We start from the raw sequence: 72,089 nt of genomic DNA, 5'->3' as shown, positions 1-72,089 counted from the left end.
ATAATATCCTAACAGGATCTCCACTGTGATCCAGTTTCTTTAAAATCCAGTAAGTTTTATGCTACTTTTAGACAATCTTTTATTTTTAGCTCATTTCATGCTGTTTGAAGGGAACAGGGGTAAGGCATTTCTCAACATTTCCATTGATTTCACCATTGACCTCAGCTTCTTTACTTTTGAAGAATGTGTAATGGGTTTCTACTAATCAAATGCACCTTTTTTGTATGTTTTGATTATGATTCCTTTATTTCACAAGTGTTCATCTGTCTTATGCATAAAACTTGAGGCATAGGTGACTCCCGATAAAATATCTGCCCTTAAGAGATCCAAATATATGGATTTTAGAATGTAGAATTTAGATGGGGACACAGATAAAGAATATGGTTAATTTCAAGGAGCATTAAGTGATTTTTCTTTTTTACATTTTGGCCCAAAGTTTCATAGAGATTTTTTCTTTCACTTTGGAGCTTTCTTTTTCTCAGAGAGTTCTCAAATTAGTTGACAAAGAACAGGGTAAGGGCCTGGGCTGGATGTTTTTATTGAAAATCTGTATACATTATTTTCACTCCCTTGTTTGTAAGCCTGTCTGAACGTCACTGGGGCTAGAAGACAAAAAAGCTATCTTTTCTGGATTTACTTGCCTTTAGTGTTCTGGACTCAATTTACCTTCTGCCAATGCCTTGCACTAACAGAAGATTTGGAACACAAAAATAAATCAGAGGTCATTCTTTCTCTAGCAACAGCAGTGGATAATGCTATTGCAGGCTTTAGCTGACAAAAGTTTTTGTAATGGCTAACCAGACTCTAAGTTTGATTTTTAGTCACTAACTGCAAAACTGATGATCAGCTATGACTCTGACAGCAGATTCTTGAACATCCCTGAATTCTGGATGACAGAAACACGTTCTTGACCATTCAAGCAAAATTTTCTGTGACACCACCTCTATTTTCACACTCCCAGCTTTTCTAACAAAATTATAAATGCCTGATTTTCTCTAGTAAATATTTTCATGCCTGAAATAGCAAAAATTGTTCTTATTTTCTTAAAATGAACACTGCCAGAGAGAAGTCCTGTGTAGCATAAATCCTTTTTGCATACTATGTAGCAGACATTTTTATTCATGCTTTAAATATATTAACATATTCTTTCCTAGCAACAAGTCAACAAAGTAGTCAATTATATCACTCCCATTTAACAGGCAAGGAAACTGAGGCACAGAAATGCTTAGTGATTTTTTTCCTGATACACACAGCAGTTAAGTGGTGGAACCTGGATTCAAACCAGGCAGTCTGGTTAAAGGGATTGCCTGAATTACCCTGTTTCTCAGTCTAAGAGAACTAATATTTATCTATCGCATTTACCTAAGGGAAATGTCAAGAGTCATATATATATACATGTTTTTTTTTTTCTTGAGATGGAGTCTTGCTCTGTTGCCCAGGCTGGAGTGCAGTGGCGTGATCTCAGCTCACTGCAAGCCTCACCTCCCAGGTTCATGCCATTCTCCTGCCTCAGCCTCCCAAGTAGCTGGGACTACAGGAGCCCACCACCACACCTGGCTAAGTTTTTGTATTTTTAGTAGAGACAGGGTTTCACCATGTTAGCCAAAATGGTCTTATCTCCTGACCTCATGATCTGCCTGCCTCAGCCTCCCAAAGTGCTGGGATTACAGGCGTGAGCCACCACGCTCAGCCACATGTATATTTTTTAATGTCTTAATGTTTGAGTAAATTCCCATTTAATCTCAAATTGTTCAGCAAAAGTCCATTGTGCCAGCTGCTTCTAAAACAGGATGCTCACTCCATTTTCAGTTGACGTACTGTTTTCCTTTGCTAGCAATTCTATCAAGACTTACACTAAGTTTACCTTACTCTAAGCTATTGTGTGAAGTGGCTTTCCCCTGGACAAATGAGAAGTAATAATATTTCTCATGTATTGTCAGGTAGTTGAAAATATTGTGATAAAATCTATATAAAAATTAAACTTAATGATTTTGTTAACTAAATACATATTTTACTTGCAATGGATTTCAATGAGAAAAATGTCACTTTAAAAGTATTTTAAAGATACACTAATAATATTGCAAATAATATTCATAAGATATTTATTAATAAATAATTACTAACAAATTACTAATAGCAAACTTATATGCTTTTAATATTTTTGAAGCCAAAAAAAAGTTATCTTTCAACTTGACTTGAAGGTATTGCCTAATAAAAATGGCAGAATTTGTTCTCATTAGCCTCCCTCAGATTCATTTTATTATGCTTTATTACTCTAATGATACTATTTAATAAAGTTATATTTAATTTATTTGAAAGTACTGATTACAAATTATTTCTTTTTAGCATCTCACATTTCGAGATTTCTATAGTCTGTGAGAAACAATACAACTTTAAAAAATTATAGTCGTACATAATTTGTATTGTCAGAGGCACTCCCTTTCCACCCCAAAGTTTGCCTTTTTGGGCTTCCAAAGCAAGAGATTTTATTTGGACTTCAGGTAAAGGTCCACGCTGAGACTGGAACTCTGGTTGCTGGATTCAGAGTCCAGGGTGCTTACCATTACACCATGGAACCACCGGAGAGGTGGCTGCTCTGACTCACTGGAGGTGTGCAAGTCCTTCCTCAGACTTTTAATTAGAGTTGCATCCATTGTCATATCTATTTTATGTCTTCTAGAATTCTCTTATCCCTTTACTAAAGTCATTAGAATATAGTCATTTGCATATTTTGACCCTTTGGGTTTTTTTAAGCTTCTATCCACTTAAATTTTCTTTTGAGTACATCTTTCTCACATCACCCAAATCTGTTTCCAAAATGCAGTTGAGCAAGCCTAAAGGCAAACTTGCCTTATTCCACTGATCGCGTTTGGTTTCAAGTTAAAGCCAGTTACTGTGGACAATGCTTTGCAACTCCTTAAATTGGAAATTAAATGGTCCATAGATTATTTTACAGAGCTAACCTGAGACTTCAAAATCCCTTATTAGACACTAAGGATTTCTTCAACATGTTCCAGTTTTGTTCTATCTCCAAGTAAATGAACCAGAACTAGACTATGTTATTCATAGATGGGTATTTACTATTTTACTTTGTCATTTACCCTGATAAAGGCACAGGAAAGAGGCCTGTAAATACAGAAGCATTCAATTGGTTACTGTATCTTTCTCATGTCTATAGTGTACACAAAATACACGTGATGTAATATACTGGAAAGACCCTGAATATGAAGAATGAGCAGTATTTTGGTGATGTGGGAGTTAGCAGATGTTACATATAGAGAACATTTTGGAGTCCTTGACTTCTGCGTCATGTGGTATGCTTTAGAAGTCAGATTCAACTTGGGAGTTGCCAATAAAGCCAGAAGTTCCCATAACCCTTCATAGTGTCACAGAAAGAGAAGTGGGGGTGGGGGTGTGGGGGGGAGCAAAAAAGGAAGTAAGCGTACAGTATGCAGTGAATTAAAAGAAAATAACCTATTTTATATTGGTTGTATAAAGACAGAGAAAGTGAAACTTACAACAGTAATGTAGACTGACACTAAGTTCTAAACATTGACCTATTACAGACAGAATCAGAAAATACATTGCAATTTGTAATAAATTCTTGCAGAAGAAAACCAAGACATAAATTGGAGAAAAAGACATAAATGGAACAGTGCTAGGGACCTTTTCCTCAGTCACATCTGATTATTTCCTCAGTTGCCCAATGTGAAAGTTTGGAAGTTAATGTAAGAAGCACATTGGAGATTATTTGTAGTGTTTCATATGTTATTATGCAGTTAACTCTTTTTCAAATTATGCTTTTATTCTATGAAACAGTTCAATAATTTTCAATTATTTTTTTCACTATAAAGCACCTAGCTGAGGAAAATCTTTGTGCGATTTTTGATGGGCATCTGAATGTGATAGTCATGAATCAATAATTGATTTTTAGAACCTTGTTTCTGATGTGGATGGACAGCTAAGTGACACTTTACATGCACTGCTAAAGGTACCAGGCAAATTCTCATTGGCTAGGTCTCTTGTTGCCCATGTGTACATTATGGCATGGTTATATAATTTGTAATTTATCTAAAATCTTCAGAAACAGTAATTATATAAAGAAGTCCACAGCGTCACAGCATATACATTTATACTCTAATGGATTCTTATATTGGTTAAGTGAGAATAAAAGTCTTATTATCACTGAGATACATTAAAGACAGAGAGGCTTCTAGATATGCCAACAGTTTTCATCCCTATTTTCCATTTTAAAGACAGAACTATTACTATACATAATCCATTCGTAACTGCTGGAAGATGCTTGTTCTTGTAAAGAATAGTGCACTCTAAAGATAAGTGGCATTAATGCTGCTCAGAAAACCTGAAACTTCAATATGCTCTTGGGTGCAATTAGGATTCTGTCACATAAGTGCTAGACTGTATCTATTTAAACTGGTTTTCTATATCGTGGAAGGTAAAAAGGTAATTATCGAAATGGAGGTAAATGAAACATGCATTTTAGAAATAGTTGAACCAATTACTCTCAAAGGATAGATAAGGGCAAAAAAATCTTTCATCCAATTTACTCATCCACTCAAACTTTATTTCCAAAAGTAAGCAGAGATCATCCCATAAATATTTATTTATTAGATTTATAAGTTGTGGCCAGCTTAAGCTGCAGAATAATTTTTGAGACAGAAATTATTTAACAACCAATGGCAAACTATTCTTAAGTAAGAAATATTTCTTCTGCAGAAGTAGACTGAAAAAAAAATCTCTAGTACTATCTTATTACATATCATTATAATAGCAGAGAGAAATTTTTCAGACAGAGTATATTAACTCTTGTTAGTGACCCTTGTCACAGTGAAGGACTGGGAACAATAAACAGAATCACCAGAAAAGGCAACAATATGCAAATTCTTATTTTTATTAAAATCAGTAAATCACAACATTAATTATTAGGGGGCACAGGGACATAATTATTTTTCATTTGACATTTGGATTCCTCATTTACAGCCTCTATTTATGCCTTATTAAAAAATACACTTTGATTCTTGTAAAAGTAATGGAAAACAAAGAAAGGTATTGTCTTTTCCTTCCCTCTGCCTTCTCTTTTTCCCCCCTTTTATAACTCCATTATCCTAACCATCGTCATCATTATCATTATAAGCTGAACTATCAATTGTGAATGGATAATTGATCATTAAAATGATGATAAAAGGAAAATCAAACAGGATAGTGATGCTACTGTGCTTTATGTTGCTATATATTTGAATCATTTATGTAGGGGTTATTAAATCCATTTCCATTTATATAACAGTCTTATGAAGTAAGCATACTGAAATTTAAGAGACACTATGTAACTAGTTCACACTTAGAGATCTATGTAGCATTATTAAACACATGTAAGGGCTTTGATATCTGAGAGACATGGATTCATATCCCAGCTCTGCTAATTTCTTGCTTGGTGATAGCTGGTGGGTTGTTTAAATTGTATGCTGTCATGAGTTTTCTATACCAGCTCAAGTGATTTAAAGTAAAACTCTAAAATTTCCCCTGACCCTGAGTTTTTCCTCAATTAAATAATATATATTTAAAGTTCTTAAAAAGGAAGAAAGGCCTTTGTGTGCATGTATGTGTGAGGGAAGAGAGTATTGCTAAAAAATATTGTGTCAGCAATAACTATGTCCTTTTGTAGGTGACTCAGGTTAAAACATTTTTACAGTTCTGAACAGCCTTTTCCAAGGGGCGGATGTTTAATATGACAGGTGCAGTATCAATGGCTCCTCTTATGGCATGATTGAGCTGTGCTGGCTGATATAGCATGGTGATTAAGAGCATAGGCTCTAAATTCACACTGCCTGGACTTAGAGCTTGGGTGTGCCAATTACTAGCTACGTGACATTGTTGAGTAAACTACTTAACCAGTCTGCGTCTTGGTGCCTTTATTTGTAAAATAACTCTAAACATTGTACCTACATTCCAGGGTTGGTATGAGTATTAAATTAATAGGTACACAAAAAAATTTGGTGGGGGATTTAGGTGATCCTAGTTACCCAGCTTTCCCAGAGGTTTCTTTTCCCTTTTGGTCTGATTCACATCAAAATGAGTGATATGATTTGGCTGTGTCTCCCATAATTCCCACGTGTCATGAGAGGGACCTGGTGGGAGGTAACTGAATCATGAGGGCGGGCTTTTCCTGTTCTGTTTTTGTGATAGTGAATAAGTCTCATGAGATCTGATGGTTTTATAGAGTGGACTTCCCCTGCACACACTCTCTTGCCTGATGCCATGTAAGACATGACTTTGCTTCTCACCCTCCACCATGATCGTGAGGCCTCCCCAGCCATGTGGAACTGTGAGTCCACTAAACCTCTTTTTCTTTATAAATTACCCAGTCCTGGGTATGTTTTACTCAAGCAGTTTATTTTGGCAGCACTCTTGCAAGACAGAAAGTGGGAGCAAGCCAGTGGCATGGGCCAGATACAGTTAGGGGTCAGATGACTGCCAGATAGAGAGGGTCCCCTTCTGGAGACCATTGTTAGAGTTTGAGGGATTCTTCCCCATTTCTTATACCTGTGTTTACTCCAGGTCAGTTATTAAGTGTTTCCTTCTTAAAGGAAATTTAAGGCACTCTTCTAAGAGTAAGTTCTGTTGAGGTTTATGAGAGTTACATCTGTGCTGAGATAGTCTTGTCTCCTGGAAATCCGGCCAGGGTTAGAGATCCCCAGGCCAGGTTGCAACATACTGCTAAGTGACACATAGTGTTGGCCCTGCGAGCTGCTTGAGTGGGTCTTATACATATTGTTAATCTTTAGCCATGATATATTTCTTATGGTATACTACAAAAGTATTCAAAATTGTTTGGTATATAGTAAGTAATATATACATGCTAATTATTTTCCTTATTGCCAAATCTCTCCCCAGAGGATGATGGAGAAGTGACGCTGCCCTGAGAACATCATCCAATTGTTAACATGTTTCCCTCAAACAAAGCTACCATAAAACATGGCCAGATTCGACACTCTTATCAGTCATTCTTCCCAACCCCATTAGCTATAGTTCATCACAGCAGGCTGATTAATGATGTTAACTCAGAGTCATTTGACATTTTGAAAATAGAGAGTGAGGGTTGGTATTAGTGTCATAAAAACCAGGCCAAATAGCGAGAATTTTGTTTCAAGTAGTTCAACTAATCAGTCTTTCTTGCTTTCTGGTATGAAATTATGTTCCAAGCTCACGTTGTACATTTCTTTTTCAAGAAATATTTCCAAGAACTTTATTAGTTTGGTGGGAAAAATAGTATTTATACTAGGTACTCACTACTATGGAGGTTCTTGTTTTTTTGCCTATACAGTTTATAATAAGAGATACAAATATATAATAAGTTTTGTACTACTAATTCCTGATAGTTCCAATTCAAATTTAGTCCTATGGGATATTTACTTAACCTCATTAATCTTACATCTCTCTGTACCTTTGAACTTCTACACAGAAATTCCCATTTCTCAACATAATTAGTCATTTGCATTATTTTACTTTACACACAATACTCTCAAACTGGCATTAACAACCATATCACTAACAAGATTACCATGAGCAGACAAAGTGAGTTTTTTATTTTCAGTTATTTCTGTCCTTAGAATATATCCCACCACTGATACATAGAAAATTACTTTGTTCCAAATATCCCTTTTCATAGTTAAATCTAAAACCAAGTATATTCAGGGTAGTATGGTAGCTATGCTCATTCTTCTTCCACTTTTCTTCTTTTTTCACCTATAAGCACTTACTTTGCTTTTATCTTATTGTATATTTTGGAAAATAATAGCATAGTATATTACACAAGCTTTTCTTCCCTTCCCTCTTTCACTTAGCAGTATATTTTGAGAATCGCTCCATAACAGTATGTAGACATATGTGTCATTCCTTTTTCAGCTCAGTTGTAAGAATATTTGGAAATAACGTAATGTAAATAATGCTGATAACAGTAGACTTGTAAATTGTAAATACATATTTCTGGAGTTTCTTTGTTGTTGTTTTGTGTGATTTTTTGATTGGTGATGGTGCTTTTGCCAATGTGCCTTCAGGATATATTCCTAGAAGTGAGATTGCTAGATGAAAGTGCAAATGTCCATGTAATTTTGCTATATATTATCAAATTTCCCTCCAAATTCTACACTCCTGCTAGTGCTTATGTTTCCACTGGTATATCAAAAAAATACGTTTTCCAAATTTTTAAATATTCGCCAAGGTAATGGGTGAGAAATGGTATCTCAGTATAGTTTTGATTAACATTTGTTTTATTATGAATGAGAGTAGACTGAGTAGCTTACCTAGGGTTAAGAACCATTCATATTTCTTTTTTGGTAAAATATACGTTCATATGTCTAGCCCACTCAGTGAAGTGAAACACTCAGCACATTGCTAATGCCTGATACATTTTAGGATGAAAGGTTTATTTTATGCTATAGATGTATTTATCTGTGTAGCTCCAATAGTGCGCTGTATAACCTATGATAGCTCTCCACTTCTCACACATTTTTCCCAAGGGCTTGGTTCATGACTTAACCTGACTGGTGAATTTAGAAGGGGAAATTGGTCCTGCTTACCTTTCTTCTCCTTTATCCTCTTCCTCTGAAGCTGCCTGCAAGCACATGTGCTCTTGAGGGACACTTATTTTGGTGCAGAAGTAGCATTCAAGACCTTCTTCTATAACCTGTCATTAGGTATGTACATTTGTCCAATTCTGTTGTTTAGCATGTAGGAGCTCAGTTGTTGACTACAAATATAAGGATAATATCCTTACTCATGGGAGACAGACACATGCTAAAGTATTTAGGAATGAAGCATCATGAAATACTATATTTGTACTAGAAAGTTTAACAAATATGAATGACAATCATACATTTCTTTTTCTGTAATTAATAAATCCAGAATTTTTAATTCTGATTAAAAATTTAGAGCAAATAGTCAGCAAAGTGTCTATTTCTTTAAATCCCTTTTACTTTCTACTGAAGATAATATTGATGTTTCTCAATTCTCAATCTGTGAGATTTGTTTTATTTTGTTTCAGATGTTCACAATGTCAGGCAAAGAAGACGAATACTTTTATTTCATGATCAAGTTCTGTTGATATAATCTTATCCCTACTGTCAAAGAGATGAGTAATTTGACCTCATCATTTATAACCTAAATGACTGTAATATGATGATATTTAAATGTAATTTTATTTTTTTGGACACTGACATGTGGGCTCTCTCAATTATTTAATGAAAGTATTAGAAAGTAGCAAGTGTGCACCATTTGTCTCCTTCTTTTATTGTACCTGGCATAAATTATCTTTGAGGATGCTGTGCAAAAGGCCATGTGGTATCAAGCCCTAGGAACATGTTGCAGGTTTTCAAAAACTAAATTGTCACAATAAAAGAAATGATTGTGTAACAAATGTCCATAAATCTTGGCCTGTAAATAGGATATCTTAAGGGTTTATTTTCTTCTATTTAGTAATATTTCATCAAGGAACATTTTCTCATTTTTCTCATTCTTCCATTTATAAATGAATCTGGAATTATTAAAATTAAAGTAGACTGTGCAACATTTAATTCCATAGCAGGTCAAAAAGTTTAAGACTCATTCTAGCTCTAGAAATATAGGTTACTATGGTTTTAGCCTTTGTCCCTTCTGGTCAGTCTCTTTGAAATAATCCCTGTTGAGTTAATCTGAGTTTGGCACCCTTCTTCAGACCCTCCTGAGACCTTCCTGGGTCCCCAGGAAATCCTGCATTTTTTTCTTGCTTCAGAGAAAGTACAGCAGCTCCCAATATAAAATTCTTTGATTTGCATTGAGGCCACAGTCCTGGCCTCTGACTCCCACATGTGAGTCCGTTACGCCTTCAGGAGACTCCTGTTGAGGTCTCTGAGTCATTCTTTCTAATCCCCTCTCATTCATTCTGAAGAGTGGAGCACATCTCCCATCATGAGGAAATTACACATAACTCTGGCAGCTCATTCCAGAGGAATCTTCTCTATGGCTAACCCTACCTCCTTTTTAATGGCCTAGTATAGAAGACAAACTTAGGGACAGAAGAACAAGTAGCTCTTAACATGTCTTGCAAGGTGATCCAGCACTTCAGGCCGTGGGTCTAAGGGGCCTCTGCTATACTACTGTTGTCCTGTGCACATACTGCCAAATGTCTGATTGGAGTCCAGTTTATCATCCTGTCACTTTTACTCAAACTAACCAAAGTCAGTTTCTATTATTTATGTTTTTAAAAACTTTAATTAATATGAGCAACTGCAGAGAGTAAAATTGTACTATGCAGCCAAGAGCCATATTTAAGGTGCAGACAGGAGACATTGATCTCTCAGTTACCATGGGATCTGAGGAAGGAATAATCTTTGATCTTTCAGAATGTAAAATATAAGGTAAATAACAAAACTTAAAGACTCCCTAGCACTAAAGCATAAAAAAAAGATATGTTTAAGAACAATCCAGAGAGAAAATTTTCTTTAGTAGGCTAGGCTGTGTTATTTTAGGCAATGAATACACGATTTTAATTTGTGTAATGTCCTTTGTGGTTAGAGGTGAGAAATAGCCAGATTAAAAGTCAGATGCTTTTATCTTCTTAGTAATCAGGTAACCTCACAAAGTCAAGTGCTTCAGTGGTCCAATGAGGAAGTGGAACAACTGGTACCTGCAATCACATGCAATTAAAGCAGGCTAAACATTCTGGTATTTTGCGACTTATTTTAAGATGTGTTCATGGTGTAGTTTCAAGTCTAACTAGGTGTCAGTCTGTGATTTAATTCATTCATTCAACAAATATTTTTGAGCTTTCATTATGTGCCAGACCGTCTTCTTGGCATTTGGGATACATCAGCTAGAAACATCAAATAGACAATCTGGGAATATCCAGTAGACGATAAACATACGTACTATAAAAATAAATTTCTAGAAAGCTAGAATGTAGTAATGGCTGCAGAAGAGAACCTGGAGCATGATGAGGGGGTTGAGGAGTAGAGGTGAGTGGAGAGGTTGTAGTTTAAACAGGATAGTCGGAGTAGCTTCCTTGAGAAAGTGACGTTTGAATAGATCTGAAAGTACCATAATTAACCCCTGAAATGTGGTGCTGAGGCAAATGGCTTTCTAGATTGAAGCCATCATTCAATGTTCAAAGGCCTAAGGCAAGCTACCCTGGTCTGTCTTTAGAGGATGAATGGCCAGTATGCAGGACTGGTGCCTGAGTGAGACAGGGGAGCAGAAATCAGAAACAAAGAGACATAAGGGTGGGAACAGAAACCTTAGAGAGCAGAGTATTGAACTCAAGTGAGATGGAAGGATCTCCAGCCTTGTGGGTTGTAAGAGCAGAAGATACGCAATTCAGAAAAGGTCCAAGAAGCCTTATTTTTGACCCTGTTCAGGGTACATTTCCTTTCCCAAGGAACAAGTACATCTAGAATATAAGATTACATGCAGAGGCCATGTGTCTGATAAATTGTTTCTGTTCTACTCAGTTTGTTACGCAGAAGTTAAAGTATTGGAGAGAGGTGAAAAATAAAATAGTGACAAAAAGAATTAATGCCATTTAAAACAATTCATTTCGCACCAAGAACATTTGGAATATTGGTTGTTTCTCTCTTTTTCTTTGTAGTAATTGTCTCAGTTTTCTTACATAATTTAGACATCTTAAAGATAATTTTTCAAAATTACAATTATTGATCAATGAACAATTATTGATAATCATAAAATTAATTATTTTAATCAGTATCAATGATAATCATTAATACAAAAAGTCCAGGATCGCCAGGATGATCCCTTACCTGCTCATTTATCCAGGTGACAGAAAATACTCAAACCCTATGAGATTACTAGTTCTGATATGCTATTAGGTAACTTTTGAGGGGGTTTCTGAAAATCTCAGATGTGTTTTTCATAAGTCAGGCAGGGGACATTTCAGTTATAAACTGCATTTTGTTCCAAGATAATGGTGCTATCAGGAAACACAATGAGAACATTAGTATTTCTCATTGTTGGGCTTGTAGGAAGTGGGGATGGAGGGGTCGTGTCTTGCCTATTTAGGGAAAGCAAGAACATCAGAAGTAACTTAATATTACCTTCAGTCATTCCAGGAGAATTATTTTTTACTGTTTTTCTTTGAAAAGAGAATGATTATCCTTTGCAGCTGGGTAATAAACATAGAATTCTGTTTAAAAACAATGTTTTATTACACTTGGTAAAAACTAATAATTACAATCTATCAAATAAAGTAATGAATGAAGTTGTTATTTTCAATATACTGGGTTCTCTGTTTTATAGATACAGAAAGTGAAATACAGTAAGATTTAGTCTTTTTTTATTGACTGGTATGAAATGGTACATATCCACATTGGAATACTACTTAGCCTTAAAAAGGAGAGAGAATCCTGCCATTGGTGACAGCACAGGGGAACATGGAGGACATTATGCTAAGTAAAAATGAAATAAGCCAATCACAGAAAGACAAATGTTCCATGATATACGTGGAATCTACAATTGTCAAATGTACAGAAGCAAACAGTAGAATGGTGATTCCCAGGCACTGGTGGGTGAGGCAGAGGAGGATTGGAGTGATGTTGGTCAAAGGATAGTTGTCTTTCTTTTACTGTGTTGAAACTCTAGCCTGTGAGCTTATGTCTTAGGATATAAATTATTCTACCTGGTAAGGGCTGTTGTGCAGGGACCACACACCTGACCCTAGTTGGAATACCTTGTATGTATAAGTACCGGAGAACGGATAAGGCTCGAGGTAGAGAGCTTCAGGTAGTAACAAGAAATTTATCAGGTTAGAAATTATAACTTCGGGCCAGGCGCGGTGGTTCATTCCTGTAATCCCAGCACTTTGGGAGGCCGAGGCTGGCGGATCACTCGAGGTCAGGAATTTCAGACCAGCCTGGCCAACACGGTGAAACCCCGTCTCTACTGAAAATACAAAAATTAGCCGGGAGTGGTGGTGCGTGCCTGTAATCCCAGCTTCTCCGTAGGCTGAGGCAGGAGAGTCACTTGAACCCAGGAGGTGGAGGTTGGAGTGAGCCGAGATCGCGCCACTGCACTCCAGCCTGGGCGACAGAGAGAGACTCCGTCTCAAAAAAAAAAAAAAAGAAAAGAAAAAAAAGAAATTGTATTTTCCTTTAAAAGAGGCAAGACATGGAGAAGGCAATCTCTTTAATATTATAGGTGGTCCTCCAACAGTTTACAGGTTTTGGAGATAATTGTTCAGAGGAATGAATGCCTAACCCTGGCCTCCTATCAGTTTATCACTGCTGGAGGGCTTGAACTTTGCACCAAGCAGCTGCTGCCAGTTCCTAGTCCACGGTGGTGATAGTTGCCCAAAGGCAATGTGGAGCTCAGGCAAGAAAAGAATTTAAAAGCTTTCACCCAACCTATACTCTCTTCACAGAGCCCTGCAACTATACTAAATCTTCACCTAATTTAAGACTTCCACTGCTATTGTCACTCACCATTTGAGATATATATATATATAACGTTATATATATAACTTTATATATATAACGTTATATATATATAACTATATATATATAACTATATATATATATATATAATTTTTTTTTTTTAAACGGAGTCTCACTCTGTCGCCCAGGCTGGAGTGCAGTGGAATGATCTCAGCTCACTGCAAGCTCCGCCTCCCGGGTTCACGCCATTCTCCTGCCTCAGCCTACAGAGTAGGTTGGACTACAGGCGCCCGCCACCACGCCTGGATAATTTTTTGTATTTTTTAATAGAGACAGGATTTCACCGTGGTGTCGATCTCCAGACCTCGTGATCCACCCGCCTCGGCCGCCGAAAGTGATGGGGTTACAGGCGTGAGCCACCACGCCCTTCCACCATTTGATATTTTTTAATCTTCCCAGAGGTTAGCACAGTTTTGATGTTGATTCCTTAGAGCCATGTTTTTTCTCTTTAATAGATTATTTTTTTCCACAAGTAGGCTTGAGGAAGACAGTATCTTTTGGTTATTCACTATATTGTCAAGAATATGAACATTTTTTGTGATTTTTCTTATACTATATGATATATATTTTCTTCTCTTTCCCATTTTCTGTGAGATTCTCAAGAGCAGGTATCGTGTCTTTATATCTATATCCTAAATTCCTCCTTTTTTTTTTTTTTTCCAGATGGAGTCTCGCTCTGTCGCCAGGCTGGAATGCAATGGCTCGATCTCTGCTCACTGCAACCTCCAGCCCCCGGGACCAAGCGATTCTCCTGCCTCAGCCTCTTGAGTAGCTGGTACTACAGGTGTGCGCCACCACGCCCAGCTAATTTTTGTATTTTCAGTAGAGACAGGGTTTCACCATGTTGGCCAGAATGGTCTCGGTCTCTTGACATTGTGATCCGTCTGCCTCGGCCTCCCAAAGTGCTGGGATTACAGGCGTGAGCCACTGTGCCTGGCCTCCATATTTTTTACACTTAGTAGGCTATCAATGAATATAGGTCAAAATAATAAATGCTAAAGTGAAATTGATCAAATACAGTCTGTATCAGTGGTATAGGAGTAAGAACAAACAAGAGTTTATTATTCCTCCACCAGAATATAAGCTTAATTCTTCATACTGTTTTTCCAGTACAGTATCTGGTACATAAGAATAATATAATAAATATTTATTACATAAATTAAGAAATCCTAAAACATATATCAATATTTTTAAATATGATTACTAATTATAAAATGATTGTAAAGAAGCTAGAACTAGGACATAAGCTAGAGAATGGAATGCTAAGAGAGATCATGAGGTACCTTCCACAGAAAAGAAAAATTTAAATAAATAGGACTCTATGACTGATAAAAATGGAATGATGATAGAAGAAATATTGCATCTATGCCAAATAAATATTGCAAAATAATTTCTCCTTACCAGTATGGGTTTTTTCAACCTCCTTTGTTGCTAAAACAAAGATAATCTTTGGTAACACAAGGTAGTTTTCAAAAATCCAGCACATCCTAGAACAAGAATATCCAATGCATTATATTCCTGTTTCTGCTCATGGTGTACTGTCAACAGGTAGAAGAGGCAAGGTATATAAATTTAGGAACACTTAGTTTATTTAATCTGATATATGGGGACAATAATACCTAATTTATAAGATTATTCTTATATAAGGCCATGTGAGGATGGAGCTCATATATTTATAAAATATAAATAAATGTATAAGTAATTCCTCATCACATGGCACATAACACCCATGTATTGTATGAGCACCATTTAAAAAATATTTATTATGATTTTGACTGCATCACAGTTACTCAGTCTCAGTACTGGTGACACTTTTCTTGCTTGCATGGAGCTTAAATCCTAACAGTGGAGACAGATAATATATCTAAAGATCACATAACATAGCTCAAAGAGCTATGCAATGAATTGATGCTGTGGAGCTTTTTTGGTGGATACTTAACATTGAACAGCTTAAAAGCCTTCCTTATTGTAATTACATTTAAGCTGAAACCTGAATGATAGGAAGGAGGCAACAATGGTAATACATGTATTTCTGCCAAAAAGAATAGCAAGTATAAAGACCTCAAGATAGAAGTGGGTGGAGGTGGGGTGAGTGAAGCTAATACTGGTTAAACTGAAGAAAAGGAAGAAGGTTTGAAACAGATTAAGCAAAGTTATTAAGCACAAACCTTTCTCAAACTCCTCCTTTTTTCCATACCACACACAAAAATGCTAGCTAGATATAATAACATGATGTTGGATCTTAAATCTTAACTGCTTATTTGCATTTGGTTTTATTCATCAGATTAACATTATTGAGTAGAGAAGCCTGGATACCCAAGAATCTGCACAATTTGCCTTTGGTGTATTGTTTCGTTAAACCTTAATTCTTTTCTTATTTCATCTCACTCTTAGAAACGTAAGATTTGTTTTGTTTATTCCAGTGTTTCCTCTGAAGTCGGTGACTTAGCACATTTTTTTAAAAAATTGACCTAACGTGTTGTCAGTGTGGGATGTTTTTCCAGCTTTTAAAATAAGCAAATTAGTCTGCTTATAACTGATATGATCCCATAAGAATAGTGAGCCTTACAGATCCCAGAAGGCCATAAAGTGGAGTAACTCATAAAGTCACCTTAAAATGTTGTGTTACTGCATCAAAAAAGTCCAATAACAGAACTTCCAAGTTCATTATTTTTTAAAATATCATGTTTCCTTGTTTTATCCATACATTTATTAAATATAAGTTTAGCAAGCTACTATGTGCCAGCAAATATTCTAGGTGTTAGGGGTGCAGCAGCAAAAATTACAGACATGCTCCATGCTCAGATGCAGCTTAAATCCTAGCAGAGGTGAGACAAGATGTGACTACCACAATGAGCTTGATAAACACTCTCAAAACAGAAATTGGTGTGAAGAGAAGGAAATCTCAACAAATGTAGTGATGACTATGATGATCAGCCTGCCTAGACCACCTCCCTATAGGATTGAGGCACTTATTCCTCCAGCTTCCTGCAGTTTTGCAGGCTGACTGCTCTCAAATCAGTTTCTCTCTAGGATTGTGTAAAAGCCCAGTGTGATGCTGTACCCAAGATTACATCCTCTCCCCATGCTCAGTTTATATTTTCGATGCATAGTTTATAAAGACAAACCAAATTCCTTGTTTCAATTCTGGACAACTCTGAAAGGTTATCCCAACTCCAGAGCTCTCTTAAGAATATATTGAGATATTTGCTGGAACTGCATGGAGGATTAACTTCTGCCTCTGGCCAGTGCTGTTTCTCTCATTTCTGCCTAGGCACTAAAGCTGAGAGCATTCCCCAATAAACTGCCTTCATGCAGTTTATTATACTCTGACAGTCTCTTGCCCAAAGAACCCAATGTAAGACACCAGTATAATTTGCTAACATTGAATTAATGAGGTTTTGCATTAATCGAAATATTGATGCACTTTGTCTTTTGAACGTGGCCTTTAGAGAAAATTTAGTGTTTCAGACACCAGAAGTTCTGTGAGAAGAGAATATGCAAACCTCATGAAAATCTATAAAAATAATTTCCTAACAAAAATCATATTGTGATGGATGACACAAATGTTACTTAGTTTTGATAAGTTATTCAAAATGGATTTTAGAGGCACATATTACAGGTAAAACCAACTAAACTCAATGATAGCCAGTGTCAGGTTATGAACAATTAGGATATTCTGATTAAAATTTACAAATCAAATTAATCACTTCCTGGGGATTTTTAATCAATAGTAAGTGGGAAGAGTTTTTGTATAATTTCAGTGTAGTCATTCTGCATAAAAATTTTAATGAGTGGAATTTAGATTACTTATTTTTCACCCTGTATAAAACTTGGATTTTATATGGGACTGTTAGCTTGTCACAAGACATTATTTTGGTTCTTTATGGAGAATGCTTCTAAAATGTTTGATATTTCTAGATGAAAGTCAAACAAGGTTTAAAATACAAGATTGAGTTTGGCAAATCTTAATAGTGTCTGATGAAAAAGGATTACACCAATCTGCAGAAAACATGTTCCTCTGCTGCTTCAGTTATAGTTAGAATTTTACTAAGGGAGGTTGTAAATGTCCCTATGGGATAAAACTGTGAGAATAAAAACACCATTATTGTACAAAGGCTGTTTGAATTTTAATCCCTTGAGAACGTTTTGATCGTCTGTGTGTTGCAGAAGCAAGCATATAGAAAAAAGAAAAAAAGTAGCTGTGTTTCAAATAGGGAAGCTAAGATGGTGAAATGCATAGGTGCTACACAGACACACACATACACACACACACACACACTTTCTCCCTTTCTCATCAGGTGTCCTTAATGCTGGGTACTGCCCAGATCCTCAGGGGCTAGGATATAGATAGCCAAAGGTTCATAGCTGAGTCCCTTTATCCCCTCCCTGGGGACAACCCACATACAATGATTGCTCCCTGCTGAGATACAAGGTTCCCAGCCTCTTCCCTCAATTCCTTACGTCTCTATGCAGGATGCTTTCAGCTTCGGCGTGCCCATGGAATTACCTGAGGCTTCTGCTTCAATTGCATCAGTAGTTTAATTTCTCCATTTGCTGGATTCTCCTCTCTCTCTCTCTCTTTTTAACTGGAGGCATTCCGGAGATCACAACCCAATAAGTTCCTGCATTCAGATCTCATCTCATTAAAGTCTGTTTTGGGAGAATCTAACCTACAACACACTGAGTGACAATTTCCCTCTGAATTCATTGTGTTTCTGCCATTGGAAGTCTTGGGGTTTCTTCTGGGGTTATAGCATTTCTAATCCCTTACACCCCTTTGCAGTACTGAAGGTTTATTGAATTTTTAATTTTTAAAAAATATTTTTTAATTTTAAAACTTCTTTTAATGTTTATGGATATGTAATAGTTGTTCATATTTATGGGGTACATATGATATTCTGATACAAGCATACAATGTGTAATGATCAAATTAGAGTAATTAGGTTTATTTAAATTTATCCTGTAGCTAATGAGAATGATCTGTTACAGGGGAAGATTACCCAGATATTCAAAATATGTTTAATAATTATTATTTCCGGATATTTATATTTGCTCCATATTATCACATACACATTTCACATCATAAACCAAACACTTTTTTATGGGGACAGAGACAGTTGACTAATAATTTCAGTGGTCATATGGAAAGTTTCGTCAGTGTTTCATGGTTTTCATTATAGAGATCTTTTACTTCTTTGGTTAATTCCTAGGCATTTAGTTTTATGTGTGGCTATTGTAAATGGGATTACTTTTTAAATTTTTCACATTGTTCACTGGTGGTATGTAGAAACGCTGTTGATTTTTGTATATTGATTTTGTGTCCTACAAGCTTACTAAATTTATCGGTTCTAATAGTTTTCTTGTGAAGTCTAGGTTTTTCCAAATATGAGATTATATCATCTGCAATCAAGGATAATTTGACTTCTTTCTTTTCAATTTGGATGCTTTTGATTTTTTCTCTTGTTTGATTGCTTTAGTCAGGATTTTCAGTACTATGTTGAATAATAGTGGTGAAAGTGGGCATCCTCGTTGTGTTCCAGATCTTAGAGGAAAGGCTTTCAGTTTCTCTCCATTCAGTAAGATACTAGCTGTGGGTCTGTCATATATGGCTTTTATTGTATTAGGGTATATTCTCCCTATGAGCATGAAGTGATGTTGAATTTTGCCAAATGCTTTTCAGCATCAATTGAAATGATCATATGATTTTTGTCCTTCATTCTATTGGTATGATATCTCACTTTGATTGATTTGTGTATTTTGAGCCATCCTTGCATCACAGGGATAAATCCCACATGATCATAATGACCTTTGTAATGTATTATTGAACTTGGCTTGCTAGTATCCTTTTGAGGACTTTTGCATCAATATTCAACATAGATATTGGTCTGTAGTTTTTTTTAATGTGTCTGTCTGGTTTTGGTATCAGGGTAATACTGGCATCTTAGAATGAGTTTGGAAGTATTCCTTCCTCCTCTATTTTACAGGTTAATTTAAGTAGTATTAGTATTGGTTCTTTAAATATTTGGTAGAATTCAACATGAAGCAATTGAGTTCCAGAATTTTCTATACTGGAAGACTTTATTTCAGCTTTGGTCTCACTACTTGTTATTGATTTCTTTAGGTTTTGGATTTCTTCATGGTTTAATCTTGGTAGGTTGTATATGTCTAGGAGTTTGTACATTTCTTCTAGATTTTCCAATTTATTAACATATAGTTGCTCAAAGTAGCCTGTAATAATCCTTTGAATTTTTGTGGTATCAGATGTAATGTCTCCTTTTTTATCTCTGATTTTATTTATTTGGATTATCTCTCTTTTTTTCTTAGTGTGGCTGAAGGTTTGTCAAATTTTTTTAACTTTTCCAGAAACCAACTTTTGGCTTCATTGATCTTTTATATTGTTTTTTTCTTCACTTTAACTTCATTATTTCTGCTTTGATCTTTATTATTTCTTTTTTCTAATAATTTAGGCTTTGATTTGCTATTGCTTTTCTAGTTCATTAAGATGTATTGTTAGATTGCTTATTTGAAGTTTTTCTTTTTTTTTTGACACAGGTACTTATAGCTATAAACTATAGCTATAAGTTTGATTTTGGTGTATCTCATTGGTTTTGGTATGCTGTGTTTCCATTATCATTTGTTTCAGGAAATTTTTCAATTTCCTCATTAATTTCTTCATTGACCTACTGATCATTCAGGAGCATATTGTTTAATTTAATTATTTGTATAGTTTTCAAAAATCCTCTTACTAGCGATTTCTAGACTTATTGCACTGTGGTCAGAGAAGATGCTTGATATTATTTCAATTTTTTGAATGTTTTTAGACTTGTCTTGTCACCTAACATGTGGTGTATCCTTCAGAATGATCAATGACATCTCTGTATTTTGGCTTTGGTTCTTCCTCTCAGAAAAACATGTGTGAATAATTTAAATTGTTTTCTCCTCTGGTTGAGATATTTTTCAGATTTCTACCTGATACTTAGGCCATCTACTTGGATCCTATCAGCTTCTGTGTCCTGTTCTATACTTCTTATCTATTATTGAAGTGCTGTCTAAGTCTGACCTACTCACCTGTATGCTTTTTAATTAATTACATATGTTCATTGGGTCTAACCCCATTTTTAGACTTGATTGCCAAGCTTCAAGTACAGCCGGTTTTATGTCTGCATCTGATTTCTCCCCAATTTTGTCACAGATCTTTTAGCTGTAAGTTCAGATGATGTATTCAGGGTACATTCTTGCTAGTAGTCTTGCCATTAATAAATTTTTACACTCACATATTCTCTTAAAAGTGCTGCTTCGTCTGTTCAATCAATCATCTGTTAATTTGTTCATTCATCTATTTATTTGTATTAGAACAGGTTGTCTAGAAGGAGAATATGACCCAAGGGAATTCTTGTTCAAATGATTTCTTGCAGAAGTGCTCTAAGCATAAGGGATATAAGAAAAAAAGGATAAGGCAGGGGGAAACATAACCATAGGTATGATCTCACCTGGAGACTGGCTTAAGTCTGATACGTGAGGAATAGTCTGCAGCACAAATTGCACCATAGAATTACTTCCACCTACAGCAAGAGAGTCAGCCTTCTGTATTCCCCTCTAGTCCATCATTGGCCAGGGTCTGAGATTGTGAGACAAGGAAAGAAGGGGATTTCTCAAGAGAAGGAGTAGCTATGAACTGTTATTAGAGTGAAGATTCTCAACCACATGGCATGGAAGCACTGTGGCATAGCTGGTAAAGGGGGCCATGGTGAGCAACAACAGTATCCGTGATAACATCAATCTGTCCATCCATCCACCATGTCTGCTTTCGTTCATTTATCTGTGTAAACAATTTATTAAGTATAAATTTTGCAGAGTTCTAGGAATTAAAGAAGGGGCCTTTGATCTGCAAATACATGCAGTACAATGGAGGAGATCAATAAAGAGAAAATCAAAACCCGGACAAATAAGTTATGTTACAGAAGTCTGAATTGGGAGCTCTGTGTAGTTAGGGAACTCTGAATTCTTTCTGAATGATCACGATTATAGGAATATTCCTAAAAGGGGCAATTGCTAGTAATAAAGATAAAAGGAGGTTTTAAGTTGCTAGGATGGGTAAAGAGAAGTATAAATGAATTGCAGACCAGATGTTATTACTGCTCATTCTTGACAGGGGAAAGCCTAGTCAAATTAGTATTTCTTTTGCCTATTTTTTTCATTTGATGGGAGGTAAATAGGGTCTAGGTATTTGTAAAGGGCTTGATAAACTAGGTAACAAGGTCCTTTTGTGTTCCACTATCTGTTGGCTTGGAGTTATCTGATTAGACCCAAAGATATTTCCCAAGAGAAGGGAGCAACAGAGTTTGAAGAAGTTAACTATAAACAGAGATTCTCTCCTTAGTAATCTTAGAAGGTTTCCTAACATTTCTCTATCAATTCCTTGCAAGTCTTGTGTAAGATATAGTTACCTTGGAGTGGGAAATTAGCACATACTAAAATGAATCTGTATGTTGACTAGCCAAGTAGTAAAAAGGAAAGGGCAATTCAGATAAGCGGAATAGTGTGGTACACAATTGTGAAATGGCATCCATTTGAAACGTAAAAGTTGTCTGCATTTTTCTGGTAGAAAAGAGTTTGGGCTAGGGTCACGTTGAGATTTGATCGTAAGGGGACTTACATGTCATTAGAACATGTTAAGTATAGAAGTGATATGACCAATCTTTGTTTTATAATATAGGTCTGAATGAAGAGAGGATTTCCTAGATAGATAAAGAGAAGGAGATTAGTTTGTCATCCATTTAATTTCTGTGACTCTTGACTCTACCTGAAAAACTATCAGGTTACCTTTCTACTTGCAACAGAAGGGGAGAAAAAAGAACACAGCTGCTCTAGCTCTGCCATCAGTTGATTTATTAATGCTGTTTTTTACTGGGCTCAAGTTAGCTTTTACTTTCTAGATCCTATTTTACTGGTAAAAGCACCTCAATACATTTGATGTATTGTCCACTATTCACTTTTAACTTATGTATTGCAGGTAGTGCTGACTAGCTATGGTCAATCAGATTTATAGTAATTAATTCAAGAATACACATATGTATCAATCCAAGGACAATCAACTTCAGGAATTTTGCATGGCACCATCAGGAAAGAAACATGCTCTTTTTCTCTGAAGTTAATAAATCATAAAATCCAAGTCTTGATTTGCTGTTGGTCATTTTTGACACTTTGTGGGGAAATAACGACTCAGATTAAAGTATATATATATGTGTGTGTGTGTGTGTGTGTGTGTGTGTGTATATATATATATACACACATACATATATGTACAAAAGAAAGAGTCAGGGATACATAATTTCTTAAAGATATAGCTTGACAAGCTTGATAGAGCCAGGTCTAAAGTTGATTTAGTTATGGGTTTTTTTATTATATAAGCCAGGCTGAGTTGTGTTACAATTTGTTGGACTCCAAAGGGTTCTGACTAGTAAATTTATTTTCCTTTCAAAGCTCCAAACACCTTCATGTCTGTCCACTCTTGACCTAGAACATGCTTGGCTTCTCATCTCTTCACTATTTATTTTTCTCCATTATTTCCCTATTTCCTCTATTAGTCTGGATTAATTACATTAGCACAGATCTAGAATTATTAGTGGAAAGGCTGCTACCACCATAGAAAGCTCAAGTCATTTGGAGAACTCTTTAACTGGCTTGCAAACCCCACTTCCTTCCCCAGGCTGATCGTTGGCTGAAGAAATAAAATTAGAAGAAATTCATGGCAATTCATGCCATCGATAATGAAGGCATGAACAAAGAGATAGATCTGTTAGCTCTTTAGGAGGCCATGGAGTATTTAAAATGAGGGGCATGACAGAGTTTGCAATGACTTTGACTTTAGTTGGTACCCAAGTGCATAAAAGCAAATGTTAGAGAAAGACATAATTCTGAGTCTATCTCTCTCCATCTCGTCTGCCCAAATACTAGTTTAAATTGTATCTACTCTGGTTCCTTGCTTCCTGATGGCCCGGGAGAATTTTCAAAACCCAAGCCTGAACATACAATTTTTGAACATGTAATGTCTTTGGTTTAAGACACGTTAATGGCTTTTATTATAACTGTTTTCAGGATAAGGAAAAAGTCCTTAACATGGACTTCAGATTTGGGGGAAATACTGTTTCAAGGGCACTGCAAAGTTTACCATCAATCAAAGAAATATTTAGTTACAGTGTGGAAATTGTAGAAATAACAACTAACTGCATGATCTGGTGCCTCCCTGCCCCTGTGACACTCCGTCAGCCCCACGTGTCACTCCTTCTAGTAACTGAATACACAATCTCAGTTTCTCAACACCTCTAATCCCCTCCATTTTTGAAGGTTTTGATTATGCCCTTCATTCTGCTGGGGCAGTGCAGCTGCCCATAGCCTCTTTATCAAGTTAATTTTTACTTAATACCCTGACATCCCTCACTAGAGCAGATCTCCCTGTATTAGGCTGTTCTCACACTGCTAATAAAGACATACCTGAGACTGAGTAATTTATAAAGCAAAGAGGTTTAATTGGCTAACAGTTCAGCATGGCTGGGGAGGCCTCAGAAATCTTGCAATCATGGCAGAAAAGGAAGCAAACACGTCCTTCTTCACATGGTGGCAGGAAAGAGAAGTGCTCAGCAAAAATAGAAAAGCCCTTTATAAAACAATCTGATCTCATGAGAACTCACTCAGTATCACAAGAACAGCAGGAGGGTAACTGTCCCCATGATTAAATTACCTCCCACTGGGTCCCTTCGACAACATGCAGGGATTATGGAAATATAATTCAAGATGAGATTTGAGTGGGAACACAGCCAAATCATGTCATTTTGCCTCTGGACCCTACCAAATCTCATGTCTTCCCATTTCAAAACAGAATCATGCCCTTCCAACAGTCCCCCAAAGTCTTAACCCATTAACTCAAAAATCTAAGTTCAACATCTCATCCTAGACAAGGCAAATCCCTTCCACCCATGAGCCTGTAAAATTGAAAGGAAGTTAGTTACTTCCTAGATACTATGGGGGTACAGGCATTGGATAAATACATCCATTCCAAGTGGGAGAAGTTGGCCAAAACAAAGGGGCTACAGGTCCCATACAAGTCTGAAATTCAACAGGGCAGTCATTAAACCTTAAAGCTCCAGAATGATCTCCTATGAGATCTCAGATCCAGGTCACGCTGATACAAGAGGAAAGCTCCCAAGGTCTTGGGTAGCTCTGCCCCTGTGGCTTTGCAGGGTACAGCCCCCTCCCAGCTGCTTTCATGGGCTGCTGTTGACTGTCTATAGCTTCTCCAGGTGCACGGTGCAAGATATCAGTGGATCTACCATTCTGCGATCTGGAGGACAGTGGCCCTCTTCTTACAGCTCCATTAGGCAGTGCCCCCGTGGTGTCTCTGTGGGGGGGTCTGACCCCACCTTTTCCTTCCACACTGCCCTCACAGAGGTTCTCCATGAGGACTCCACCCCTGCAGCAAATTTCTGCTTTGACATCCAGGAGTTTCCATTTATCCTCTGAAATCTAGGTGGAGGTTCCCAAAACTCAATTCTTGACTTCTATGCACTCAAGGCCCAACACCATGTGTAAGCTGCCAAGGCTTGAACCCTCTGAAGCAATAGCCTGAGCCGTACCTTGACCCTTTTTAGCCATGGTTGGGATGCAGGACAACAATCTCTAGACTGCACACAGCAGGGGTGCCCTGGACCCAGCCAAGGAAATCATTTTTTCCTCCTAGGCTTCCAGGTTTGTGATGAGAGGGGCTGCTGTGAAGGTCTCTGATATGCCCTGGAGACATTTTTCTCATTGTCTTGGTGATTATCATTTTGCTCCTCATTACTTATGCAAATTTCTGCAGCCTGCTTGAATTTCTTCCCAGAAAATGAGTTTTTATTTTCTACTGCATCATCAGGCTGCACATTCTTCAAACTTTTATGCTCTGCTTCCTCATGAACACTTCGCCTCTTAGAAATTTCTTCCTCCAGATACCCTAAATCATCTCTCTCAAGTTCAAAATTCGACACATCTCTGGGTCAGGGGCAAAATGCTGCCAGTCTGTTTGCGTTGCTAGAGTCACCTTGTAACAGGAGTCACAAGGTGACAAGAGTCATCTTGTTGAGAACTCCAGTTCCCAAGAATTTCCTCATCTCCATCTGAGACTACCTCTGCCTGTACTTCATTGTCCATATCAGTATCAGCATTTTGGTGAAAGTCATTCAACAAGTCTCTAGTAAGTTCCAAACTTTCCCACATTTTCCTGTCTCCTTCTGAGCCCTCCCAACTGTTTCAACATCTGCTTATTACCCAGTTCCAAAGTCGCTTCCACATTTTCGGGTATTTTTACAGCAGTGCCCCACTGCACAGTAACAATTTACTGGATTAGTCCATTTTCATGCTGCTATGAAGAAATACCCCTGACTGGGTAATTTATAAAGGAAAGAGGTTTAATTGACTCACAGTTCAGAATGGCTGGAGAGGCCTCAGGAAACTTGCAATCATGGTGGAAGGGGAAGCAAATATGTCCTTCTTCACATGGTGGCAGGAGAGGGAAGTGCCAAGCAAAGGGGGAAAAGCCCCTTATAAAACCATTGGATCTCATGAGAACTCATTCACTATCACAAGAACAGCATGAGAGTAACAACCCCCATGATTAAATTACCTTCCATCATGTCCCTCTCATGACATGTGAGGAATATGGGAACTATAATTCAAGATGAGATTTGGGTGGGAACAAAGCCAAACCATACTACTCCCCATTAAATCTACTTTGCAATATTTACCAAATCTCCAGTTTTTTCTGTTTATGGGATGATTTACTTATCTAATCTCTCTCTCACTAGACTGTGCACTCTAAGAGGGTAGAGAACACATAAGTTTTTGTTTACTATTATATTCACAGTGACTACGCGTTCACATTATAAACCCTAGCATGTATTTATTTCTTAAAGGAATGACTCATTTTTGAGAGAGTGTATATTTTTAAGAAAATACTATCCTTTTGATTGCAGTTGCATGTTGGAATCCATAAGCAACAAGGTGTCAAAAATTATTCCTCTCCCTCTTATGACTATGCCTCAGTTTCATTTTTAGATGATATTCCATCCTTTTCCTTTGACAATAAATGTTTACGCCAAATATTAATTGGCCGGATTTTGAGTTCTAAACATATTATGTAATGATTGTGTGTAGCTCCATGGATGGCCTTGCTCTCAATTTAGGCAGGATTACTGATAACATTCCTTTGATAGAGGAAGTTAATTTTTCTCACTGCAACTTACTTACTCTGAAAATATCAGAAAACTCAGTATTCAGAGGTTTCTTAATCTCTTGCCATTTAAAATGACAGTTTATGTGGTAGGAATAGTGGCACAAGGGAATGTCATTTATTTCCACAAGGTTTATGTAATGGACAGAGTGCAGACAGCAGATAAAGCTCAATATTTGTGCCTGGGATAGAGAATATTTTAATTGCAAATTCACCAGTAGAGAAATTCTTGTCACTACCTTAGAGGAGAATAAATAGATGATCTTCTTACTTCCGCATGCATACTTATGAACTTTATCAGAGAATCAGGCTAGATATAACTGTGCTCTGTTTAACTGTTTCTGTGCTTTTTTTTTTCCCCTGGAAGTGTTTTAGCTAACTCATTAGCTACAATATATCTTATTTGGGGAGGTCTCTGTAGAATTTTCTACTGATGACACCTTTGCCAGATCAAGATGCCTAGTTTGCACTTCTGGAAAGTGATTTGCACAGAGAAAATAAATGGCAAGTGTCATGAGGTTAAAAATAAAACCAGTATTTCAGATTTTTATGTTGCTTGGGTTTAGAGGTGTTGCTATAATGTTTTTATTTACCTCATTATAATGCTTATGTTTTAGGCACTGTTCTAAGTATTCACAAATATTAATTTACTGTATCCCCCAACAAGTTAACAGACATTATCATAACCCTTTAGAGGTAGAAACTGAGGCATAGAGAGGGTAACTTGCCTGCAGTCACATAGCTAGTGAGTGTTGATGCCAGGACTGTAACTCAGTCATCTGGTGTCAGAATCCATGCCCTGGACCACTATCTGGCATTGCCTCTCAAGTTTGACATAGATTCATTTGTTTTGTTTTAGTCTGATCTCTAAAGCTCACTGTGGCTTCAACTCAGATTAAACAAACAAACAAATAATCAAACAAACAAATAATCTTAAAGAATATACAACCTAATAAATGTTCATTTTGCTTACATTCAACTACTTTGAAAAACTACCCCAAAGATCACTGCTTGCTTCCCTCCCCTTCTTAGTTAATAATACAGAGTGTATTTTCCAATATAGTTGCAATGTAGTATTTCTTCCCACATGATCTTCTTCCAGTATGACTTTGACAGTTCCTCCATGAAAGATGGGGCTGATGTCATCCTGTGAATCTAAGTGGAACTATAGCTATAGTAAAAGTGACTAAGGGGAGGTCATTAAAGATGATATCACTTCTGCTTGGTCATCTTGAGGTGCTTGCTATAGAACTCAGTCACCATGCTGTGATGAAACCCCAACCACATGGAGAGGGTGCATGCAACTCTGATTGTCAACCTCAGCTGAGATCCCAGGGAAGAGACAGGATCTGCTTCCAGGCATGCACGTGAAGGCTCCTCTAGATAATTCCAGTCCTCAGTTTTTCAGTCTTTCCAGCTGAGGCCTCGGACATTGCAGATTAGAGAGAACTCTGTCTATATTCCTGACCCATGAAGTCTGGAGTTTAATAAAGTTATTCATTTATTCCACTAAGATTTGGGATTGGTTTGTCACTCAGCACTAGATAACTGAAACAGTAATATAGGATTAATACCTCTGGCCTAGTGTAAGGTATATAACTAATTAATCTTTAATTCAGGAGCATAAACTGAATTATTCATTATAGTTAAATGCTAGAAGACATTTCAGATCACCTAGATCACAGACATCCAATATTTTAAAAATCAGAATGAGAATTTAAATGTTTTATTTTATTTTATTTTATTTTATTTTATTATTATTATACTTTAAGTTTTAGGGTACATGTGCACAATGTGCAGGTTTGTTACATATGTATACATGTGCCATGTTGGTGAGCTGCACCCATTAACTCGTCATTTAGCATTAGGTATATCTCCTAATGCTATCCCTCCCCCCACCCCCCACCCCACAACAGTCCCCGGTGTCTGATGTTCCCCTTCCTGTGTCCATGTGTTCTTGTTCAATTCCCACCTATCAGTGAGAACATGCGGTGTTTGGATTTTGTCCTTGCAATAGTTTGCTGAGAATGATGGTTTCCGTTTCATCCATGTCCCTACAAAGGACAAGAACTCATCATTTTTTATGGCTGCATAGTATTCCATGGTGTATATGTGCCACGTTTTCTTAATCCAGTCTATCGTTGTTGGACATTTGGGTTGGTTCCAAGTCTTTGCTATTGTGAATAGTGCCACAGTAAACATACGTGTGCATGTGTCTTTATAGCAGCATGATTTATAATCCTTTGGGTATATACCCAGTAATGGGATGGCTGGGTCAAATGGTATTTCTAGTTCTAGATCCCTGAGGAATCACCACATTGACTTCCACAATGGTTGAACTAGTTTACAGTCCCACCAACAGTGTAAAAGTGTTCCTATTTCTCCACATCCTCTCCAGCACCTGTTGTTTCCTGACTTTTTAATGGTCGCCATTCTAACTGGTGCACGATGGTATCTCATTGCGGTTTTAATTTGCGTTTCTCTGATGGCCAGTGATGATGAACATTTTTTCATGTGTTTTTTGGCTGCATAAATGTCTTGTTTTGAGAAGTGTCTGTTCATATCCTTTGCCCACTTTTTGATGGGGTTTTTTGTTTTTTTCTTGTAAATTTGTTTGAGTTCATTGTAAATTCTGGATATTAGCCCTTTGTCAGATGAGTAGGTTGCAAAAATTTTCTCCCATTCTGTAGGTTGCCTGTTCACTCTGATGGTAGTTTCTTTTGCTGTGCAGAAGCTCTTTAGTTTAGTTAGATCCCATTTGTATATTTTGGCTTTTGTTGCCATTGCTTTTGGTGTTTTAGAATTTAAATTTGAATTTGAGTGATAGGTTTCTCACTTTTGCTGCTCTTGTTTAGGTAATTTTTGTACTATTTCTTTTTAAATGCTTTGATCCTCCGTTTTTTCTCTTTCAAATTCTGAACTGCTAACGTTATAACTTTTTATATTATTATGTACAAAGTTTTGCAGAAAGCACTCGCTTGCATGGCCATGTGAGCATATTTTATTGCTGAGGTTTAAGCACATGTTAATATACCTACCAAGTTTTACTAAGAAGAGGTAGATTCAAGGTCACTGGCATCTAAGGTTAATTTTATTTCAAATATTATAAATGGAAACTGCACCTCAATGAAATACTTCATATTTTTTTTAGTAATGGGGAGTAGTAAATAGTCATTACTCTTAGGTGTGGGAGGAAGTATTAGAGGAAATTTTCTGAATGATTTTTAACTGAAAGAAACCACAAATTATGTTACTAGGTGTGTGTGTGTGTGTGTGTGTGTGTGTGTGTTGAGGCCTGACCTCTCTGGACAGAGTATCTTAATCTGAGATTGTCCATGATTTAAAAATATCAGAATAATTCAATGTTACTGTTCCTGAGTTTTAGTGCAAATTATAAGGTGTTATTTGAATATGTTAAGTATCTGACTAAAGACACATGAGCATTTTATTCTGATGTATGACAGTAATTACTCCTCAAGGGCTAAAGTTTTTCAGTGTCTTGACAACTTAATGTGACATGTTCATATGCTTTAATCTTTTAAACATATAACTCACTTGATGCTTTAAAAACTGAAAATTAAAAAAAAATCACAAATATATTTCAGTAGCTACAATAGCATTTTCTTCAGGTCATCACTATGAAATGGCAGATAGTCTTTATCAACAAAACAAAATCTAGCAAGAGAAAGCAAAGTGAGAATGAAAGATCTTTGTTGTAAAACACACGAGAAAACAAGCTCCATCGTTCACGTGCTCAGGAAGGTCCCAAAATAAGTCAAGTGGCCATGCTAATTAAAAACCAACAACAATATAAACAAGTAGTAGTAGGTTTGTTTTTTTTTGTTTTGGTTTTTTTCTTTTTTGAGACAGAGTCCTGCTCTGTCACCCAGGCTGGAGTGCAGTGGCGCGATCTTGGCTCCCTGCAAGCTTCACCTCCCGAGTTCACGCCATTCTCCTGCCTCAGCCTCCCGAGTAGCTGGGGCTACAGGCACCTGCCACCACGCCCGGCTAATTTTTTGTATTTTTAGCAGAGACAGGGTTTCACTGTGTTAGTCAGGATGGTCTGGATCTCCTGACCTCGTGATCCGCCCACCTCGGCCTCCCAAAGTGCTGGGATTACAGGCGTGAGCCACCGTGCCAGCCAAGTAGTAGTAGTTTTAAGAGAAGCAGAAGATAGTCTTTTTTTCCCCAGTTGTTTCAGTTAAATAAGGGGTACTGAGCACTTACTGTGATCCAACAAATGACTGGGATAAGCTTTGAAGATTCAAACAATGACGTTCAAAACCAAAAATTCTCAGCAAGACTGTGGTAATGGGGGAATGGTAAGAACAAGCTGGATATGAAGGTTTTCATTACCGTTAGTCATTTCATAGGAAAACTTAAATAACTTGAGCAGCAACTGTTCGGGAAGAAGGTGTTTTTGGTTACTTGTGAGGAGATCTCATATAAATTTAATACACAAGTAAATGTAACCATGATTTTAAAGAACTGTCACACAATATTTTCTGAAGACCATAAAAAGCCAACTAGAGGTAGGTAACATCCTTATTCCATCTGTGTTGCTATAAAGGAATACCTAAAGCTGGGTAATTTATAAATAGAAGGTTTATTTGGTATCACATTGTGGTTTTGATTTGCATTTCTCTAATGATCAGTGATGATGAGTTTTTTTTCATGTTTATTAGCCATATAAATGTCTTCTTTTGAGAAGGGTCTGTTTATATCCTTTGTCTACTTTTTGATGGATTTTTTTTTTGTAAATTTGTTTAAGTTCCTTGTAGATTCTGGATATTAGCCCCTTGTCAGATGGGTAGATTGCAAAATTTTTCTCCCAATCTGTGGGATGCCTGTTTACTCCAATGCTAGTTTCTTTTGCTGGGCAGAAGCTCTTTAGTTTAATCAGATCCCATTTGTCAATTTTGGCTTTTGCTGAAATTGCTTTTGATGTCTTAGTCATGAAGTCTTTGCCCATGACTGTGTCCTGTCAGAATGGCGATTATTAAAAAGTCAGGAAACAATGGATGCTGTTGTGGATGTGGAGAAATAGGAACAATTTTACACTTTTGATGAGAGTGTAAATTAGTTCATCCAATGTGGAAGACAGTGTGGTGATTCCTCAAGGATCTAGAACCAAGAATACCATTTGACTAGCAATCCCATTACTGGGTGTATCCCCAAAGGATTATGAATCATTCTACTATAAAGACACATGCAATAAGTAGTGCTTATTGCAGCACTATTAACAATGGCAAAGACTTGGAGACAACCCAAAAGCTCATCAAAGATAGACTGGATAAAGAACATGTGTCACATGTACACCATGGAACACTATGCAGCCATAAAAAAGAATGAGATCATGTCCTTTGCAGGGACATGGATGAAGCTGGAAGCCATCATTCTCAGCAAACTAACACAGGAACAGAAAACCGAACCCTGCATATTCTCACTCATAAGCGGAGTTGAACAATGAGAACACATGGACACAGGGAGGGGAGCATCACATGCAGTGGCCTGTAGAGGGGTAGGGGGAAAGGGGAGGGAGAGCATTAGGACAAATACCTAATGCATGCAGAATTTAAAACCCAGATGACGGGTTGATAGGTGCAGCAAACCACCATGCCACATGTGTACCTACATAACAAACCTGCACATTCTGCACATGTATCCCGGAACTTAAAGTAAAATTAAAATTAAAATTAAAAAAAAAGATTTATTTGGCTCAGTGTTCTGCAGTCTGTACAAAAAGCATGGCTCCAGCACCTGCTTCTGGTGAAGGCCACAGGCTGCTTCCACTCATGGTGGAAGGTGAAGGGGAGCCAGCTTTTGCAGGGATCACATGGCAAGAGAGCAGGGCAAGAGGGGAGGGAGGTACCAAACTCTGTTAAACAACCAGGTATCGCTGGAACTAACAGAGCAAGAACTCACTCATTGCTGTGAGGGCGGCAACAGGCCATTCATGAGGGATCCACTCCTATGATCTAAACACCTCTCATTAGGCCCTACCTCCCAACACTGGGGATCAAATTTCAACATGAGATTTGAAGGGGTCAAACATATTAATACATAAATTATATAATTTGAGAGATGAAGACCATGTATCAATGCTGACAATCATGTCCTGCAAAGTGAGAATTTCTGCTGCTAGTTATTTAGTCTTCTAGTCCTTTTTTGTTTTTGAAGCAAATCCTTATTTCAGGAATAAAATGACCTCTATGATGTTGACCTGTAGAAGCTAAAATACTAGAAAATAAAGTTATTAATAAAACGAAGCAGTGTCCCAGAATGGAAAGGGAGAGAAAAAGGGATACTAAAATTAAACTTTTCTGAGCCTTCTGAGAAGAGTGATAAGACTCTTCATCTGCATGACATTTTGTGCATGTATTATTTTAATCATACATAAAATGTATGTTATTACATATATTACATTGATTCTTGGCAAAAGTCAATTAAGTCATATGTCATATCTTTCATGTTTTGGTTTTTAGATTATATTTTTGACCAAAGTGAATTGTTAAATATTTTGGCAATTAAAAATGCCACTTTTCTTATTTATTTATAGAAATATGATATATGAAATCACACAGGATAGGATTAATAAGAGATTAAGCTTGACTTGATCAATTACTTCAATCTGGGTCTTTGATAATTTACTCAACAGTGAAGATACTAACATTCATACTATATCATTCAATTTAATAATGTACTTGAAAGCATTTTGACATTATTTTGGCAGATTCATGGCAGGCATGTTAATATATTAACATATTATATTATCTGGATTTTCTTTTACATAATAGTTCATTATGGTTTCTCTGTTAGTGATTCTTCCTTCTTTGCTGACATGACAACAGAGACACAGCTTTCTTCCACATAATTATGAAGGAAGAGCTTTATGTCTATAAATACAAACTTAGCTAAAACCACATATGATCAGATGAGTAAAACCCCCTATGACACAGCATACTTTGGAGTCTTGGACAATTGCATATATTCAGAGGTTTTATTGATAGCAATTTTTCAAGTTATCTCTACCATGAATTTATTTATAAAAGATAAGTTCCTTATCCATTGAAGACAAGGAACCTATTGTGTACTCTATTTATAGTCCCAGCATTGTCTAGTGTTTATTTAAGCATATTGTTATCAGTTAATACTTGATTTACTAAGATGATAGAGTATTTGAGTAACAATAGGAGACATGCTGGGACTTGTAAGAAAACAAATAAATTACACACCAAGGCATATACAAGAATTATTTAACATGTACCAGTTGGAGCCAGAAAAGTACTCCTCAGATTAATATTTTGAGGGTACTTGATCCGAACATAAAATTGGATAAGCATGAATTCAATGAATTATGGGCACTTTTTTAGGACATAGGATTTAACCACCTATCAAGAATCCTAGTAATTGGGAACAAACTTACTCTTAGGATGAGGGTAATGGCTTGTTCAGAATGAAGTGAGAATGGCCGAATCACCCTGGTACCTGGTAGACTAAAGCCACACCAAAAAAAAAAAAAAAAAAAGTGCTGGAATAGATTGTATGCCATTCATGAAGGCCTTCAGGAATCTGCTGCTGAGATGGGCTTATGCAGTATGAGAAAATTCAGTGGTGTCTCTTTTCTACAGGACATGGCTGATACAGTAGGTTCGGCTGATACAGAATTGGACTTAACATCCTTGAGGATTGATTGATCCCAGAGTATGGAAGCCAGGTGGCAGTGCTTAATCACAATGAGGCAGGGAATCACAAATACCTTGAGCATCAGCAAGGTCGGAGAAACAGTCAAGGGGGCTTCACCAGCAATGAGTTGTGTAGATTGTTAGCAGAGAATGGCAGACTAGGGCAAAACAGACGGGTAGCCAGTAATGGTCCCAAGTAATGTCTATGACCTGAAAAAAAGAATGGAGGAACAGGAACCTGAAAGTGGTCCTCCTAATGAAAGGTCACAATATCCTGCTCAGTTCCTGAACCTGAGACACTATTCAGTTCCAGAACCCATTGAGAGAAGGGCCCTGAAACATTGTAATAAATATAAATTGTAATTATTCCCTGGCCTTCCCTGAAAGGATAGCTATTTATTCAGGTGATTTTTCACTGGGAAAAGCAGAATACACAGACATTTCAAAAACTGACAGATACAGAATCTGAACTGATGCTTATATATGGAGATCCAAAGGATCATAATGGCCCTTTGTTAGAGTGGGAGCTGACAGGGCCAGATAATAGACAGATCCTGGCTAAAGTCCAAGCAGGCTTATGTGCATTTTCTAGATATGTGGACCCACTCGGTGGACATTCCCCTAATCTCTGAGTGTATCATTGGAATTGACATGCCTGGAAGTTGGAGTAACTCCACTTTGATTACTTGTCCTGTGAGGTAGGAACTTTCAAAGTGAAGCAGGACTGAAAGAAGTGTCTGAAACTGCTCCTTTCCCGTGCATGTTAAGATAGTAAATAAAAAGCATCTAGCACCCAGATCTTGGTTTGTAATATCATTCCCCAGTTAAAGGAATTAGGGCTCCTTGGAGACATGGCTGATCCTAGAAAGAGCGTTCAGTTGCCAAAGCTGGAAAATTTAAGTAGTACTGGATTGTAATTAAAAGTATAAAATAAATATTTGAGTTCATGCTTATATTAAGAAATTATTGGATAAATACCTGATAGAGTCATGGAATTCCAACTAATTTGCGAAGATTCTCCACCTTTAAGGAGATACAGCCTAACTTCCTACTCCTTATGTGTAGGGTGCACATTTTGATTTTTCTCCAATGAGTATAGTGTGGAAGGGGTTGGAAAATAACTTTATAGTGGAGAACTTAATAAACATTATCTCAGCCAGGTGATTGATGTTAACATCAGCAGTGATAAATTATGTTAATAGTATCTGCTCTTGCTATGATGTGCTGAGAATGACACTTCTGTGGTCTTTCTCTCCAAAACTCATAATCCCAGTCTAATCATGAAAAAAGCATCACATGTATCCAAACTGAGGAATATTCTACAAAATACCTAACCAGTACTCAACACTGTGGAGGTCATTAAAAACAGAGAAAATTCTGAGAGTGTCACAGCCAACAGGAGCCTAAGTAGACATCATGACTAAATGCAATATGCTGTCCTGAAACAGAAAAAGGACACTAGGTTAAACTTAAAAAAAGTGAATAAAGTGTGAACGTTAGTTAATAATAATGTGTCAATAGTAGTTCATTAATGTTTTTTAAAATAAGATGTTATTAATAGGTCGAAATCTGTGTGAATTTTATGGGAAGTCCCTCTATGACCTTTGTAACTTTTCTATAAATATAAATCTATCCTAAAATTTTAAAAGTTCATTATACATCAAAAGAAAACAAAACAATATCATATTCATGAGCATAGCTGGGAAATGGTGGAGATTCTTTTCACCGTTAAAGACTTAAACATTGCAGGGGGTAGTAGGGACTAATGTTTCTCTATTATAATTCATTGTTCTGGCCCCTGCAGAAATAATAGATCCTGGATAATGACTGTAAATGATCATGAATTCAAAAAGGTGTTATTCCTATTAAAGCTGCTGTGCCAGGTGGGGTTTATTGTGAGAGCATATTATTATGGCAGCAAATAAGTGGTATTCATCCATTGATTTGGCAAATGTGTTCTTTTCTATTCCAACCAGAAGGGAGGATTAGAAACAGATTCATGTTCACATAGAATAGACAACAATATTTACAGTTTTTTAAAAAAGATTGTATTAGCAGTCCTGCTTTCTGTAATAAAATCAAGTAATGATACAAGGACCAACTGGGAATTCCACAGAATATCACATTGATTCATTTCACTGACGATATACTAATTGGACAGTACAAGTGAGAAGTGGCTAATAGACTGGTGACTTTGGTAAGACACATATTTTCCAATGTGTGGAAGGTAAAACCTATGATTCAGGAACCTTACTAGACATTTTTAGGACTCCAGTGAGCAAGGGTGTATGAGAATAACCCCTTCAAAGAAAAAAGCAAGTTGCTGCATCTGTATTCTTTACAATTAAATTAAAAGGAAGAATCACTTTCCATAAGCCTCACTGGGTTTTGGAGGCAACACATTTTACACTTAAGAATACAGCTCTGGGCTGGGCAAGGTGGTTCACACCTGTAATCCCAGCACTTTGGGAGGCCAAGTTGGGCAGATCACCTGAGGTCAGTAGTTCAAGACCAGCCTGGCCAACATGGCGAAACCCCGCCTCTACTAAAAATACAAAAATTAGCTAGGTGTGGTGGTGGGCATCTGTAATCCCAGCTACTCGAGAGGCTAATGCAGGAGAATCACTTGAACCCGGGCAGTGGAAGTTGCAGTGAGCCAAGATTGCACCAGTGCACTCTGGATCCTGGGCAACAGAGCGAGACTCTGTCTCAAAAAAAAAAAAAAAAAGAAAAAGAAAAAGAATATAGCTCTTACCTATGACTCATATATTGCATAACTCTAAAAGCTACCACTTTTAAGTCTTAAATAATAAAGGGCTCTATCACACGTTTAGGCTGTAGTGCCAACAGCCATGTTTCTTGGCTATATGAACGACTCTAGAATATTGGAGGAAAACATTGCAGTGCAGAGATAATGCGAGCTCCAACGGAAGAATTGTAACACAGCTTCCTGGGTTTCTGAGGTGAGACTAGTGATAGCACAGAGTTAAGGTAAATTAGAATGGCTGTTGGATAACAGAAAGGATGAATATTAGCTGCATTCCCAAGACCAACTGGAAGTGACAGAGGTTATAGTTTATCTTTCTAACATCTCTGCTCTACGTTCTCTATAAGGAAGAAAGTCCAATGGGCCAATGGAGAAAAGGCCTTCTGAACCTAAAAGGAAAAGTAGGTCTCTGTAGTGTCACCTATCAGATCTCGTTCAAGAGAATTGACTGCTGCAGACATAGTTGACTGACAGCCCAGCTCTCGATTCTTTTATCCATCATTGTGCTAAAACAGGCCACATATATTCTGGGCTGCAGCCAGCCAGTTACAAAGCATGGCAGTTTATTAGTGCTCCTTCTTGCCCTGTGAAAAATTTTTCTAATGGGAAACTTGTGCTCTGGGATTCCTCAGCAGCCTGGCCAAGACTTTCTTAGAACTTTGCTGCAATTTAAGGGCCTTTCTACCCAATTGTTTCTTTCCTCTCTCTCCTTTTACAAAGGCAGACCTATATTGTTGTCTGAAGGGTCTTCTCACCTATTCTTGCTCCCTCGACTTTTATCTTTCATAAGGAGTTATCTCGAATAAATTTCCTGTACATCAAGTCCCATATTGGCCTCTGTTTCTTGGGGGATACAAACTGACAGAGAGGTCATCAGGCCGTCCTATGTGCTACTTCTTTTTATTCTAATTTTTCATTTACCATGGGATATTAAAATGGGTTTGTTTCCCCAGTAGACTAAGAACTCTTGGACTGTCTGGTAAACTGAAAATGGATCTAACACACCATCAAATCTATACTAGATGAGTAATACATATATGTTAGCTGAATAGAAATTTTATTAAATTTATGTGCTCCTAACATGGTATACATATATCAAATTTATCATTGCTGTAGTGTGTTGTGATTATTGATAAACCTCTCTCCAATGACCACTATTAAGCTGTAAACCATTTAGGGTAAAGATTTTCTCATTCCTCTTTGTGTTCCTGACACACAGTAATGGCTAAATAAGTGGTAAAAGTGATAATTGTTATTTCAAATATTAATGGCTCATATAAAATAATAAAAGATGTACTACATTAATGAAAAGCAGTCATTATTTCATAAATCATTTTATGAGTATGCCAAACATCATAAGGGTATGCCAAATATCCAAAGAAAGAATTAAGACCCACTTACGTCGCATCTACTGACAGTTTAGGAAAAATTCACAAGAAGATGAAAAGCAAGCATTTCTAACTGATTGAAATAAGAATGAAAGTACAATGGTGGTTCTTAGTATGTGGCCTCACTGGATTCCCTAGAGGGTTGCCTTACATAAAGAAAATCATTTCTTTATTGATTCAATTCATTCTTCATAACCATATTGAGCATTTCCCAAATGTCAACCACTGAATTGGATATCACATTTTCTTATATTAGAATATAATTGTTTATAACGGACCATGTTTAAACATTTATTTGTTTATTGATATGTCTTGTTATATATTATGTATTGATACTTCTCAATAATTATTTATTAACACTTATTGATACTTAATTTAATAAGACATGATCTCATATTAAAAATAGAAATTAAATCCATAACACTTTACATATTGATCATTATTCTCTCTTGCTCTTTCTCCTTCTCCATTGTTTTCTCTTTTCACACTAAAAAATAAAAGCAAACAAAAAAGAAACAATAACAAAACAAAGCAAGAAATAGGAAGATCATAACGTCTCCCTTAAATAAAATGATAAAATACTTTGTTTGATTTTTTCCAACAAATTATCATGTCATTGCTCCCTTTTTTTTTTTTTTTTTTTTTTTGAGATGGAATCTCACTCTGTTGCCAGGCTGGAATGCAGTGGCACGATCTTGGCTTGTTGCAACCTCTGCCTCCCAGGTTCTTGGCTCATTGCAACCTCTGCCTCCTGGGTTCAAGCAATTCTCCTGCCTCAGCCTCCCAAGTAGCTGGGACTACAGGCACACACCACCACACCCAGTTAATTTTTGTATTTTTAGTAGACATTGCTCTCTTTACTGTCACAATTAAATGTTCTACCTTACTGGCTTTAACTTCTCATATTTCCCTACTGATGAACTATGTATGGGTTGGGTAGCCATTATTCCACTGAAAGTATTCTTCCAAAGATAAAAATAGCTGCCCATATCATTTCCAATGGGTGTTAATCTCCCACCATAAGAATCTGTGACACACGGATGCATGATCTATGAAGTGAGAGATGGGAACAACAATGGAACGAAAAAGATCACAAAGTGAAGTAAACATTTTGAGGATAAAATGAGTCAAGTTAAAAAAGCTAGTAAATGATTAAATGAAAGGTGACCCTAGAAGCTAAATGCAAACATCAGTGTGGTGATCCCAATTCAGTTCTCGTTAGCCATCAACTTAAACAATAAATAAAAACATTTTTCAAAGAATCATCTCTGTAAGCAGGGTATACCTGAAGCAGGTAGTATAGTATAGAAACTGTGGAAGTACCAGGGGTTATTCAACTACCAACCTTTCATTACCTAGATTGAAAAGTTTCTCAGCTTTGCCGCTCTTGTCATGATCATCACCCCAGCTTAAGGTCCATATCTCCTACTTGTTTGACATAATTCATTGCCTTCCTAACCAGCCTCTTTGCTTCCAGATTTTTCTTCATTTAATACATTTTCAACAATTCTATACAAGCTAACTTTCTAAATCTGATATGCTACTCCTCTCAAAAATATTCAGTGGCGTTTCCCTTCATGGGGGTAGAAACATAAAACCTAATTCCTTAACATGGTATTCAAGATTTTGGTAATTCTTTTTCAGTCTGCATTTTCATCTTGATCTCAGGTCATGTTCTTCAACATCTTGACATGTTGAGCTTCCTGTTTCTTCCCAAATTCTCATTCATTACTTCTCACTTTTGCTTAATCTATTCCATCTATCTGAACTATCCTTCTTTTACTCTGTAGCAGCTAGAATGTAGCTCCTCAGTGAAGATTATCCAGAATGAATGCCACTGAGTGTAACTAATTGCAATCAGATTTAATGTACTCTAGTTACACAAGTACTGGGGAACATACTCAGTACCTCAGGAGATGGTTCACATCCTAGAGTAAATGCTTATTTGAATCCCATTGGCTTGTTCAATGCCTGCTACAGAATAAGCTATCAACAAATATGTATTGAATATTATTGATTTGCGAGGTCTTTGTCTCATGACATTGTCCATGAGTTTCCATATTTGATCATAGGATTAATACATGTGTAGCTCTGGTTTTGTGAAACTCAAGCTGAAGATTGGGTCATAGGACTGGTTGGACCCACTAAAGAGGCCACATCATTCTGTGATGCAGGCTAAAATTTAAATGAGGTCTCCGGGGCTGAATCTGGTGGAGGACAGGGTAAGGAAGGGCATTGTCATATCAGACTCTGAAAGGTTTTCGAACATCTATGTTTTTCTATTTGTACAAAGATATTGACACAAATGTGCCATGCTTGGGAATTATGAAGGCATTAAGCCCAAAAAGGGATCAACACTGAGAATCTTGGAATCAGACAAAGCAGGGAATGGGATCCAAAATGAGGATTTTAGTCAACATTGATAGTGGAAGTGAAAGGAGTGTCTTTGTATAAGCAAAGAAAAGATGTTCATTCCTCTAAATTCAAAAGGATCTAGTAAAAAAACAAATGTTTTAACCCCATCAGTCCAATATTCCCCACCATAGCTCTGCGTGTCTTGCTCTCTGTTGAAATTTCTTATGGGAGTCATAATAAATTCTGATGACTCACACAGAATAAAAACAAAGAAAACATTTTATACACTTGCAGTAAGAGTTTCCTTACTCTCCTCCTACCAGAGAAAGCAATCATTTCAAAAAAATTTAAATAATTAAAATGATTCTTTGAATGATTTGTATTGCCTTTTTAAAAAAACACAAGCCAAGTTTTTCTTATATATGAAAGAAGAGGTAAATGAACACAGAATAAACTCGTAATTTTAGAGCAGAGAGCAAGTTTAGGAAAAGTAAGTTTAATCCTTTCATTTTACAGATGATAAATTTTGCTAGCTAGGAAAAATGTTTCTCTACTACACACCTAGTGTCAGAAATAGGTCTTGAGCCCATGACTCTTGTTCTGTTTTTGTTACATAATTGCATCAAACATTCTAATCTAAGGTAGGGGTTGGCAAACTGTAGTCCATCAGCCAAATCTGGCTTGCCACATGTTTTGGTGATGTTTATTGGAACACAGCTATGCTTATTTGTTTGCATACTGCCTATGAGTACTTTCATGAGACAATGGCAGCGTTAAGCAGTTGCTACAGAGCCCATATGGCCCTTACAACATAAAATATTTCCTATCTGGCTCTTTACAGTGAAAGCTTGCCAACCTCAGGTATAAACCACAGGTATCTCTTATAGTCTTTCCTCAGTAGTCTATTAATTTATTTTTCTTGCAACTACCCACTTTCCAGCACCATCCACATTTTCCTAACAGAATGCATGCCATGAAAAGGAGGAGACAAAAAACTTCACCTTCCAGAAAAGATTGCTCAGCTTATATCTCACATTATTCAATTTTTATTGAAAAAAATAAATTTTCTAAAGTAAATTGCTTTTAAGACCTTTCCAGAAGCCACTAAGAAAACACAACATACTGTCTTAGTTGGATAATGGTTAACATTGTAGACATCATTGTGATTGATGCTGGTGTACACAAGCAGTACCAAAAACAATTGGTAATGTGGAGTTTGTTGCAGAGACTGGCTTCAAAGCTTTGGTAAAGGATCTGTAAGCTAAGGCAGACATCTTCAATATTATATACTTTTGTGTTGATTTCTGATTACCTTTGTGATCACACTTTGCAAGCACAATTATCTTTGAAATTTTGTCTGAGAGTTCTCTGCTGAAGATCTTTTCACCATCTGAGTTGATAATGGTGACCACACTGGCTGGACCACCAAAATTATACTGCCAGTGAAAAATAAATAAACAATATTTACATGGGTACTCTCAAAGAATAAAGTAACCCTGATAGTTAACTGATTATCCTGCATCTGTAGAAGAAATGAGAGAGTAAAATGAATGATAATTATCACATAGGAAAAAATGTGAGACTTAATAAAATAAGTTAGCTTCGCAGCTTATAGAGATAAAGATGAAGGTGTTAAGTCAAGGAAAAATAACATGGAAAATAATAAGCAGAAATAGATGATAAAAGGAACTGAGAAATATAATGTTCATTTGAACCTTACACTCTGACGACATAGACATGAAGAAAATGGCAAATTCAGCTGTAGCCTCACATGAGTGGAAAGACAACTTGATGTTCTGTATTGCTAAATGGGGTTCCGTTGTCGTTGAGGATGTTGGTATTGATCCCCTGATTGACTCCCTTTGAAGCTACTGAGGATAAGCAGAATAGCAACCTTGAGGTGTACATGTAGCTACAAGAAAATTATTCTGAGGTATCTCAACTTTGACTATGGTATGACAGACTCATAGATGCTTTCTCTTAATATTTTCTGACAAATGCTTCCACAAAGTAGGGCTAGGGGGTACATTTAAAGAAATTCGAGAAGTGATATGAAATTCTTTCGGCTGACAAAAGGACAATGATGAGAATAAATTTTATAAGATATATCCAAATACCCGGAGCTAGGATTCTAGGCAGATTCCAGCGACTGATGACACTTATCTGAGTTGATGCGTAGAGTCAGGTAATAGGAAGACAGCCCGGTCAGAAAAGCATCATGTACAAAGGAGGCCCAGGTGATTCTGATGAGCAACTAGGTCTGGGAGTCATTGAACAGTGTTTTGATCAATAAAGGATTATAGGTTTTAGAGTTCTCAAATAATGTACAACTTACCAAATGTGTCCAAGACACTGAATTTTATATTTCATTATATGTTCAAATTAAAACTCTCTTTGAATTAATTTGGAAATAAGCTCCTTTCAAGACCCTGTCTGATGTTCATAAAGCCTGGTTGGGTCCAAGCATATCTCTAAATTAAACGATCCCATTTCCTATCTACACACTGGGGACCAGCTCATCTTGTTTGCTTCATCCTTTGTAAAGTCATTTTTCCCACTTTTACTAAAAGCTACAGCTGTCTTCCTAATTCTTCCCAACTCCTTCCTTAATATGATTAGTAGAAACTTTCAACCCCTGTGTTCATGCTCCTCAACAGGCTTACAAAGGGATTTTTACTAGGGAATTGTCCCCTGGATGAGTTTTTCTGCCTAGTCTGAGTATTAGCATAATAGTATAATTTTAAAATAGATGTGTTTACTCTAGCTCTAGCCACTTTTAAGTAACTTATCCAGTTTCTTCTTGGAATGAAGAAACCAAGGGTAAAATAAAATAATAAAAGCAGAAACAAGAAACAGAATAACATAGGAATTAAATAATTTTTTTCTGAACATTGGCAATATACCTGCATATTTGCTTTAAAAAACAACTCTCTTAACATTACCAAAGGGAAATGAACCTTATCATATATCTGACTAATAATATGCAATGTAAAATATGAAATAAAATATTATAATAGAATTTTATATTTAATCTCCTGCCTTTTGTTTATCCATTGAAATGCTTTTATATTGACTAAATTTTATTTAGAAGCCCTTCTCCTGGAACTTCAGCTTTTGTGGCTTTTACAACATGTGATGTAGTGAGCCTCAACTTCCATAAGGTGGCATCAACCCACTAGAGTGAGTAGGACACAGCTTATTTTATTTCAGGTGACCTTGGACCTTCAACTTTCAATTATTCCTAAAGTTGTTTACACAAAGAGAAAATTCAAAGACATTTTAAAAGACTCCTTCAGATCTAATATCTTCTGACTTACAAAAAGAAAATTTCAAATATCCAAATCTGTTCTGAAGATGCTAAAGTTCAAGTGTACAATTAAAGTTTATCTGAATCTCTCTAGTCTTCCTTGGACTGTAGACTCGGACTTGAAATCCTGCAGGAATTCTATGCTTCTGGGATTTCTGGCATTTTGTCTTTTGGGTTGTAGTCAAATGCAGAGTCAAATATATCATGCAAATAGTAATTTTCTTAGTTTTCTTATACAGCAAGGAAAGGTGAGAAATGAAGAAGCATGCACGATATTAAATATTTATTATTTTACCTTTTTTACAGGTTGAATTAAATTTTATTTAAAAGTAAAAATAATAGAAATAAAATAATGCTGCTTCTTGAATTAATTCTGTATAAATATCAAAATCTCTTTAAAAATGCATGATTAAAATAATCAAATAAATGTGATATTGAGCTGCATAATCCTCATAGGATAAAGGGGGCAGCTTAAATGAGTTTGTTAATAATAAATGAAAGGGAAAAAGAAAAGCTGCACTGAGCTCCATATTCACTTATTAATGAATCTTAATATTATCGCTTATTAATGAATACTAACTAGCTTATATAACCAAAAAAAAAAACAAATGTAATTTTCTTCAGTATATTATTAGGACACAATACAGTATGTTTCACCAATATAAATGCATTTATATTCTCAGCTATAATTTCAAAAGGCCATTTCAGAGAACACTGTTACAATTAAATATGAGGAAACCTGTTCAGTTCTCAACTCCTAGTACCAGTTATCTCTGAAGAAGTTCTTGTAATATGAGAAATAATGACCTAATATTGCAATAAAAGCAAGCCTTAAGCAGTTTTCTTAACTCTGCTTTTTACTGGCTCGGTGACATAGTATAAGTCATTTAATCTCCCTACATGTAGAATGGGAATTTACTCCTTATTCTCACTTTACAGCAATGTTAGGAGGATTAATTGGATAATGAATCTAAAGGCTCCTAGGCTCAGTAAAGAAAGACACAAATGCAATGTATTATTTGCCAGTGAAAGAGTCAATGAGGAAGCACTTTTCTTACTAATCAAAATTATTCCTAGCAAGAGAGTGAATGTTAGCAAGTAAATTAAGACAATTTTTGATAGAGTTTCTAGTCTCACATATCCTATGGCAGCAAGCTAGGAGAGCAAACAAAGCTCTCAGACAATTTAAATATATTCCTCTCATTAAGAAAGTGGGACCACCTCAAAGGCATAAGTGTTTTCCATAGTGATTTCATAAAGTCATTAAAGCATAAACTTTGAGATAGTTGGACCAGACCTAATGAAAGACACATGTTCAATAATAGTAAAAAAAAAAATAGTGGTCATTCAAATGAGGGTTTCTTCTTGTGTTAGCTTTGCATTGTTTTCTTAGAAAAAAGACCACACCATGGCAAATGATTTTAAAAGCAATGTAATGAAAAGCTATCTAATTTGGTAGCAGGTATAAAATATAATACCCAGAATTAATGATAAAAGGGAATACCTGTGAGCATTCATAAGAATATACCCATCGTGGAGTTATTGAAATAGAATTGGATTGGGAGTAAATTACCTCAGGCTGACCTTTTTGACTGTTTCTCCTTAGGGATTTTTGACCTCAAATTAATTTTTTTTTTTTGCAGTAAGAGATCTGCATTATATGTAGGATGTTTTCTAGCTGAAGGACAAATAATTATAATTTCCATTTAGAGAGCTTGAATTACAACAAGGGCTATTTTCTTGACCAATAGAAAATGAAACCAGCTCTGCCTTTGGTCCCGATGTCAAAGCTCCCAAGTGTGCCTTTGCCTTTTTTGGGAATCGCTGTATATGATGAGGTTTAGTGGACTGTCTAACTCTCAGTGGTGCCCCATTCAGTCTTATGTTGACTTTAACCACTCTTCAAATGTGAAATCAGGTTTGCGGCAGGATTTCTGAAGTTGTTCTATAAAACCAGCAACTCTCATCCTGACACTCTTTACAGGTAGTCTATGAAAATAGTTAATTAATACATTAGATAGTAGAGTTCTTACAACCAAATACTGCTTAACTTTACCTTTGAATAGTTTACCTGGTTTATGAATTGGAAGCATTAGCAATCATTTGCCAACGTCCTTCCATCAGTATGATTGATGGCCTTGTGGTTAACCATCTTTCCTCTTTCACTCTGTGTTATTGGATTGTAGCAATTATCTTGGTCTTTCAATTATAAGTCCTAATCGAATGATCTGATTTCTTCTGAGGACACTCAGAGCCTTTTCTCAGTCAAGTAATTAATTTAGTTTTAGACACATACTAGATATATTCACAGGGAGCAGATTACCCATGGTCATCCAGACAAGAAAAAACAAGTACATACGTATTGCAAGTGCTCTAAGAAAATTATATTTTTGTCAACTGATAATTTCAATTTAAAAGTAATAAAATAGTTAATAAACTATGTATCATGTAGTTAATTATAAATACATACTTTTAAAAGTTGATTATATAGGGTAACTTTTCTTATAATACATGTAATTTCTTGTTAAATTGATAATTATTCAACAACTAAATCTAATTTTAAAGTTTTTAGAAAGTAGCCAGTGAATCAGGGAAAGGTTTTGGATTAATTTGATGATATCATATATATTTTACATAGATGAGGCAATATTTTTTCTGTTTTTTTCCCATTTAATGTTTCGAATAATAAAGAAAAAAGAGATGTTTCTTTTAAATGCTTATTTTAAATCAGGGAAGATTTTTAAAGATTTTTGTTAACCTCACTGTAAAACTTTCTTCTATTTATACATAAATTACTGGCAGTTTAATTCTCTCTTTTTAACATTGTTGGAAACCTGTACATATATTTCTTCGACTAAATTTTTTTACTTTGAAAAATCTACCACAAGGTGGCAGTCAAGAAAAGTCTTTTAAATTTCATCTTGGAACATAATTTATGAGGTGAAGAAGTCAGGTTCATGTGAAGAGTTATCATACACCTGACATGTCAGTGGCCAAACCAGTACATAAAAGCTGATGTGCACTTCAATTAAAAATCATAATTATTCATACAGAGAAAACAGCAGGCTATGAAACTGAATGCTCTGGAATTGAGCCAGAAATCTTAGATGGACATCTTGACTTTAACAGTGTGAGCCTTGGCAAATCACATTAATTAGGGAATTCCCTAATTCCCTAATGTGTCAAGACACATTCATTTCTTTGTGCCAATCTAGCAGTCATTTTAATATCATAATGAAAAATAGCTATCTGAGACATTCAGCTCCAGCTACCTCCAGGATGCTATAGGAAGAAGCAGTGCTGAAAGAAGCTTTCAGTTTACAGCAATTCAATTTACCTCACCTAACCTCCACTTTCAGAGATAAAGCAGATAAGAGCATTGTGCTGGACACACTGGAGTATACACGGACAAACAAAACACAAATCCTTGGCCTCAAGGAAACAAACAATCAAAAACATAGGACAGACTAATATGGATAAGAAGGAAGTTTTCAGGAATTTCTTCACTAATAACACTTTCAATTATAAGTCCTAATTTGATGTACAAATATCAAAAATACATAAAAATATCCAAATTTCTCAGACTAACTGGAAGTAATATTTATAATTTCTATATTTTACATTTAATATTGAAACAATATCTAATTCATTTGGTAATATTTTATTTAAAAGTCCATAATATTGACTTGTGTGTACCGTGTTTAGCACGGGTTTATAATTCACTGCAAATATGGCAGCTTGTGTTTCTTATTTTACAGAGTTAAGTTTCTTCAGCAGTAAAACTACTGTCTGTATATTGCTTATATACAGAAAATTTGTCACCATACATTTATTAGTCATAGCAAAATGCCTGTACATAGCAGGTGTTCCACAAATATTGGTTACCTTACTGATAACCAATGTAGTTGAATATTTGCTATGTTTTCAACATATGATCTCATTCAATCCTCTATTTTCTTTATTGTGCTAACGAGAAAACTGGGACTGAATTTATTTGATTTCCCTAATGCCATATAATTTACAAGGGACAGGGACAGGGACAGGATTCCAAGCTGAGCCCACATGGCTAGAGAGTCTATGGTCTTAGCTATCACGTGAAGATGCTTCTTACAAGTTGATAAGGTTTAGATTTTTGTTCCTTCCAAATCTCATGTTGAACTGTAATCTCCAGAGTTGGAGGTGAGGCCTTGGGAGGTGTTTGGATCATGGGGGTAGATCCCTAATGAATGGTCTAGTGGCATCCTCTTGGTGGTAAGTGAATTCTCATCCTGAGTTCACATGAGAGCAGGTTGTTTAGAAGTATGTGGAACCTCCCTCCCCTCTTTCCTCCTGCCTCTCGCCATGTGACACATTGGCTCCCCCTTTGGCTTCCGCCATGATTGTAAGCTTCCTGAGTTCTCATCAGAATCAGATGCCAGCACCATGCCTCCTGTACAGCCTGCAGAACTGTGAGGCAGTTCAACCTCTTTTCTTTATAAAGTACCCAGCCTCAGGTATTTCTTTATAGCTATGGAAGAATGGACTAACACACAAGTTTTTGTCAAACTATCTTCACAGAGATGTTAAGGATGTGTCTTTTCTTTCATTTGAACTAGTATTGAGCCATGCAAAGCCCTTTTAACTTTAATATAACAGAACTCATGTGAATAAGTGTTTTGTTCCTCACACTAAATTGATACAGAACTAAACTTTTATCTCTAGTCCTGAAAATATCCATGGACAATGGTTATTGGAAAACAGAGACTATGTCCTCCTTTAACTTTTTAGGCCTTCATAGCTCTGTGTGTTCTTCAAATAATGGTAGCTTGCTGAACGTTGGTTTGCATATTTATGGGCTCTGGAGGGATTTGATAATATATATCACTGACTGGGTAACTAGTAAACATCTTTATCAGAGTATGTTTCTAGATGTATAGGCAATTTCTGTTACTAATTTGGTAAGTCTCATTGCATTTTCTTAAGGAATAATTTCAATATATACACTTGAAATTCAAATTTTTGAATTAAATGAAAGGCTGGAAACAACAGATGTCAAATGTTTACATCAAATTATCAACTAAGAACTTCTCTGAGTGATTACTTGCTTTATGTGTGCCAGGAAAACCATAATAAATGTATGTTCAATGTTTACTGAAATTTATAGTTAATAATTCCTTTTTATATGTAATCACCTTACCATGGTATGATCTCTTTCTCTCCCATATCATTTAACATTTATAGAAATTAGCCCCCAATTAGTATTATTTTGAAATGACTTTTTATACTGATGCATACTTGCCTAGCTATGGTCTGGTGAGGCTATCTTTAGAAATTCTCAAACAGGGGTGGTTTGTTCACACAGGGAACATTCGGAAATGTCTGGAGATATTTTTTATTGTCATGGTTGGGGAGGGGATTGCTTCTGGCACCTAAGTGATAGAGTCTTAGGAAGCGGCTAAGTGTCCTAGAATGCACAGGGCAGCCTGTCACAAAAAAAGAACGTCAATAGTGCTGAAGTTGAGAAATCCTGCTGTTTTTAACCTTTATATTCAAAGGTGTGTATATACACACTTCACATATTAAGAGAGTTCATGGTTCTCATATTTTTGAGAGTCCCAGATGTTTAAAAAGTGCAAATAAGATATACACAATTTTACTACCAATTCTCATTGTATTTATTGACATTGACATTTATTTAATATCTTTGCATAGTGCTAAGTTAAATCTTTGCACTAAAGCGTTAAAAAATTAGGAAAAATGTTACAGGCAAAAAATGACATCACAATAAAGCAAGATATTAACGATGGGGAAACAGTATGCTGGGAATATAAGTGAGAGGGGATATATGAGAACTTTCAACTTCCTGCTCAATTTTTCTGTAAACTGAAAACTTCTCTAAAAAATAATCTGTTAACTTTAAAAACTGTAGTGTGGTGTATACAATAGTAGCAATGAGACAAGCATGGGCCAGACAGCGAGTGATGCTATAGCACCTGAGCTAGCACAGTGTGAAGGAGAGGGATTTCCAGGCAGAGAGAAAAGCTCATAGCCATCTCCTATGACATGAATAATTCACCTGAAAGGGAAAACTTTCTGTGGAATTTTCACTGGTATAATTAGTAGATACTTTAAGGCAGTGGTTTCTTGGCACCAGCACAACCTGTCCTTTCTAATTTCTGCAGTTAAATAGATCTCCTATTCCTTTTTATATATACAGCTGAAGGTCCTATATTATCTTACTTCTATATAGCTCCTTTTCTTTGATAACTACTATCTGATACATTATTATTTTATTTTTATTAGTCTATCAAGACTTTTTATTTCTTCTTCTCTATTCTTCCACCTCCAACTCCATTTGAAATGGTGGTTTGCAATAGTCTAATACTAGAGGTGAATAAAAGAGAATTTCAAAAGACCCCCCAAAAATCCCAGTTACTCTCTTGTTTCTCTTCAGTAAATTAATAACGTCTTCGGATGATCTTCCCACTGTATACTACCTAAAAAAGACCCAGGGCAAGAAATTTCAATCTGCCAATTTTAGCTTCTAACAAATGCTCTATTGAACTCTCACATCTTTTGGTTGTTGTTGTATTTAGGATAGACTTTTTCTGTCACTGGGGCACAAACGTTCCTAATTTTAGATTGGGGTTTTCAGATGAAAAGCAGGCAAAGTATGCCTTTGGCCTATGTTTGCTCTGCCCAGAGAAGTAGTTCCTATCCAACCCTTCCCCGTGGAATTTAACACTGAAGTTTGGGGAGAAGTGCCAGATAGTGATAAGAGCCCCCCCTCTGCCTTGCATTATCTCCTTCAGACATTGTTAGGGAAATACAATTGAAAACAAAAACTTCTCTCACCCAGCAAAGCTCTGTGTAAAGGTAGAAGGGAAAGAATGCAGTGTTATTATCAAATAAGCATTAAGCAGAATGTGAAACTCATCATACTCTGCTAATAAGATGGTAAACACAGTAAGAAATCTCACCTCTTATGTAGCTAAGCAAACAGAACCCATTATTAAATGCATGTTCTCAAAATAAACAATAGCTAGATCCCATTAAGAGGACTTGGCCTTACCATTTGTTACACATCAGGTATTCTAAATTCACTTGTTAATTGAGATAGTCACTTGGGTTTGCTAATTTCCTTTATAAAAAAAAAATCCTCCTGACTTCATGACAGGAGGAAGTTTTGCAACTTGAAGTCAGGCACAAGGTGAAATTAGGGCTCTATCTCCCCAGGAAACTGGGAGACAAACATCCCTAGATTTTTTTTTTAAAGAGGCGTACTTAGTCTTTAAAAACATTCATACATATTTCAAAGGACTCACAAGTATTTTAAAGTAAATGTCAAAGAATAGATGTTTGTGGGGCAGGGGTCTCTTACCCTTTTTGCGCCAGAGAAAATTAATTTTTCTTTTTTAAATTTGTATTTACCCTTACAGCATACAGTTCACCTGTGTGTGGTGGTATCCTTTTGAAGGGTTACATCAAAAGTGTGTGGTATCCGTTTGAGGGGTTATTTTCAACTGGTTCAAAGGTCATTCCAATGCATACACACACACATACACGCACACCTATTGATATTTATTTATAATTATCAATCACACACACATTTAACAAATCTTACATCTGTTTATAAAGATTTCTACAAGCTTTGTTATGTTTCTTACCTTCATATATTCTAAGGAATTATTACAAAAATATTTGGAGCAAAGTTTTTATTAAACTCTGAAGAAAAAAATATCTGTTGAAATATATTTCTAAAATTGAAATATAAACCAGAGAGGGGCCAAAATAACTTTAAAAGAAAACCAGACTCTGCTCCTATACACAAGTTACTTTAAAATGTTTTCTGGGCCAGGCGCAGTGGCTCACACCTGTAATCCCAGCACTTTGGGAGGTTGAGGAGGGTGGATCATGAGATTAGGAGTTCGAGACCAGCCTGGCCAGTATGGTGAAATCCCATCTCTACTAAAAATACAAAAATTAGCTGGGAGTGGCAGCACATGCCTATAATCCCAGCTATTTTGGAGGCTGAGGAAGGAGAATCACTTGAACCCAAGAGGCAGACGTTGCAGTGAGCTGAGATCGTGCCATTGCACTCCAGCCTGGGCAACAGAGCTAGACTCTGTCTCAAAAAAAAAAAATATTTCTATTGTTGTTGTTGCTTGTTTATCAAATGCTTCTCTAAGCAAGTAGCCTTTGAAGTCTTGCTACTCAAAAGTGTGGTCCATGGACCAACAGCACTTGTATCACCTGGAAAGCTGATGTTAGAAATGAGGATCTCAGTGTATACTAATACACTTAATTTGAATCTAATATTTAATAGGGCTTCTACTTACCCTTAAAAGTACAAACAAAATAATTACAAAACCATGACTCATCTCTATGTACTACATTTAATTTTATGGACCAATGAAAACTGCTTACTCTCTTCTAAAATTAAGAGTCCGAAAGTACTGTTAGTTACTGTTTCAATCACTTAGTGATTTCTTTTCCAGTATACTCATAATCTCACTTTAATATTCTGTAACCTATAAATAACATCTTAACATTAATTACCAACCCCTTATACCCTTATATAAAATAGAAGGGGAAAGAAGTTAATTAGTTAATATATAAATACACTGAAGGGAAGAGGGAAAAGAGAGACAGAGAGGGAGAATAGGAAAGAAAATTAAGAGATATTATAGCCAAGGACCTTATTCACAGCCTCCTTCCTCAATACCCCTTCTATGTTTCCTTTTTCCCCATTCAGCATCTCAACTGGATGCTGTTCTTAATTTAGTGCAGTGATTCAGACTTTCATTTCTGGGGGATTCTAACCCCTCAATAATGCTGATCTTACAAGTGTACATTTTCTATAGTATTTCATTAAATTACCACTGGACAAATATTAGGAAGGGCTCCAGAGGATCTCTAGGGGATACAGAGGAAAGTCTATTTGCCTCCACTGTTTAACAGCAACCCTATTTTCCCTGAGCAATCAGATTTATTTACCACATTCTCTTTGTTGTTGGTAAAGTAGCATAAGGAGTCTCAAGTGATCAGGTGCTTATTCACATTCTTATTTAGTGGAATGACATTTACATCCCACAGTAGAGGAATTTCTTTTTTAAGAAATAAAGATCTCCAAATAAGTAGAACCCAAAGACATGGCTATGGAAAGCTAGATTATTTACAATGAGGCCCTTGTTTCCTAGACTAGTGATTGGCTACATAAGAAATAACATCATATGTCGATCACTGTTAAGAAGTGATCACTGTTAAGAGGTATTACTGCAGGGCAACATTTCAATGTCACCAAGTCTCATCTAGTAGCTAGTACTAAAACTAAGTCTTTAATAAGCCATGCCAAAGTTGCTCCTAGAATAAGGGATATATGTAAAAAGCTGTGAATATCAGTATATTGGTTCCTTTGTTTTTCTATAAAATGCAGTTTTAATAAGTAATGTATGAAATACAGGACAATAAATATACTCAGTAACTCCATAACATTTTGATTCTGACAGAAGCATTATAGTCAGAAAAAATGAATTTAAATCACTCTTTCAAAGAACTGCCCACTTCTTGGTGGAATGAGACCATTTTAATCAATCCATCATCAGATGGTTTCAAGACATCCCAGGTTATAGTGACATATTAGAGTCTCAGCATTGATATTCATCACTGTCTTTTTGGTTCTCAATAGTGACTATAGCCAAGTTATTGTTGGAGAAGTAAAATCTTTTTCAGACTGGATAATATCTTTCCCTATGAACATGGCTTCTTTCTTTTTGAGTCTCTCAAATACAAATATATTTATCCAACTTTCTTTTGACTTTGGAGTTTTCTCAGTCACACTTCTAATCAATGATGGAATGCTGATGCACATTGCTCAGCTTATGACTTGGAAAATCAATTAACACCTGATTCATGATAAGTAGTTGAGGTCTCATAGTGAGTTGGTGTCCCATTGAGAGCTATTCATTTCCTGCCAGAACTCACTAACAACCTGGTGGATTATTTTGAAAAGGAGGAAATTTCATTTTGATGGTGAGTATAGAGTCATCTAAAATCCTAGGGGCCTGCTCTGTGATTTTCTTAGTATGTTACCACAGGCAAAAGAATATGCTGAGAGAGTAAAGGGAGAGTCAGAATCCCTTGCATTCTAAAAATCATTGCCAAAGCTACCTATTCAAAGACAAATGAAAATAAAGACACATACCCTCAGAGGAATTTTTCTGAGCTCAATTCTCCCCAACTCTGCAAAACTATATTTTTATCACTACCAAAGTATTTATCATGTCAAAATCTAATTTCCTATTTATTTCCCTACAAGCAACATTATACTGGGAGGGCAAAAATTATATCTTTATTTTCATAAATCATTCATGTACCCCTGAGTGGCTGGCAGATAGTATATGATGAGAAAAATGAATTAATATGTAATATCTCACCCTATACCCAAGAAAAAAGCCCAGGAGAAAAAAAAAGATTAAAGAATTGAGGTAATCCCTCAGGACTTTAATTGGCCCTGTAATTCTGGACTCTTTTTCTCACTCCTGGACTTTACATGTGTAATTTGTCCTAGATAAAAGGCAAAAACAAACAAACAAAAAACCTTGATGAATTTTACACAAATCATAAATTCTATTTGCTTGTCTCATGTGACTTTCCATCTTCCATTCTTTAGGTCTTCTTAAACAAAAAACAACTCTTGATTTTTATGAATTTTGAGAATCCCAGGATGCAGCCACTTGTCAAGTTCTCTGGATGTTTGGGGATTTGGGTATGAATTCTGACAACCAAATTTGCAAAGCTGTGAGTTTATGTTTTTATTTCAAAAATATGAAAAAGGTAGGCTATGAGACTATGAACTACTGCAGTTTTCAAAAGAATAAAAGGTATCCCTTTTTTGTTGCACGTGATAAGAGGGACTTCAACTAAATTTTTTAAATCTCAGATTAAAATGCAAAGGAAACCAATATAAAGTACATGCTGCTGGTGTTAGAAATAAAGACCAAGTGAATACGATAAATGAGTATTTTGAATGCCTTATATTTAAGTTAAAATATGTCCCTGGCTGAAAGACAAAATGTACTACCCATGGCTAACTGAGGGACTCAAATTAAAACAGAACTAAGCAGCCATGGTTGGGTGAAGGAGGGGTCATGATGGTGTGTTGAGAAAGGCATTGTAAAAGTGTCACAGGACCTCCCTTTCAACAATCAAGCCAAACAAGTTCCTGTTGTCAGAGCCAAGATAAAATGGTGGCTAGAACACCAACCTGCACTCCCCAACGCCTGTCAGACTTCTGGTTTGGGGCTTGAAAACCATCTAGTCAGAGCTCGACTGTTTTGACCCATCAGAACTGAACAAATTTGATATGTTTATGTGCATAAATGGACCTGATTGAGAACCAGAACAAGAACTTTCCCTATTTAGGCCGGACTTTCTCTTTGTTCTTCTGGGAGCATACTTTCACTTGTACTGGAAGGCAGTGTCTCCCCAGCCTGCAGATTGACTTTTTAAGAAAATAAAGCTATCCCTCTTTCCTCCACAGGTCTCATGGTCTTTAGTTAACATTTAAGTTTCCAGTGAACTACTTGTATCATAGTGCATAATCTATTTAAAATAATTCAAATAGAAGAGTAAAGGGTTTTTCTTTACTATTGTTATTTTTAAATTTTCAATCGCAGCTAGGAGAGTAGCCATGCCTAGAGAGATCTAAAGCCTGAAGCAAAGCCACCCCACAGCTGAATGTAATCAAGATCAGCTTGCCCCCAGCAATGAGTAATTGAGGGATTATTGTTGTATGCCACTGAAATTTTATGGTCATTTTGTGTCCGGAATTGGTGGGTTCTTGGTCTCACTGACTTCAAGAATGAAGCCTCGGACTCTCACGGTGAGTGTTACAGCTCTTAAGGTGGTGCGTCTGGAGTCTGTCTCTTCTGATGTTCAGACGTGTTCGGAGTCTGAGCTAGATACAAAGGTTCTCCACGTCCCCATCAGATTAGTTAGATACAGAGTTTCCACACACAGGTTCTCCAAGGCCCCACCAGAGCAGCTAGATACAGAGTGTCCCTTGGTGCATTCACAAACCTTGAGCTAAACACAGGGTGCTGATTGGTGTGTTTACAAACCTTGAGCTAGATACAGAGTGCCGATTGGTGTATTTACAATCCCTGAGCTAGACATAAAGGTCCTCCACGTCCCCACCAGAGCAGCTAGATACAGAGTGTCCATTGGTGCACTCACAAACCTTGAGCTAAACACAGGGTGCTGATTGGTGTATTTACAATCCCTGAGCCAGATATAAAGACTCTCCACGTCCCCACCAGACTCAGGAGCCCAGCTGGCTTCACCTAGTGGATCCCACACCGGGGCTGCAGGTGGAGCTGCCTGCCAGTCCCGGTGCCGTGCGCCCGCACTCCTCAGCCCTTGGGTGGTGGATGGGACTGGGCGCTGTGGAGCAGGGGGCGGCGCTCGTCAGGGAGGCTCGGGCTGCAGAGGAACCCACGGAGTGGGTGGGAGGCTCAGGCATGGCGGGCTGCAGGTCCGGAGCCCTGCCCCGCGGGAAGGCAGCTAAGGCTCAGTGAGAAATCGAGCGCAAAGCCGGTGGGCTGGCACTGCTGGGGGACCCAGTACACCCTCCGCAGCCGCTGGCCCGGGTGCTAAGTCCCTCATTGCCCGGGGCCAGCAGGGCTGGCCGGCTGCTCCGAGTGCGGGGCCCGCCAAGCCCACGCCCAGCCGGAACTCCAGCTGGCCCGCAAGCGCCGCAGGCAGCCCCGGTTCCCGCTCGCGCCTCTCCCTCCACACCTCCCTGCAAGCTGAGGGAGTGGGCTCCAGCCTTGGCCAGCCCAGAAAGGGAATCCCACAGTGCAGTGGGGGGCTGAAGGGCTCCTCAAATGCCACCAAAGTGGGAGCCCAGGCAGGGGAGGTGCCGAGAGAGCAAGCGAGGGCTCTGAGGACTGCCAGCACGCTGTCACCTCTCAATTTTACAAGCAACTTACTTCTCCAAGACCAGGTGGATATGATTCATGCTCTGAAACTATGTATGTCCATCTACTTCAAACTGAAGCTGTCATTTAATTTGCATTCCATCAATTGAATCAGATAATAGGCTCTATTGTAGCCTGTAAAACTGACAATGTCTCCTTTCTTCAAGTCGCATTGACGTAAGAAGAGTTGTATTTTTATAGAAAGAAAATATTTTGCCTAATCGCCTTCAAAGGAGCCTTGTACACAATCTCTAGGTGAGGAATGACTTTGTAATCCGAGGCATAAGGTAATTGTAAATGATAAGTCACCTATTATCTATTAGAGTTCAGAATGACTCAAAAGTTAAAGTGATTCATGTGTTTTGCTGATGGATAAGAAAGATGTTTTGAAAAATAGGAAATAGGCTCTTTCCTAGAATACCTATAATATACTTAAACATGTAATGCACATACATAATGTATATCATTATGAGATGAATTGTGTCTCACAAAATTCATAACTTAAAGCTGTAACCCGCAGTACTTTGAATGTGACTGTATTCAGAGAAAGAACGTTCACAGAGGTGAGTTACTATGAGGGTGTAGGGTGGGCCCTAATTCAGACTAGTGTTCTTATAGAGGAGAGTGTGCACAGAGGAGAGATCATGTGAGGACACAGCGAGAAGACAATCATCTGTAAGCCAAGGAGAGAGGCCTCAGAAAAAAATCCACCCTGCTAAGAGCTTGATCTTGGACTTACAGCCTCCAGGACTGTGAGTAAATAAATTTCTGTTTTATAAGCCATTCAGACTGTAGTGTTCTGTTATGTTAACCCTAGCAAACTAATAAATACATACCTATCATATATATGTAATATATATTATATATACATTTTTAAAATTATTACATTTATTATTACTGATAATATACATATACGTGGGAAACATAACGGAAAATATGGCATTATTACATACATGTAAGTTATGGCTTAATTGATTCACTATCTTCCAATTGGTTATAATTTTGTTTGGGAAATTTTTTCCACTGACTAATAAGTTATCACCTCATAATCCTTTTATAAGTGAAGGTGGTAAATAATAAACATTTTAAATAAAAGAAAGAGAGTTCTGCCACACATTTTTTCAGCTGTATATTTTAATCAGTTCTACAGAAATCAGTTAGGTGAAAGACTTATAAATCTCTCTTGGAATATAAAGTAAAAATTTTAAAGTGAAATACTAGAGATATCAATATCTAAAGACATTGTTAAATCAGTTATTAATACATAAGGGAATAATATGTAGTATTAGTACAAAACAAAAATGATCAAATATTTGTGAGATTTATTTAACTGTGAGAAGGTTTTAAAAACTTATTTCCTTTATTGGGGAGGTTACACATTTTCCTTAAATATGACGCATACTTCTTCATTTTCTTGCTAAGTAGCATCAGCTAAAGTTAAGATGATGCAGTCAATTTAATTGTTTGTTTGAGACAGGGTCTCAATCTACTACCCAGGCTGGCACAGGGTGATGCAATCTTGGTTCAGTGCAGCATCAGCTTCCTAAGTTCAAGTGATCCTCTCACTTCAGCCTCCCGAGTAGCTGGGACTACAGGCTCATGATGCCACCATGACTAGCTAAGTTTGTTTGTTTTTTGTTTTTTTTTGTTTTTTTTTTTTGTAGAGACAGATCTGACTCTACTTAAGCTGGTCTTGAATCCCAGAGTGCTGGGATTACAGGCATGAGCCAACACACCCAGCCTTTTTTTTTTTTTTTTTTTTTTTTTTTTTAAATTCCAACAAGGGTCATGTTATTGTCAGACTGAAACTTGCTGATCCATGGCAAGTCATTTTTTCCCACACAAGACCAAACTTTAATACTTCTGGAACCAAAGATGCACCCCCTGGTAGTATTTGGCAGTAACTAGAAGTATGAGAAATGGCAGAAGTAATGATGGTATGAGTGTTTTTAGTTCTGTGTTAACATTCGTCCTGGCCATACCTCGATATTTTTATTCATCCACAAGAAGTATTTAATAAGAGTTAATGTAATTAGATGCTATACCAGACACAGGAAGAAATAGAAAATCTAACTCATGGGTCTCTGATATGTATCATGCACATCAAAGCACTTACATAGGAAATACCCAGTGAGTGTTCTATTAACTAGAACATGCTAAGTTGAAATCCACTTTGTTACAGCTAAACTTCCGTGATCTTGAGTCAAAAGAAATCAGAGAGATAAGTTTGTGATGAATATTATTTGACTTATAAAATTGGTTAACCTCATTATTATAAAAGGACATTTAAGAAAAATAGGAAAACATAAGTCATTTTTTTCTTTATCTATATATCTAATAGAAATCCCTTCCCCTTTGGTACAGTATTCATACCAACTGAACAAAACTGCATTTTTAAAAAATTTATATACTGATTATCCCAATACTAATAGACTATCCTTTATTGAGGAAGCTGTAATTTTTCCTTAAATATGACACATACTTCTGCATTTTCTTACTAAGTATCATCAGGTAAAGTTAAGATGATGCAGTCAATTTATTTATTTTTACTTGTGACATCATCTCACTCTATTACCCAGGCTTATATTGGAGCAAATGAGACAAATTGTTTGGACTATTTCTTCACACAGGACAGATACTAAAAATACATTATATTAATTGTTCAATATGAATCTGCCCTTAGCTGACTTAATCACAATATCTTTATGACTTTTGGCAGTTTCCTCATTTGCTCCTTCCTCATCTGTAATACCTGCCTCAAAAAAATGTTGTGAAGAAATTATGTGGGTGGCTTGGCCCTGGTGGATCGCCCTTGGAGAGTGGAGGTGCTTTGCTCAAAGAGAGCACATCTAAGACAGTAAATGGTGCAAGCGATTGACATAAAAGCAGAACTTCTAGACAGTAATAGACATATCTGATTATCCTGGGAGTGGGCAGTTGACAATGGAAGAAATGACTTGATTGTATTTTAAAAATTGCAGTTAGTAATTGGAAGGTTCCAAAAAAAAAAGCACAGCAGAGGACGAACACAAGGAGGAAGAGTGAGGCTGTGCGCCCGATCCTTGGTAAGCACGCAGATGTTGGCTCTCTGTTGGCTGAAGTGGGTAAGGAATGGCCACTCCAACTGCAGTTCTCTGAGTGTGCTGAGGATTTTTTAAAAAGAATTAAGAGACCTACTCAGATGTAAGAAATGAGCCTCTTACTGTGGGAAACAATATGGAAGGAACTACTATAGGGTTTTAGTCTACTGGCAGAAAGGAAATCTGCCACTGAGAACCACTCTCTAATCAGGATGAGACTGCAGGCATAAAACAATGAAAAGACAACAAATAATGCATACTTAGAAGTTATTTAAGATTTTTATTGTCAATTAAGTGGAAAAAGTTACATTCTGCACACAGAAAATGAGAAGGACAGTGATTGGCTTGGCAAAAAATCTAAAGGCAAAAAGAATAAATACTATTGCAAGAAAATGTTTGAGATTTTCATGTTTACTTCTTTTTCCTTTCTAATAAAGAACTAAATTTGTCATGTGGAGAATTTGTCTGTAGGACAGAACACTGCCCTGAAATATTCATGCTGATTTTAGAAAAATAAAGTCCTGGGACTTTAAAAACTACATACTTATAAAATATGATACACAATTTCAAATGTTTAACCGAAAAAAATAAGCTGTACTTAGATGAGCTAAGGCATGTGGCTAAGTCAAATTACCTTAAAAAAATAATTAAATAAAATCGTTACTGGCTGGGTGTGGTAGCTCACACCTGTAATCCCAGTACTTTGAGAGGCCTAGGCAGGTGGATCACTTCAGGTCAGGAGTTCAAGACCAGAATGGCCAACATGGTGAAACCCCATCTCTACTAAAAACACAAAACTTAGCCGGGAGTGGTGGCATGCACCTGTAATCCCAGCTACTCGGGAGGCTGAGGCACAAAGCATCGCTTGAACCCAGGAGGCAGAGGTTTCAGTGAGCCAAGATTGTGCCAGAGCATTCCAGCCTGGGCGACGGAAGGAGACTGTCTCAAAAACAAACAAACAAATCACTGTTATTAATTATGCAAATCTTAAAGGATATTAGTGTAAACAATATTGGGCAGGTGTTTTCAAATTGATATGAGGGGGTGTATAATAGCATCCCCTCAACACGCACATACAATTTCTGAAGAAATGACCAGTAATAAATCCTTCAGCCACAAGATAGAGGGTGAGTTGGATCCCCAGTGAGCTGGTGAAATAAACAAAATTTCCTAAGTTAAATTATTCTCTGACATATTTTTGGATAGGAAGGGGCATTGGCAATTGGAATATCATTTAGCTAGGAGGAGATATATTTACTGAGTTGACAACACTTTTATGAAATTTATAAAAACTTTTCTTATTCAGATTTGATCAAAGTTTAACCTTAACGGTACAAAACTCACAGTTTTGGGAAATGTTATTAAAGTTGGAATAAAATAGCTAATAGATGTTGTTACATTCTTGGAATTTGTGGGTTATAATTTAGATAATTTTTATTTTGATACATTTTAAATAGGCATGGTAGATCTAGTTAAGACAGAAACTTTTAACAATAAACTAGAGAAAAATTTAAGTCTAATCAGACACACTTCTCAGAGTGAAAGGAACTATTTATTGATGATCCTAATTTGAATGAAGAAAATGTTTTATCACTAAAGTAGTTTTTGTAAATTGAATTTTAGAATAATAAGTATTATTTGCACTCAAAGAGAAATGAAGTTTAAATGAGGTGATTAAAATGAAAGATTTATTCTTATTTAATTATCTACGTTTTCTATGAAAGTGTTTGCAATTTTGATAAGGACAACGGAATGTTTTTTGGAAAGCTATTGTTAGATATCTGACGTGCTGAATTTCACCAGGGCTATATATTTGCCTTGTTCAGTCAGTAAGAAGGAGATATATAATATCTATATATCTGCTGTTAATATAGAATGAGTTGTTCAATTTTAATTATTTTTATGACTTGAATCTTAGGTCTCAGCTAATAGTTAGATGGGTAGTGGGGCTTGAAGAAAAATATAAGCTCTCATTACTTGGGTGGACATGTCCCAATCATATTTTTTTGTTTCTTTTGACATTTTAAATTATCTATTAAAAACTAAGTTCAGGAAAATACATTAATTAATTTGAACTTTTATTAGAAACTTGCTAGGGACATTCTAGATCTCTATTATAGGCTTTTTCTAGGCTACTTTATCATCTCCCGAAACCAAGAACTTTGGTCTGTGGCTTTCATGATCAAGGGCATATTTTTTGTACTTGAGAACCACTGGAATAAACTCCTTTTGGTACAGGAAATGGATTATAGCCTGAAATAGCCACAGTTAAATCCAGAAAAGGGGATTTCAAATGAGGGATGTTTAGAAGATGCTAGAAGAAATGGAAATGAGAAAGAGAATAAATAGTGGAATTTGTAATGGAGCCATGGAACATTTTGCTCATGTGGAAAGAGAAGTGCTAATACAGAATTCTCAATATCCTAAAGCCATTAAGTCATTAAGTCATTATTTCTGCTTTTTCTTTCCTTTTAATTGAACTGTGCTAAATCTATGGGGGCTTCAAAATGTGATGTTGGATGATTCATAAAAATGTTCTGCAGCATTTATTCCTCCATGGGAGAAAGATTTATTCCTCCATGGGAGAAAGATTTTTATTTTCTGTGACATTTTTCCTTCTTAGGTTATCTGTCCTCTCATGTGTGCGTAATGCTAGAGTGGAGCCACCAGTTCTAAATACTATGCAGTCAATTTTTAAAAATGTGTGCCAGAGTTAAGGACAAAAAAAAAAAGAGTCTAAAATCACCATTCTGTTTCAGTGCTTTTGAAATACTCCGTGCTTTACCTTTAGGTAATTGTGATTCATTTCAGACTTCTCTGAAGGCTGGTGAGAAACATGCAAATTGGGAATTGTGTTGGTTCCAATGTAAAATATTAGACTAATGACAGAAAAGAAATATTTTTATATGTGAAAATAAAATACCTGATCCCTTTCATGTGGCATGTACCTAATTAATAGAGGTAACTAACTGAGAGAATAAATTAACGAAAAGTGAAGAGGTATTATGGGTTGTGAAGAATTACAGCTCAGGAAATATTAGAAATCTTATATATAGTTTTTGAAATATATTTTGAGGTTATCATAGTATGTGGTGATAAAGAAGGACCATATGTATATTGAAGGAAATAGATATAATAATCGCTTAAGAGAATCTGATGTACTTTGCTTAAAAGATAAGTTGTGAAATAAATAGGAATTGGCTTGGAATTGTAAAAAATTGTGGTTTTTAAAAAAGGAGAGATTAGATATAGAAAAACTAAATGAATAAACATAAAACAGAACAATTGATTTTTTAACCTCAATTTACAGAATGCGTGGCTCCAAATTTCACCTAGGGGCAAAGTTCTGCATAATAAAATTTTTATACATTTACTAAAACCATTCTAATTGCATGGCTTTGTTCTAAACTTTATTAATGGTAGAAATATTCAGTATTGATATTATTGAACCATAAATTTACCAAAAGTAGGCCAGGCGTGGTGGCTCACACCTGTAATCCCAGCACTTTGGGAGGCTGAGGCAGGCGGATCACGAGGTCAGCAGATCCAGACCATCTTCGCTAACATGGTGAAACCCCGTCTCTACTAAAAATACAAAAAAAAAAAAAAATTAGCCGGTCATGGTGGCAGGCTCCTGTAGTCCCAGCTACTCGGGAGGCTGAGGCAGGAGAATAGCGTGAACCCAGGAGGCAGAGCTTGCAGTAAGCCGAGGTCGCACCACTGCACTCCAGCCTGGGCGACAGAGAGAGACTCCAACTCAAAAAAAAAAAAAAAAAAAAAAAAAGAATTACCCAAAATAACTAACTAAATAGTTTTTTGGATTTGTCCTTCTATGTAATGACTAAAGCGCTGTTAGAATATGCTAGGGATTGCTATCTTCAGTTGAGATTAAACCAAGTAACTTGTCTAAAATAACATTTCAGGTAAGTGATAGGACAGAAATTAAGGATTATATGACCCTAAATTAATGTTCTTCCTATTCTAAAAGGCCTCCTAGCATTCAGTCAGAGAGAAGAAATACACTTAAAATATATACACTATTTTTATCCTATTAATGAACATGATAATGGGGTGGATAGAAAGTGATGTGGTTGGGGTTGTATTTTAGGCTGATTAGGGAGAGTCCTCTCTGATAAAGGGATGAAGGGATAAAATATGAGATCTAAGTAGGGTAAGCAAACCTTCCCTGATTATAAAAAGGATAAAGAGAGGAGCATTCCAGGCAAGAGAAGAAATATAAATGCCCTAAGATGGAAGCTTAAGTAATGTATTCAGCTGTGTGCAAAGAGGCCAACATGGCTGGAACTCGGTTGCCAAGTAGGAGATGAATTTAGAGATGTTGCCAGCACCAGATAATCTAGGGACTTATAGGCCACAGTAATCATAAGAGGAAGTCAGAGAATTTAGAACATGGGATAAGTTGGCCAGAATTGCATTTAAAAGTTTCATTCTGGCAGCAGTGTGTAAAAAATTCTCTGGGAGTGTCAAACAGTGAAAACACCAGAATCAATCAGCTACCACAATCGTTTAGGGACTAGTGGGCAAGTGGTGGGAATTGATCAGATTTGGGACATATTTTCAAAATAGTGCCACTAGGAATTGCTAGTGGTGATTGGAAGGAAATTTTATTAAAAAGAGGGATGTCAAGACTTTTGGCTTAAGCAATTGGGAAAATTAAGGAAGAGTGGTAATGAAAACTTGTAGTATGTTAAGTGTACAATACCTGTTCAAAAACCAAATGAAAGTAGTAGTTCAAGAGGTTGAGGCAGAAAAAAAAGTTACATAATATCAACATATCAATGATATTCAAAAGTATGGGGATGGATGACATCACTAATGACATAAGAGTCATGGATAAGTGACGAGGTACTCAATGTTGGAGACTCCAAACTTGAAAAGTCAAAAAAAAAATTAAGAGGATACACAAAAAGAGCCTGAAAAAAAGAAAAAGTTGTTGTTATTGTTGTTGTTGTTTTTAAAGGCAGGACTTCATGTTGTCCCAGGGGTCAAGTGAAGGAAATGTTTTAAGAAAGAGTAATCAATTATCTTAAATGTTAGTGCTATAAAATTCTGAATAATTATTAACCATTGGATTTGGCGATGTAGAGCTCAGTGGTGTTAGAATGAAATTTTAATGGAGTAGTGGAGACAAAAATCTGTTTGAGGCAGGTTTAGAATAAAAAAGATGCAGTGGTAATACAGAGCAATGGCAAATCTTGTAGGAGCTTTGTGGAGATGAGGGATAGGGAAAGAAAGTAAAAGTAGATGGGGGGATATATCTAAAAGAAAAGTTGTTTGCTATGATAGGAGTATTAGAACATGATTCTATGACAATGGAAAATATAAAAGAGAACAATTCTGATGCAATTAAAAAAAAAACAGAGCAGCAGGAAATAACCTGAATGAAATTCTTAAGCAGGTAAGAGGGATGCTAGTCAATGCATAAGTATATAGATCTCTTAATTTAGTTTTTTTCAGAAAGCAGAACATGAGACAAAAGCATGGCTGTGTATAGTGTATTTAGAAATGTTTCCTGGAAGAAGAAATAAGTGAGCAGGTAGAATGGGATAGAAAAAAGGAAAAGCCAATAACAGTTGCACCATTGAAGATGTGCTTTTCAAAAAGATCAGATAAAAATACAGAATCTATCCAGAATTTTCTATTTGCTCACTTTACTCCACTTTAATCCACTGCCTTTCATATCCCCCTATTTAAGGGTCATCTCTAGGGATGTTCAGGATGATGATGGTTATGATGATGATTATAATGATTGTATGTACAGAGATTAACACACCCTAGGGAACATGACTGATGAATTAATTCAATACCTGATATAAAATGAATTTTCCTTCCAAAAGCTCTACATAATTACCATGAAATTGTGGAATTATCAACTCTAATTATTCACTGAGAACATTGAGCAGGGTAGAAGAGACATTTTTATTTGTTGAGGATGCTCACAGGGGCACTACATGTTTGTCCACTAAGAGAAACTTTTTCTTCTGCACACCTCTGTTGAAACTAACTTGGAAATAGGCTTGCTTGTCTCTAAATACACTTTACAAGAAAGATAAAGCCTATAGAGTTTTATATGTAACAGGAGACATTTCAAATTGTTGGTGTAAGAAGTATATTTATGATCCTGTGTGGGAGTCTAATAATGCCTATTACCTATGATAGATGCACGTGGATATTGACTCATTCTGAATCGGTTAGAACCATTAGTCATAGAATCTCACAATATGTCAGAGTATTTGCTTTTGTCTTCACTTTTACTGAAGTACAAGGAGGTTAAGTGACTTGCCGATGATCATCAAACATGTTGGAGAAGAAGCCAAGAATAGATTCTTAAGATTCTGACTCCAAGTTATTTATTTCACCGTACTTATTGACTTTACCTTCTGCTTAGCCATTTGTTGGGCACACTTACAATAAATATAATGAGAAGTGACATTCCAATTTTTAAAATAAAGCTTTACCTTATACCTCTGGCGGAATGAAAACAGAATAAGTTTGCAAGGCAAATGTAGATTTTTGATGGAAGTCTCCTTTTAACAACTTGGATCATTCATATAATTTCTTAAAGTCTCAGTTTCTACATCTGCAAAATCAATGCAGTAGTTTCTTAGATACCGTTTAACTCCTATGTTCTATTTTCCAAGCAGAAGATAACTGAAGATTTGGTCATTTTAACTTCATTTGTGAGGTGTGTGTCATTACCATTTGGGTTTCTGATCAAATATTCCCCTCATCCATTATGAGGAATCCTGAAAGTGCAGATTCTTAGGACTCAGCCGTCAAAAGGCTCCACTAGGAAGTCCATTGTTAAGTTTATCTCTTCCTCCTATAGTGTCAGCTACTTTAGCTTTCTTAGAGTCTAATAGTATCTTTCCACTACTTCTAGAAATATATATGTCTGTGGAAATCTCAGGTCCACTTTCAGAATTAAATCTCATGAAAGAGCTTGCCTGTTTTGTTCATTTTTATATATATATATACACACACACACACACACACACATACATATATACACACATATATACATATGTGTGTTTGTGTGTGTGTGTGAGTTTCTGGTGACTGAAATAGTGTCTAGCACATAGTAACAAAAACAACTTGTATGAATTTATTAGACAAAAAAAGAGCTAGAACTCTGCCCTGTACAGTCTCAGGGATACCATTGGCTTAATGCCCATGATAAAAGCACAAGGCACGTAATAAAATGATTAGATAATAGTAAATATTTCTTAACATCTCACCTCCACTTCAAGGCCCAATTCCCAGAAATTATTTGCTTTATTTTTTGTATGTTTTTAGTTCCTATAAATGTTGCCAACACAATTCTAATGAAAATATGTGTACCTCTATTTTTGATCTTATCAGTCTCTGCTCTGAAAGACCAGGAAATTGGTTTACTTACCTGATTTGTACATCTGAATACTTTATGAACTTGTTTCTTGTATTAGCAAAATTCTGATTTCTTCTGATGTTTGTCTCTACTTATTCTTAGATATCTATTTCTTGTTATTCCAAATCTAAATATATTTTTTCTTATCTTTGCTTCTTAAAATGAGGAAATTAGATGCTGTTTTTATTTACTTCTAGCTCTCTACACCCAAACTATTCCTTGCAAGTAATTTTGATACAGACAGGAGGCAGAAAAATACGGGGTAGAAGAGGATGGCTCCCCAGCAATAGCCCCACCCTCAAGCCTGGAAACCTACAGCCCTAAAAGGGAACAGGCATTCCTGTTTTTGCATCCAGATATTGCCTTTTCCAAGACCACTCTGGCCTGCCATGCTTCTATCTTGTGCCCATATAAACCCCAAGCTCCACCGGCAGAGTGGCAGAGTGGTGTGGCAGAGAAGGAGAGAAGAGAAGGAGTGTCTGAACATTCAGAGAAGTTCAGCCAGGGATGGTTCTAGAGGAGATTGGCTAGGGGACAGCTGAACTCAAGGGGAAGATCAGATCATCTTTCCACTCCATCCCCTTTCCAGCTCCCCATTCATCCTACTGAAAGCTACCTCTATCGCACAATATAATCCTTGCATTCATCATCCTTCAAGTCTGTGTGATCTGATTTTCCCTGGATGCTGGACAAGGACCCAGGTACCAAGAGGTCAGCGTGTAAAAGGCTGTCACCCTGACTCTCCACTGAGCTGGTTAATATTTAGCCATCCACAGATGGCAAAGCTAAAAGAGCATTGTAACACTCCTAGACACTGCCATGGGGCCAGAGCCAAAATGCACTCTCCTCGGCTCACCTGTGTTCTCCCCCTCCCATAAGGAGTTTGAGCATGCGGCAGCCAAGTAAACAAGTGACTCCCTTCATGACGGGTCCCCTGAAGGGGCCAAGGGAATTCTCCCATTTTCTCTGTGGTCTCGCTCGGAATCAAGCACGCAGATGAGTACAGATGTGGAACTGTTGAATCTGCCTCTTTTCCAAGACCTTGCCACTCTTCTCTTTCTTTTGGGTGAAAGGAATGTTGGCTCTGTTTCTCTTCATGGGGAGTTAGCCATCATATGGAACCAGGACGAGGCCCTAGGGCAGCTGAAGGCATCTGGCTGAAGCCATTCCTGGCTGCACTGGATAGCCACTGGACTGGCTACTAGTTCCCAACCACAGGCGGGCATTGGTCAAGATCCCCAGATCTTGCTATGGCATCTCTTCTTTATTCACAGTTTGAAATGACTCCTATTTCTTCCTTTATAATGTTAAGGGTTTTGCTACAGACAGCAGCAATAATATTAAGTAGAATGAGCATTTGGCCCAGCCATCAGAGGTGCGATTCAGAATAAAGTGGTTTCCATTTGTTCTTAGAGGTGTGACCCCAACCCTCACCCCAATGGTCACAGGAGTGTGTGCAGACAGGCACACATTTCAGACTTAATCTAAACAGATCCATGCAGTCCCTGAAATACTTTTTTGTCCCAAATTTGATCCCAGGCTTTAGGCTGAGGCCCTAGAGAGGAAAACCAGATCTAAGGGATCCAAAGCCACTAACGGGCACAATGTAAATGTACAGGACCAATTTCTGCTGACTAAACCCTTGCTTCATGGAAGGAGGCCATGCCCCATGACATGGATGAGGCTCAGGAAACTCAAAGATTGTCAACAGCAGGGGAAATAGGGCATATGTGGGTAGGAGCAGATACTCCCAGCCCCTGGGGCCCCTTGTTAACATGGGTGAAAGCCACTTTGGCACCCATGGGTGGCACCTGCCAAGGTCTCCAGGACTTGGGGACAAAAAGATGGAAGAGAGAGAGGGGATGCCCACTTTCTCTCCATCACACCCTGAGTTATCATGGAAAGAAAGAAGGGAAATGAAGGACACCTTTACTACCCTGTCTTTCAGAATGGACAACTGGCTATCTTTACCATCCCCAGTTTATAATCCTCTGGAGTGTATCCTGAACCACTGAGACTGCTTTGACCCTCTGACTCTGGAGGAAAAATACCTCATAGCCCTCTGCACAAAGGTTTGGCCAAATTATAACAGACTAGCTTGGCCTCAGGAAGGAATCATTTATTTTGATACCATCCAGAAGTTGGACCTTTTCTGTAGGCATGAAGACAGATGGTCTGAGGCCCTATATGTGCAAGCTTTCTATACCTTGCAGAGCAATCCAGACCTTTGTCAACAGTGTAGGATCAATTCAGCCCTCCTGTTTGCCATCTCAGGAGAGGCTGCAAGCAGCAATCCCTGGAAGCTAAAGAAATGAATTGGGCCGGGCATGGTGGCTCACTTCTGTAATCCCAGCACTTTGGGAGGCAGAGGTGGGTGGATCACCTGAGGTCAAGAGTTCGAGACCAGCCTGGCCAATATGGTGAAATCCTGTCTGTACTAAAAATACAAAAACTAGCCGGGCTTGGGGGTGGGCACCTGTAATCCCAGCTACTTGGGAGGCTGAGGCAGGAGAATTGCTTGAACCCAGGAGACGGAGGTTGCAGTGAGCCAACATTGTGCCACTGCACTCCAGCCTCGGCGACACAGTGAGACTCTGTCTCAAAAAAAAAAAAAAAAAAAAAGAAAAGAAATAAATCCCAGAGGCACCGCCAGCAGAGAAGCCAGCTCCCTCCAGCCCCACTCCTCCAGGTCCACCCCGACCTCCTTATCCAGCTTCAGTCTCTCACTTTCCCCCTCCTGGAAGTCCCCACCATAGGCATGCCCCAGTTTCAATCTTGCCACTTGAACAGATGCCTGGTGAATTTGGCCTCAGTAGGGTTTAGGTCTCCTTTTTTCTATAGGACTTAAAACAATTTAAGGGGGATTTTGGCAAGTTTTCAGATGACCCTGACAGATATATAGAAGCTTTCCAGAATTTAACGCAGGTATTTGAACTCTCCTGGAAAGACATTGTGTTACTTTTTGTGTGTGTGTGACAGAGTCTCACTCTGTCGCCAGGCTGGAGTGCAGTGGTGTGATCTTGGCTCACTGTGACCTCCGCCTCCTGGGTTCAAGCGATTCTTCTGCCTCAGCCTCCCGAGTAGCTGGGACTACAGGCATGTGCCACAACGCCGGGCTAATTTTTGTATTTTTACTGGAGACGGGGTTTCACCATATTGGCCAGGCTGGTTTCGAAATCCTGACCTCGTGATCCACCCACCTCAGCCTCCCAAGGTGCTGGGATTACAGGCATGAGCCACCACGCCCGGCCGACATTATGTTACTTTTGAATCAGACCTTGATGAACACTGAGAATCAGGCCAACTTGCAAGCAGCAGAGAAATTTGGGCATGAGTTTTTTTTTATCACATATATTATCAGGGAATGGGCTAACTTTATCCAACTGGAAGAGATGCAGTACCAATGAATGACTCTGGATGGGATCCCAAGGACAAGATTGGAAATTGGAAGAGGAGAAACTTTCAGGTGTTCATAATGGAGGGCTTACGTACGACCAGGACCAAGCCTCTCAATTATACCAAGTTAGCCATGATAGACCAAGGATGTGATTAGAATCCCACTGCCTTTCTGGAAAGGCCAAGAGGGGCCTTGGTAAAGCACACCTCTCTATCTTCTGATTCTGTCAAGGGACACCTAATCCTGGAGGATAAATTTATTACTCAAGCAGCACCTGATATCAGGAGGAAGTCACAGAAACAGGTCCTGGACCTGGATAGTACATTAGACGACCTCCTGAAAGTGGCCACCTTGATCTTTTACAATAGAGATAGGGAGACACAAGAAAGAGACAGAAGCTTTGATGGCCATCATATAAGCCCATAAGCCCCATAATTCTCAGGGTGCACCTATTAACTGCTACAGGTGTGGCAAGAACGGTTATCTCTCTTCTAAAATTTAACTGCTCCCATAGAAGGTTTAATTTCTTTCACCAGAATGAAACATCTTGGGGTACAAATTGTTAGTATATTTTACTTCTTATTTCTGTTAATCTTTGTCACTAGATTATTTTCTTCTATAATACACATGTTTAACTCATGCATACTTAACCTTATAAAGCTTGGTTTTTTGTTTGTTTGTTTGTTTGTTTGTTTGTTTTTTCTCTCACCTAGAGGCTATCAAACTCCAAATGGTCAGTCAACTGGAGCCTCAGATGATAGCTCCCTTTTGCCAGGGACCCGCAGATAAGACCTCTGGGAGGAATCTGACTGCCATTTTCCCCAAAACAATGCCCTGTCAGCAGGAAGTAACTAAGATTGGTTGTTGTCCATATTCTAATGGGAGTTCGATGTGCCTCTTCAGAGGGAAATGATGATAGAGACAGGAGGCAGGGAAATACTGGGTAGAAGAGAGAGGTTCCCCTTCCTGTGTCCATGTGA

General features: G+C 37.0%; 1 long non-coding RNA gene across 1 annotated transcript; it reads left to right on the top strand.

Moving 5' to 3' along the window:
• Positions 1-57,447: 57,447 nt before the first annotated feature.
• On the top strand, positions 57,448-58,007 carry LOC124902967 (uncharacterized). Its single transcript, XR_007063370.1, has 2 exons — positions 57,448-57,511; positions 57,843-58,007. It is a non-coding gene; the product is annotated as an uncharacterized LOC124902967 (long non-coding RNA).
• Positions 58,008-72,089: the final 14,082 nt, after the last annotated feature.

The sequence above is a fragment of the Homo sapiens genome, chromosome 12, assembly GCF_000001405.40.
Source record: "Homo sapiens chromosome 12, GRCh38.p14 Primary Assembly".
Lineage (NCBI taxonomy): Eukaryota > Metazoa > Chordata > Mammalia > Primates > Hominidae > Homo > Homo sapiens.
The sequence above is the reverse complement of the archived record's forward strand: the minus strand, read 5'-3'. Positions and strand labels throughout refer to the sequence as shown.